The sequence below is a fragment of the Hevea brasiliensis genome, chromosome 11, assembly GCF_030052815.1.
Source record: "Hevea brasiliensis isolate MT/VB/25A 57/8 chromosome 11, ASM3005281v1, whole genome shotgun sequence".
Taxonomy (NCBI): domain Eukaryota; kingdom Viridiplantae; phylum Streptophyta; class Magnoliopsida; order Malpighiales; family Euphorbiaceae; genus Hevea; species Hevea brasiliensis.
The window spans coordinates 16,457,537-16,529,625 of NC_079503.1; the positions used below are offsets into that span (position 1 = coordinate 16,457,537).

At 33.8% G+C, this 72,089-nt stretch overlaps 2 protein-coding genes and 1 pseudogene across 6 annotated transcripts; 1 reads left to right on the forward strand and 2 right to left on the reverse strand.

Moving 5' to 3' along the window:
- The first annotated feature begins 14,334 nt into the window (after positions 1-14,334).
- Positions 14,335-15,378, forward strand: LOC131170224 (uncharacterized). The gene is made up of 3 exons (XM_058129293.1): positions 14,335-14,455; positions 14,846-15,055; positions 15,158-15,378. Exons 1-3 carry the CDS (start codon positions 14,335-14,337, stop codon positions 15,376-15,378), a joined length of 552 nt encoding a protein of 183 aa, XP_057985276.1.
- A 987-nt stretch (positions 15,379-16,365) lies between these two features.
- LOC110654432 (pentatricopeptide repeat-containing protein At5g24830) lies at positions 16,366-56,145 on the reverse strand. 5 transcript variants are annotated; one of them, XM_058129989.1, is made up of 8 exons: positions 55,891-56,145; positions 54,804-54,929; positions 54,434-54,563; positions 52,749-54,172; positions 52,676-52,712; positions 51,530-52,002; positions 51,345-51,426; positions 16,366-16,419 (listed from the first exon to the last, which is right to left on the reverse strand). In XM_058129989.1, the coding sequence occupies exons 2-5, from the start codon at positions 54,892-54,894 to the stop codon at positions 52,687-52,689; spliced, it is 1,671 nt and encodes a 556-aa protein (XP_057985972.1). In that variant the 5' UTR covers positions 54,895-54,929; positions 55,891-56,145; the 3' UTR covers positions 16,366-16,419; positions 51,345-51,426; positions 51,530-52,002; positions 52,676-52,686. The 5 variants fall into 5 exon arrangements, with proteins under 5 accessions (XP_057985972.1, XP_057985971.1, XP_057985974.1 ...); XM_058129988.1 differs by lacking the exon at positions 16,366-16,419 and adding an exon at positions 50,551-51,202; XM_058129991.1 differs by lacking the exons at positions 16,366-16,419; positions 55,891-56,145 and adding an exon at positions 50,551-51,202 and having other exon boundaries at positions 54,434-54,495; positions 54,804-54,930.
- On the reverse strand, positions 38,240-50,451 carry LOC110641980 (pre-mRNA-splicing factor ATP-dependent RNA helicase DEAH7-like; annotated as a pseudogene).
- Positions 56,146-72,089: the final 15,944 nt, after the last annotated feature.

Here is a 72,089-nt window from a genome sequence, read left to right on the forward strand (position 1 = left end):
TCTTCTTTTCTTTTCCCTTTTATAATTAGGTCAAATAATCACTTAAACCCTTTGCCACATGTTACCACCACATTGCATCTTATTTTTAATTGACTTAATCACATTAAGCCAAGTGTCAAAGCTAAACTTAATCTTGACTTTGATCACCTTGCATGATAGGAAGACAAATGGCAAACTTATATGGTGCCATGTGTTACCATCTCATGGTGCCACATGTCACCATGTGAAATGACCAAATTACCATTATGTTTTAATTTTGAGTTCTCAATCCAAAATTATTATTTCTCATCTTCTAATCAATTTATATCAAATATAAATTAATTAATTAATCTTCATTAATTAATTTCTCACAATTAAATTCATATTTAAACACTTTAAATATAAATTTAACTTATACTATACATCTAATAACCTAGATTTGGTTTCAAGCTATGCTAGGGACTTTGCAATCTCATTGCAAACCAAATATATTTAATTAATCAATTAAACTCTTTAATTAATCAATTAAATCATATTTTACTTGGTGATTAACTTGTGTATGTGTGTGACTCATTAGGCTCATCACTAATTGGCAATGAGATATGATATCAACTTTTAATATCATCGGAACTCTTTTTTACTATGAATGATTTCACTAAATCATTTTAGGCATCTCATAGACCATGGTTGACACCTAGCATAGCTTGCCATGGCCACCCAATCAGTAACAAGGAATACCTTAAATGAATCTTTAATCATATGTTACCATGCACTAGAATCTCTCTGTTACAAAATTCCAATTCTAGCTGGAGTCATGGTTAATGTCAAACCCCATTTGCTATGAACATTATGTTCTCTTTTAATTCCAGTTCATGATTAATTAGATTTTCTTGTCAGAAACTCTTTTCTGACTAAACCTGTCTGTCCTGGCCAGGAACTTGAAATATCAAGAATAATTAAATGAACATAGGATTTTATCCCTATTTACTTAGGGTAACAGATTCCATCTTGATCAACACCTATCTCCATATATAACTAGTAGGAGCCAACACATGCCCATATACCCATACACAGTACAAGTATGAAAACAGTATCAAACTCAAACCATTTATATACAAGATAACTGTGTTATCTTAGGTCTAAAGATTATATGCACTAATATGATATATGACAATGCATTGACGAGAGTAAATTCCATGTGCTTGTCATAAGCGTCACTGGTTCGTCCTGCTTATCATGTATAAGTGCCTATCATATTTGTTATGTGGCATGAGACTCACCACTCCATCTTATTTATATCTCATATAAATACTTTGGGAACAAATATGATTATAATCTTTCTGGATAAATCATATCCTATGTGAAGTATCCTCTATTGTGAATCAATTTATGATACTTTGTGCTAGAAATACTGTCACTCATATTCTTAACAACTTAAGAATAGAATTTCTAACAAAATATCAATGGACCTTTTCTATTTCACATAAATACATTATGTAAACGGAAAAGTGAAATTACCTTTTATTAATAAAATATGTACAAGATACATACAAAATGATATGCTCTAAGGCATACTACTAACAATCTCCCACTATCACTAGAGCCATTCATTACAATATCTTAGACCCATCTTCTCAAGATGTTGGTCTAACTGAGTTTGTGACATAAGCTTTGTGAATAGATCAGCTGGATTTTTAGCTGATGCTATTTTCTGCATGACTACATTGCCTTGCCCAACTATCTCCTTGATAATGTGGTAGCGACTTTCTATGTGTTTGGATTTATGGTGAGACCGGGGTTCCTTGGCCTGTATGACCACTCCATTGTTGTTACAGTAGAGAGGAACTGCTGATTCAATGGAAGAAACTACTGCAAGTTCTGTCACAAACTTTTTTATCCAAACAGCCTCTTTTGCAGCATCTGATGCAGTAATGTACTCAGCCTCTGAAGTGGAATCAGCAGTCGCACTCTATTTGAAACTCTTCCAACTAACTACACCTCCATTACAAATGAACACAAATCCAGAAATAGACTTTCTATCATCAATATCTGATTGAAAATCAGAATCAGTATAACCGTCCAATTGCAAGTCACCACCTCTATAAAGCAAGAATAAATCCTTAGTTCTTCTCAAGTACTTAAGGATATTCTTGACAGCTATCCAGTGTTCCAAACTTGGATTGGATTGAAACCTGCTAGTCAAACTAATAGCAAACGAGATATCCGGCCTAGTACACATCAGTGCATACATTAAACTTCCAATAGCCAAAGCGTATGGAATCTTAGTCATTTTATCTCTTTTTTCTGGTGTCTTTGGAGACATCTCTTTGGAAAGACGGATACCATGTCTCACTGGTAACAATCCTCTTTTGGAATCAAGCATGTTAAACCTCTTTAACACCTTTTCCAAGTATAGACTTTGGGATAAACTAATTATTCTTTTCGCTCTATCTCTATAGATGCGAATTCCAAGAATATAGGTTGCCTCCCCTAAGTCTTTCATGGAGAATGTATTTGACAACCATACTTTTACAGTTGTCAACATACCTATGTCATTACCTATCAACAGAATATCATCCACATATAAGACAAGGAAAGTGATAGCACTATCACTAACCTTCTTATATACACATGGTTCATCCACATATTTGATAAAACCAAATGACTTAATGGCTTCATCAAAATGGATGTTCCAACTCCTCGAAGCTTGTTTTAACCCATAAATGGATCGCTTTAGCTTGTACACCTTGGAACCATCTTGGGATTCAAAGCCCCCAGGTTGTTCCATTAAAATGTTTTCATCAATATATCCATTGAGAAAAGCTGTTTTGACATCCATCTGCCAAATCTCATAATCATAGTATGCAGCTATTGCTAATAGAATCTTAATTGTTTTAAGCATGGAAACAGGCGAGAAAGTCTCCTCATAGTTGATTCCTTGCCTTTAGCGAAACCCTTTCGCTACTAGCCTTGCTTTATAGGTCTCTACCTTTTCATCTAAACCAATTTTCTTCTTGAAAACCCATTTATTCCCCATAGGTACAATACCTTCAGGTGGGTCAACAAGGTCCAAACTTGGTTCTTATGCATGGAATCAATTCAGATTTCATAGCTTCAATCCATTTTGAAGAATCTATATTTGATATAGCTTCTTCAAAGGTAAAAAGATCATCTCCATGATCTACTTCTTCATGAGTAAACAACTCTTGTTCATCTTCATGAAGAAAACCATATCTCACTGGTGGGTGAGATATCCTGGTTGATCTGCGAGGAATTACTGTAGATGTTTCATCAATAGGTGTAGGTTGACTAGATGGATCTATATCCATCTGATTTATTGGTTGGTCAGAATTTTCTAATTCTAACTCTATTTGCCTTACTTTGCCACCTTCTTCAATGAACTGTTGTTCAAGAAATGTGGCATCTCTGCTTACCACAACTCTTTGTGATGTAGGCAAATAAAAATAATATCCAAAACTTTCTTTTGGATACCCAACAAATCGACCCTTTTCTGACTTGGTTTCCAATTTGTCAGTCTTTAACTTTTTGATATAAGCTGGACAATCCCAAATCTTAATATGTTTAAGACTTGGTTTTCTTCCATGCCATATCTCATAAGGTGTGGAAGAGACTGATTTAGATGGAATCCTATTCAGAATATGCAAAGCTGATTCTAATACAAATCCCCAAAAAGATATTGGCATGTCAGTATAGCTCATCATACTACGTACCATATCTAATAGGGTACGATTTCTCCTTTCAGATATACCATTCAGCTATGGTGTTCCTGGAGGAGTCAGCTAGGAAATAATGCCATGCTCTTTCAAGTATTCATTAAATTCAGTACTTAAGTATTCACCTCCACGATCTGATCAAAGAGTTTTAATATTTTTTCCTGTTTAATTTTCTACTTCAGATTTAAATTCTTTGAACTTTTCAAAGGATTCATATTTGTATTTCTTCAAATACAAATACCCAATCCTTAATTTATGATCAGTAAAGGTAATAAAGTAATGAAAACCGCATCTAGCCATTTCCCGAAATGGACCACATACATCACTATGTACCAATTCCAAAATATTTTCAGCTTTAACCCTTGTCCAATAAAAGGTGATCTAGTCATTTTTCCTTGAAGGCAGGATTCACAAGTTAGAGCAGGTCCAGAACCCAATGAGGATAAAATTCCCATTTTCTCCAGCTTTGCAATCCTATCTTCTGCAACATGACCTAATCTTAAGTGCCAAATATATTTTGAACTTGAGTTGATTTTCATCTTGGCATTACATTCATTTAGATTGCTATACTCTGAGCAGTTCCTCTTTCAGTGCCCATCCTTCTGGCAGTGGAAATACTTTCCCTTGCCTTTGTCAGCTTCGGTCTTGCCCTTCTATTTGGCTATCTTCTTGGAAGGTCCAGGAATTTGAGGTTTTTTATTCTTATTGCTCTTCTTCTTTTTGGACTTTCCAGCAGAAGAAGAAGATACAATCAAACCCACCTCTTTTCCTTTATTGCTCGGCATATTCTTTTGAGCAATAACCAGCATGTTAATTAACCCAGCCAAAGTACACTCTTGCTTTGTCATATGAAAATTTATCACAAAATTCCCAAATGACTCAGGCAGAGACTGAAGGATCAAATCCGTCTGAAGTTGAAAATCCATGTGAAAGTCAAGATGTTCCAGCTGCTCAATAAGCCGAATCATCTTATGGACATGATCTCTTACATTTTGTCCCTCAGACATCCTCATGCGGAATAGCTATCTAAATATCTCATACCTAGCATTCCTATTGTGCTCACCATACAACTCTTGCAGGTGAAGGAGGATCTCACTTGCATTCTGCATATTCTTATGCTGCTTCTATAACTCATTACTCATAGAAATAAGCATGTAACATTTGGCTCTCATATCATGCTCCTTCCACTTGTCCAAAGTGTCATGTTTCTCTTGAGTGGCCTCTGGAGGTAAGGGACTAGGAACCTTTGAGTCTAGAACATATCCAATACGTTCTAGGTTCAGGACAAGTTTTAAATTTCTTAGCCAATCAGAAAGATTAGGTCCTGTCAACCTATTGTGATCAAGTATGCTCACAAGGATATTGGATGGTGGTGGTTGTTGTGTGCTCATTATTATCAGAAAATTAACTGCAGAAAATAACTAGATTAGTTAGTAAATGTATCAAGTAATTAACCAAAAGGATTATGGTCTTTTAATCAAATTGGTCCTCCCACTAACTTGGCGGATCCTACACTTCCAAAGTAGGAAACGAAAATCCTAGTTGGATGGATTTCTAGTGGGTGATTGAATTCTTATAGTCTTATTGATCATCCTCAGGCACATCCATTATTGGAATTACAATAAACTATATGTGAGCAACTCCTTGCCTATCACGTCTCATGTGAGGTTCAATCATTTATCTGGCCCATAATGCTCAAAATCTCAAGCACATCCATTATTGATTTATCTTGCATTAGTTAAGTTGATCCCATTGAGCTAGTAAACATGCAAATAATTTTAATGTCCTCAGGCACATCCATTATTAGCCATCAACTATTTACATATTTATAACATCTCATGCTTAACAATTATTCTTAAGAAAATCTCTTAAATTAAATGCATCACATGCAAGTATTTAAAATTTCTTAAAATAATTGCCTCGATGGAGGGCCTATGATATAATTACTTTAATTATACCATTTCAAACTTAATTATTTGTTTGGAAGATTTAGTGGTCGGCTTAATTACTATTATGGTCTCACTTTGCACATTATCCAATTAGCATGCATATATCATATACTTGCATACATTCCCATACATTTCATGCATATATGGATAAACAAATAATATGGTATGATCATGGACTTTCTAAGGGATTCAATTCTGAGCCACCAAGAATTGAATCAGGGCATTCCTAGGTGCATTTTATTTATTCATTTTACAAGAGTTGCTAAAGGAGTAATCAACACTTGATTTTGATTTCCTTCCACCGGTCCCACCAATGCTCTTGGCCTCATTGACCTTCTTGCAATCTAATTACATTGTAATCCTTGGCATGCCAAGGCAAATTTAGAAGAATTTGGACTTTAAAGTCCTCAAATAAATGAAATTACAACCCAAATTATTACAATATTTATAATACATGCCACTAAAATAAAATTAATTATTTTACAACCCAAAGAAAAATAAAAGAAATAAATCCAATCACATTGGTCTTTTATTGTCCATGATCATCCATCATGCATATTAAAATTTAACAATTAAATAAAATATACATACTAAAAAATTAAATTGAATATCACATATTCAACCAAAAATTCATATTTGAATCTCATTCAAACAAATTTAAATTTAAAAACCCTTTCCAAATTTAATACCTTGAAAACATTTTTCAATAATTAATTGTGTGATTAAAATTTCTAATTAAACAATTTAATTAGGTATGGGCCTAATTATAGGCCTTAAGATATACAACAATTGCATAAAGAAGCCCAAAGCCCAAAACAAATCGCACCATTGGGGTGTGCATCTCAAACATGCCGCCACCCATGAGCACCATTATCAATCATGCCGCCACACATGAGCATCCAAACAGCTTTAGATCAATCCAAATTTGATTCAATCACACAATTAAACCTCATATTCAATCCTAATGGCAAATATAGTGGCTCTGATACCAATTGAAGGAGCAGAAGCATGAAAATTGGTGCATTGGAGTATTGAATTTCAAAAATTTTCTTCTAGGGCTTCATGCATCTTGCCACATCTCTTATGTGCCTAATTAATTTCAATACTCAATTGCATATTAAAACGCTTTTAATATGTATTAGGATCTTCATTTACCATTTAACACTTTGAAAGAGGAATTTGAGCACTAACATCTTTGATGCACTATAGATGCAACTGACACCTTTAGAAAGCTCCTAGGACCCCAAGTGTTATCCCTCTAGCTTGTCCACACCAAGATCACCAATGGGCAGCCCCCAATTTCGCTTCTCAAGCCTTGCTAACCAATTATAATTTGGGGTTTTGCTTTTAGAGAGGTTATATATGTGTATAAGACACTAGAAACAATTTCTAGCAATTTTAATTTAAAGGGAATGAATGATTTCTCTTTGATTTGATGAAGAAAGCAAGAAGAGGAGACGGGAGAGAGGTGCCGCCACCTTTGAGAGATAAGAGAGTGTTATTTGTTTCTTCTTTTCTTTTCCCTTTTATAATTAGGTTAAATAATTGCTTAAACCTTTTGCCACATGTCACCACCACATTGCATCTTATTTTTAATTGACTTAATCACATTACGCCAAGTGTCAAAGCTAAACTTAATCTTGACTTTGATCACCTTGCATGATAGGAAAACAAATGGAAAACTTATATGGTGTCATGTGTCACCATCTCATGGTCCCACATGTCACCATGTGAAATGACCAAATTACCATTATGTTTTAATTTTGAGTTCTCAACCCAAAATCATTATTTCTCCCATTCTAATCAATTTATATCAAATATAAATTAATTAATAAATTAATTAATTAATCTCCATTAATTAATTTCTCATAATTAAATTTATATTTAAACACTTTAAATATAAATTTAAGTTAATACATCCAATAACCTAGATTTGGTTTCAAGCCATGCTAAGGACTTTGCAATCTCATTGCAAACCAAACCTATTTAATTAATCAATTAAATCACATTTTACTTGGTGATTAACTTGTGTATGTGTGTGACTCACTAGGCTTATCACTAATTGGCAATGAGATATGATATCAACTCTTAATGTCATCAGAACTCTTTCTTACCATGAATGATTTCTCTAAATCATTTTAGGCATCTCATAGACCATGGTTAACACCTAGCATAGCGTGCCATAGTCACCCAATCAGTAACAAGGAATACCTTAAATGAATCTTTAATCATATGTTCCATGCACTAGAATCTCTCTGTTAAAAAATCCCAATTCGAGCTGGAGTCATGGTTAATGTCAAACCCCATTTGCTATGAACATTATGTTCTCTTTTAATTCCAGTTCATGATTAATTAGATTTTCTTATCAAAAACTCTTTTCTGACTAAACCTGTCTGTCCTGGCCAGGAACTTGAAACATCAAGAACAATTAAATGAACATAGGATTTTATCCCTATTTACTTAGGGTAACAGATTCCATCTTGATCAACACCTATCTCCATATATAACTAGTAGGAGCCAACACATGCCCATATACCCATACACAGTATAAGTATGAAAGCAGTATCAAACTCAAACCACATATATACAAGATAACTGTGTTATCTCAGGTCTAAAGATTATATGCACTGATATGATATATGACAATACATTGACAAGAGTAAACTACATGTGCTTTTCATAAGCGTCACTGGTTTGGCCTACTTATCATGTATAAGTGCCTATCATGTTTGTTATGTGGCATGAGACTCACTACTCCATCTTATTTATATCTCATATAAATACCTTGGGAACAAACATGATTACAATCTTTCTGGATAAGTCATGTCCTGTGTGAAGTATCCTCGATTGTGAACCAATTTATGATACTTTGTGCTAGAAATATTGTCACTCATATTCTTAACAATTTAAGAATAGAATTTCTAACAAAATATCAATGGGCCTTTTCTATTACACATAAATACATAATGTAAACGGAAAAGTGAAATTGCCTTTTATTAATAAAATATGTATAAGATACATACAAAATGATATGCTCTAGGGCATACAACTAACACAAAGATCCATTATTCTCTCTCACAAACAGAACAGGAGCACCCCAAGGTGAAGTACTTGGCCAAATGAAACCCTTGTCCAGAAGCTCTTACAGTTGCTACTTCAGTTCCTTTAACTTTGCTTGTGCCATTCTGTAGGGTGGCATAGAAATGGGATTTGTACTCGGCACAGTATCTATGCAAAATTCAATCTCCCTATCAGGTGGCATCCCAGGAAACTCCTCAAGAAAAACATCCATAAATTACCTAACAACAGGCACATTTTTCACACAAGTACCTTCAACAGATGTGTCCCTCACTAGTGCCACATAACCTTAACAGCCACGCCTTTATATCTTTCTGGGACTTATGGCTGACACTAGATTGTATGGAGCTGCACTCCTATCATAATCAAAGCTAAGCTCTTCCACTCCAGGAATATGAAAATACACCTTTTTATTATTTCTTAATCCTAACTTGATTGCTAATTCCATTACTTTTAAAATTCTAACCCTGTGATTGTTTTCCACCAGCACATCCACCATATAGTTTCATATTATAGTATTAACCTACTACTCATTTTATGGAACACATGCCATTCACCATGGATGATTTTTCCTGTATCTCCTTCTTAACATGACCATCAAAATATTATCATTCCCTACTATACTTTGTAGGGAATTGCTCTTCATGGTTAGATAGGTATTCTTGAACCTATAATTTGTACCTGAACTATCATGGTAGTGAGAAATGAGTGTTGTACCATAATCCCAGACAAGATACTTTACGCATTCTTTCTTCTTGATATAGCTACATTTATTGCCTACAGCTTTTCAGACTTTAACCTCAAATTTACCCATATATCTTGATCTTCCTCTTCAATTTTCATTATCTCTTCACAATTATTGTGCTCTACCTATAGGATTTCAGTGCACCAATTCCTTATTGGACCACTGCTCTGTCTGGTATATAATCTCATAATTTACTATATCTATTTACAGTCCATTTGTATTTCATACCTAGCATTATTATCCTGTGTCCCTGTCTTCTGCGGTATTCTAGAAGATACCTCTCACTATCACATCCTTCCAAACTCTCTAGTCTTACCTACATTCATCACATTGATCTTTGTACTTCTTAGTAACTTGTAAGTAACATCTATACCTGTCCTGTCCTCTACTATTGTTCTGTTACCTATTATCAAACTGTCACTCATTTTTCCTTACAAAGTTATCCAGTTGATCACATTGAAAACATCTGCCTAACCTCTGATTACAGATTCTATGACTATGTCTCGCATTTTGAATTCTAACATCAAATCTTTGTGTTATTATCCCTTATTCTTATCTCTCATCATGCATAATTGAATCCATTAGGTTGAGTTTTATTCAACTTACTGCCTATTAACCTCGCTTCTTTGTCTGATAAGACAGTTCAAATTACCGTTGCACATCTTCAGGTTACTACCTACTTTGGTTGCATATATCACCTAACTTTCCTCATACTATTAATAATCTCAAAAGTCCTTGTCCCATTACCCCTTATTCTACATTAGGGCAAAAAATAGACAAAATCTATTTTAGATCCTACAACTCTGAGCTCCATGTTTTGGCTCCTAACATTGCATCAACTATGACTTGCTCTGAGTTCTACACTTTTTGGTCCTATACCATGACAAACGATCTCCCTAATGTCATCATTTTCCAAGCTTTCCCTATCCTTACCCTTCTATTTACCTCATTTACCTTCTCTAGAACCACATTTGCCTTCTCTGTATCTTAACTTTACTCTTCCTAATCTTATCTTGATCTAAGCTTTTCAATTTATTCTTTAGCCGATTCTTTTTCTCTTACCCAAAATCAAACTTTGACTATTTTATTCTTTAGCTCTCTTCTCTTTCTTGACCTGATCGCCATGCCAAAAACTTGTACATTTTCACTATCTCTATCAATCATCTATACCTTGGTGTTATTCAGAATTGGTCCTCAGACCACTCTAGCTAGCACTTCCACTGGCATTCGTGTTATTTCTCCTGCTACAGCTGAACCAACTATTTTATTTTTCCCTTCTGCACTTCTTCTATATATATACATATTTTATGATTTATCTATGCTAACTTCTATCCTTATCCTTTCCTTTACTTAGAGTATACTATTTTCTTGGGCAATAAGAAGCTAAGGAGAAACTCAGGGAATAGTAACAATGCATTCACTATGTGATCTCTATTTCTATCTTTTAGACTACATACTACCCTCTACTATCTCGAGGAGGGGATCTACAGGGATTTTATTTTCCCATATCCACTCACTTAGCCAAAACTTATGATACTAGGTACCCAAACCTGTCATTCAAATCAAAGGCTTTACATCCATCATGATTTGATCACTTATGGCTTTTACAATAGCACTTGTATCCTTTTCAGGATACCTGAGCCGACAACTCTCTACCACACTCTACAGTCCCATTTCAAACACTATTCTACAGGTCACCATCAACAGTAGTAACCTTCTGTCTCTCTTAAAAAGATAAGACCATACCTTACATCACAACTCACTGCAAATGAAGTACTGCATTTGTACCTGGCCACACCCATGTCAGGTTATCTGCTCTCTTATCATACTGCAAACTCAAAGTGTTATTTCACAAGCTATGAACACCATTCATAGCATCTGATCTCCTTTTTAGGGGAGTAAAGTCGTACTCTGCACCTTGCTGCCACACAAAGAAGTTACTATTTTCATTAAACTTTAGGCAAAATGTCCATTGTAATGTTAAAACTGTTCAAGACCCCATATTGGAGACTAGATGATCTCACTCTACAGTTGCTATCTTTACTTGTGACTATACTAAAACCTCTAATCTTATGGCAACTCCTGATATAACTCTAGCTCATGCTAGGGTAATCAAGTCATTGACTTTAACTACCACCCAACTGTGACCTTTGATATTCTAACTCAAGGGTTTTAAACCCCTAACTAGGAGTTTTTAACTCCTCTGCAGATATAGAACTCTGTTCTAGCATATCAATACCAAACCAGAGGTTACCTACAAACACTCTCATCATGGAACACCACGAGAAAGCACGCAACCCTATACAATAATCCCATGTCAGTACTATAATCTGCAACTTATAGCACAACCATTGAGAATATTACATAGTTATTACAATACATCCCAACAGACCAGGTTTTCTAATCTCTTATCTCTCTTGAACCCACTAGTACTATAAAGTTACTTTGACAGGGCTATCCACTAACGACTGCTAGCAGCAGTATCCTCACCCTTATCTAGGGCAACTACATGGCCACAACTCACCTTTATGCTCTTGTGCCTTGTACTAGATAGGTACGCCACTTAGCCCCATACTGGGAGAAACCCAACATCTCTTAGAGCATGCAACCCAATGGCAGACCTCAAAACGTCTGCTAGCTCTCGTCGACATCACCATGTACTCTACGAAAACTAAGACACTAAACTGAAGCACTCTTATATTACCCAAGGAATAACATAGGTATAGAAATAAGGAATTACAGAAGAAGACGAAACATGATCCTATACTCTGCATGTGACCTCCTAAAAACACTCCTTTTACACTCTCAATTATACTTTTTCCCATGAATCTAGAGCCTAAGCTTTGATACCAACTTTGTCATGACCCAAATTATGGGCCAGACCGACACTAGGACTTGGGTCAGCAGAAGGCCCCTAAAGCCCGTAGTAAGCCTAACTATTCTTTAGCCCAACCTGAAAGCCCATATCCAAAGCCCATTTACAAGAAATCAACCGGACAGAGTCCCGACATAAACTGGACTATCCAACGAGGAGATTTTAGCTCACTCGACCTGTAAATACCAAATATATCAAGTTGGGGAGCTCAACTCACCCTTACAATCCTCAATCAGTCACACAATCAAATGGGAGCTCAGCTACATTGCATTACAATACGTTCTATCAAACATAACCTTATTATAATATAATCATGATTTTATGTAAATATTTTACATGAAATCAAAGGCCCACCTCAGGTGCCAGGCGTACCAAGGGCAGCCCTGGGCGCCCGAAAGGTGGAGAGATGCACCAAGGCACACCAAGGTGTGAGGCGCACCGAGGCATGCCCTAAGGAGGCAAGGCGCAACATAAATGAGTGGCTAGGGTTTCTTTTAAAACTACTCCAGCTAAAAAAGAAAAAAAAAAGAAAAGGAAAAAGTGTCCAGCAGCCAGTGAGAAGAAAAAGAAGAAGAAGAAAAGGGAAAGGAGAGATTAAACCTAGGATTTTCAGTAGGTATATTTTGATTTTTCTTGTTTCTTCTTCTTCTTCTCTCTCTCCCTCCCTCTCTCTCCCTTCTCTTTCTGTTTCGTCCATGGCGTTGTAGCTGCACAATTTTTTGTTTTTGCTGCCATGCTCTCTTCCTACCTATATGCGCCCCTTGCTCTCTCTCTTTCACTTGATGTTTGAGTTCTTAAGCATAATGACCAAGCTATCAAACATTCTCTATGGCATTTTTTTTTTTTTTTACTCCTCTTCACTCCTTGCAGCAGCCAACCTCTCAACTGCCAGTATTTCTTCTAGCTCTCTAACTCCCCTTTCTCTGCAAGTGGCAGATAGGTTAGAAACAATTCATTTTCACCATGATATACCCTTGTTGTTTTTTTTTTTATTGTGCTTTTCAAGAGTTTCATTGTTGTTAGTGCCCTCTTGATTTTCTTTTTCCTATTCTTTTCCTGAGCTATCAGTATGATAGCATCTTGTACACAAACTCTTTGCACTTTTGTAGTTAATATTGCCATGACACTTTTATGGCTAAAGCATAAATTGTTCAAGAGATTGATACAATCCTATGTCAATGTTGATCTACAATTAGCAGCTTTCAATTAACGCCATGCTGGTGCATCCTTTATTATTTTAGTGAAATGAATTGTTGAGCTCAAAAACTCAGAAGACACACATTATGTAAGGTTTTCATATAAGATTATTCAACATTCTTATAACAATTTAAAAGTGCATAAATTTACTTTTGAAGCCCATATGCTATTTTTTTTTTGTCTAAATTTGTGATTTTGTTTATTGTGAATGTGTGAAAGCATGTTGAGACTTGAGACCTGAGATGCTATTATGTTGATTCCAGTACTCTTATCAGCTTTTAATTTTATTGTTGAATTGAAAATGGCTTATTACTTTATTTTCTTATTGCTAATTGCTAGTAGGTCTTATTATAAATTGCTAGAAATATTGTAATTGAGTTTATGTTATCATAATTATTAATTTCTATTATTATAATTGGATTATGGTATTATAAAGTGGCATGTATGTTATTGTTGGCTTATTGCTACTTGCTAAATTATTAATTTCCTTCTCTTTTTATTTTATTTTATTTTATTTTATTTTATTTTATTTTTGCACAGATGGAATCAGAAGCATCTACTGCTGCTACTAAAACTGATAATAGCAACAAAGATCCCACATGGAAGTATGTCCATCTGGTGAATCCAAACAATAAAAATGATATTGTTTGTAACTTTTTTAGCAAAGTTATAAAAGGAGGGATATTTTGAGCTAAGCAACATTTAGTTGGAGGATTTCGAAATGCTACAATGTGCAAGAAGTGTCCAACACATGTGCATGAAGAGCTATAAGAGTATATGCGGCAAAAGGCTTCAGTAAAGAACTTAGATAAACTGCTTGATTATGAGGATGTTGAAACTCTTGGAGATGATGAAGATGAAGATGATGTTGGGGCAATTCTTGGAGGATCAAAGGGAAGTAGTAAAGTTTAAAAGAAGCCAAGGACAAAGGGTCCAATAGATGTATATTTTGCCAAAAATGCTGAAAAGGTGGTGCAAGATAAAAAAATAATTCAAAGATGAAGCAAACCACTATTAATAAGCCATGTACAAAGGATTTGCGAAAAAAAAAAAACATGTAAAGATATAGCTCGATGGATGTATGATGCGACAATTCCTTTTAATGCCGTCAATTGTCCAAGTTTTCAAGTTATGGTAGAGTCTATTGGACAATTTGGGATTGGTATGAAAGCACCTAGTTTTCATGAGGTGGGGGTTCCCTTACTGAATGAAGAAGTTGCTAACATGAAGAATTCATTAAAGTCCTGTGAACAATAATGGGCAAACTTTGGTTGTTCCATAATGATAGATGGTTGGGCTGATAAGAAACAACATACTTTGATTAATTTCTTGGTGAATTCTCCAAAGGGAAATTTTTTCATAGAATTTGTTGATGCTCCAGAGCACTTAAAGACTGGTGATGAGATATATGAGCTACTTAATAGATTTGTGAAGCATGTTAGAGAGGCTAATATGGTTCAAGTTGTGACAGATAATGCTAGCAATTGTGAGCTTATAGGTAATTAAGAGTTTTTATTCTTAATATTATTAGATAGTTTATTTTCATTTTAAGTAAATAATATATTTAATATTAATACTACCATATTTATTTTGCTTTTAGGGAAGTTGTTGGAAATAAAGCGCCCTCATTTGTATTGGACTCCTCGTGCTGCCCATTGCATAGATTTGATGCTAGAAGATATTGGAAAAATTCCCAACATTCATAATACAATTAAAATGGCAGTGACATTGAATGGATATATTTACATTCGTTCGGGTGTGGTGAACATGTTGCGGCGCTTTACTAGTGAAAAAGAGCTAATTAGGCCAGCTGTCACATGATTTGCAACTACTTTTCTCACCCTTCAATGCATACATAAGCATAAGGTGAATTTGAGAAAGATTTTTACTTCAGAGGAATGGACCAAAAGTAAGTGGGCAAAAGAATTGTCTGGTAAGAAAACATGCATTATTGTCATGATGCCTACTTTTTGCACTAATATTGTTTATATCTTAAAGATGTTTGGTCCATTTATCCATGTGCTTAGACTAGTTGATTTGAGAAAATGCCTGTAATGGGATATATTTATGAGATGATGGATAAGGCTAAAGAAGCAATTGCAAAGTCATTTGGCAACAATCATAGTTTTCAAAGGCTCAAGGTGCCAAGTTGTCCTGAAGCCTAAGCGCAAGGCGTAAAAAATAAAAAAAAAAATTATAAATTAAAAAAATTATAAATATGCTATCACACCTCAAGTAACATAAAATTACATAATAATAACCAACAAGCATTCAAGTAATAATAATTTTGTAATCCAAAAGAGGTAAAAATAAACTACTAAAAGTTAAAGACACTAATAAACTACTAAAAGTTAAAGTTTAATAAACTAGTAAACTACTAAATGTTCAATCCACATCAATAGAAATATCAAAGTCCTCTTCATCTTCTTCATCAACTTCATTATCCTCCTCATACTCATCTTCCAAATCAACATCTTCATCATCATCATCTTCTTCTCCGTCTTCAAGAAATGAAGAAGTACGAGTGGATGATGCTTTTCTTTTTTGTTGTGATGTAGATCTAGGAATAGGTGTAGATGCAACATTTTTCCTTTTACTTAATCTAGTGTTGTAGGCATCCTCTTCAGCTCTAATAGCTTCAGCAACCACATTCCATGTCAAATCATCATCTTCAAAACAAGTTCATCTCTATCTATCTCTTCCTCCATTTGACCCATCAACAATTCATTACTATCATCAATGTCTTTCAATGAGATGGGGTCAATGCGGTCATGTGCATCATATTAGCGCTTTAATGATCGATTCTAACGCCAAATCATTCAAGCGATGTTGAGCTAGCCTATTTCTTTTTTTACTATGAATCTGCAAAATATAATAATTTCAATAAGTATGGTTTTTGAAAGAACAAATTAAATTTAAAGGTATAATTCTAAAGGGAGATGTGAAAACAGTGTATCTCTCTATTAGTGTTTTGATGTCTTTACCTGAATTTTAATATGCCATTTCACAATTTTGTTTGAACTGATTTGGAGGGATTACTTCAGGTTTCTTTCAATCAAATATGGAAATTCAATTTTTCATCTAGGTAAAGATTTTCTCTACTATCCAGTCTATCCTATGAATTCAAAAACAATAGAAAATTGATAGGATAGTTTTAGAACATTGAAAGTATGTGACTAGTTTTAGAACTAAATAGAAACTGTAAAAAGGAATACATGGTAAATGGAATTTTCATCATGCTGTCTTCTCAATTTCTATCTGTAGGTGGCCCATGGAAAGTGGAAAGAAGATGGAGTCAAAACCAAAGGCTATTTGAATCTTGAAGAGATGGGCTTACATGGTATGTTGTTTGATCCAAGAATTTTTGTGAAGCATCACCCTTTCTTACAAGCATTTTAATCCTCTGCCTCATGAGAGCATTCGACCATCATGATGAAAAACTTCAAATCTACTGAAACTTTGCTATTTTTATCAATGAAAATGAAAAGATTAAAAAAAAACTTATTTTTCTTCTCTATTATTTATTTATTTATTTTTTCCCACTGAAACTTGCTTGTCTTAGTGCTATAGAAACAAAATAGAGATAATAGGACTGAAAAGGTATTCTTTATTTATCTGAAAAATGATCCCACTATGGTATAATTTATGTACAAAATGAGAGTATTCTAGAGCCTACAGGTTTGCTTTATTCTGTACAATTCTGGAGTACTCTATTTTGTACAATTTCTAACCACCTGTAACACATTTGATAGCTATGTAACAAACTCAGGCCAGCTATGTAATAAACTTTGGGCATCACTTACATTTGTTGCATTTACTAAATAAGTATACCATACTTCATCCACCCCTTAAGGTGGAGACTGGTGAATTTCAATTAGTCCAAGCTTGTAAAGCATAAAATGAAAACCACTAGTAAAAAGTAACTTGGTAAAAACATCGGCAAGTTAAAGATGAGAAGGCAAATGAGTGGTTTGGAGAAAACCTATGGTAACGTTATCCCAAACCACATGACAATTAATGTCGATGTGTTTGGTGCATTCGTGAAAGGTGGGATTGTGACTTATATGGATGGCAACTTGGTTATCACAGTACAATGGGATTGCTGTGTGAATAGGAACATCAAAATCTAAAAGAAGAAAGGAAATCCATTTGAGTGCACAAGCAGTGCTAGCCATACTTTGGTATTCGGCTTTGGCAGAAGAGCGACTCACTGTATTTTGTTTCTTTGATTTCCAGGACACTAGAGCAAGTCCCAAAAAAATACAAAACCCAATGATTGATCGTCTACTTATGGAACATGCTGCCCAATTGGCATCAAAGTAGGCAAATAGTTGGAATGAAGATGATGCTGGGAGAAATATCCCTTTTGAAGGACAACCTTGTAGATACTTTAAGAGTTGAACAATGGCATGCCAATGTGGTTGATGTGGAGATTGCAAAAATTGGCTAAGCTGTTGAACTGGGAAGGTGATGTTTGGTCGCTTCAAGCTAAGATAGAGGAGCTTGCTAACAACTTTTTTATATTTTTTTAGGTTAGGCATTAATACTCCCTTATCAATGGCAAGATGAAGTCCTTTATTCATAGGAAGAAGAGCTGGCTTGGCATTAGAAAGACCCATGTCCTATAATATGTCTAAGATATACTTTCTTTGGCTAAAAAAAATCCCATCTGGAGATCTTGCAAGTTTAATGCCCAAAAAATATTTTGCATCATCGAGGTCCTTGATTGTGAATTCAGAATCAAGGAATTGCTTAGTGGTGATTATGGAAGCTTTATGAGTACTAGTGATTAACATGTCATCAACTTAGATAAGAAAGGCTTAGAAATCTTTACCACTTTTCTTAGTAAATAAACAATGATCAAAGGATGATTGAAGAAAACCAAACTCCTTTAATTTTCAAGTGAATTGCTTATTCCGTTGTCAGTCAGCTTATTTCAAGCCATACAGAGATTTTATAAGCTTACAAACCTGCTCATTTTGAGCTTTGGAATATCCTTCTGGCAGAGACATATACAAATCTTCATCTATGAAGCCATGAAGGTAGGCATTATTTATGTCAACTTGGTGGATGGGCCAGTGGTTAGACGATGAAATAGCAAGAAATACACATACTGTGATAACTTTTGCAACTGAAGAAAAACTACCAACATAATCAATCCCTTCAACTTAATTATAGCCTTTGGCAACAAGCCTACCTTTAAATCAATCAATGGTCCCATCATGATTGTATTTTATATGGTATACCCATTTTGAAGCTATGGGTTTCTTGCCCAAAGGAAGTTCAGTTAACTGCCATGTATTATTATGTTCAAGGGCTATAATTCTTGATTCATTGCTTGAACCCATCTGCTATCATTCTTAGCTTGGTGATAAGAACATGGCTTCTTGATAGTTGATACATTAGCTAAAAAGGAAAGGTAAGATGAGCTAAAAGGAGCGGAGATGCAGTTGTTAAAGGGAAGGGATATACCGGCAGAATCAAGGTTAGTAGAGAGCATAGCTATTGGTAAAGTATCATCATGAGTAACATGAGCCACAAAATCATATAACCAAGCTGGTTTTGATGTTTGTCTTGCACTTCTGCAAAGATTTTGTGATTGTAGTGAAGAAGATTGTGGAATATGTGAATGTGAAGGTGGTGTAATTAACTCAGTGGGAGACAAATGAGGTGACAAAGGAAAATTATCATATGGATTGTAAATGGACATGTCATGAGTAGTGACTAGAATCACCGGCAAAGGAATATGAGGCGCATGTTATTTATTGCGTGAAGTAGAAAATTGTTGACTCTTGTATGGGAAAATTGACTCATGGAAAATGACATCTCGGGAGATAAATATACTGTGGGATGTGAGATCATAGACCTTATAAGCTTTATGGCTAGAAGCATACCTGATGAATATACATTTTATAGCTCTTGGTTCAAGTTTTTTCTTGTGTGGTTTTGTATTTATCGCAAAACAAAAGCATCCGAAGATTCAAAGGTGGTGATATTCAGGTGGCTTTTAGTGGAGTATTTCAAAAAGAGTTTTCTAATTGAGGACAGATGTAGGAATACGATTTATTAAATAGGTTGCAGTGAGAATGGCTTCACACCAAAAGGTTTTAAGTAAGTATGATTGACAAAGAAGTGCTCGAGCAACTTGTAGCAGATGCTAGTGTTTGCGCTCAACCACCCCATTTTGTTGAGGGGTATATGGGCTTGAATCCTAGTGTGAAATGCCTTATTTGTGGAATAATGACTGATAAGAGATGTTTATAAATTTTGACCCATTGTCTGTACAAATGATTTTCACTTGTTTTCCATACTGAGTTTTGATTTGATTGAAAAACATATCAAGGTGTGATGTTGTTTGAGTTTTATCCTTCATAAGATATGTCCATGTAGCTCAACTGAAATCATTAATAATGGTTAAAATATATTTTGCATCTGTGAGTGTGGAAAGTTGATATGGACCCCATAAATCAACATGGATTAATTCAAACACTGATTTGCTAGAAATAACACTGGTGGGAAATGGTAAACGGTGTTGTTTGGATAGAGAACATATTTCACATGGTGAAGAATTGACATCAGTAACATCAATATGTGGGATTTTGATTAATGTGGACCTTGATGCTTGACCTAGGTGCTCATGCCAGAAAGTACATGAGGTCCTAATAGACTAAACAATTTTATAATTTTTATTGAAAGTGGGAAAAGATGGACGTTGGATGAAAGAAGATGCATCAAGTTTATATAAACCAGAGGTTTCTTTACCAATAGCTAATATCTCTCTAGTCCTTTGATCCTACAAAGTACAAGAAGAAGAGAAGAAATAAGCTGAAATGTTAATTGTTTTCAAGAGTTTACTCACAGGACGGAGATTATACTATACGGATGGCACATATAAGACATCTTTAAGAATTAAACGAGGATGTAAATAATAGTGCCTATTTGTGTAACTTGTTGTATTATATCATGGTAAGTAAACAGGTGAATGTGCAATGGGTTTAAGTGTTTGAGGAAAAAATGTTAAGTTTGAACAAATATGGCTGGAGGCACTTGTATCAACTATCAAGGTTCCAACATTTATGTCACTGTTGCTAAGAAGGCAGTAATTAGGTTTATTACCTACAAGGGTTGAGAAATTGGCGGTGCATAGGTCCATAGTGATTTTCCCTTTCATGTGTTTGGCTATCTCTTATTGAATCATAGTTGACAAATTCGTTGCATGATTGACTTCGTGATCTAACTCTTCCTCATCAATTGGGATCTCATGAACTTGTGTAGCTTAAGCTGTGAAAGCCTGATTCTATTGACCAATGTGTTTTTGCCTTAATTCCTTATACTAATCGGGATAGCCATGAAGCTTGAAGCATGTATTTTGGGTGTGCCCCTGTGCATTACAATGGTTGCAATATCGATCGTCCTGCGTAAAGGACTGTGAGTCTTCCTCTATAGGATGACAAAGAACTAATTACTCAAGAGAAAACTTTACTATTTTCTAGGCCATAAGAACGTGGCTCTGATACCATGCTATAGAAACAAAACAAAGATAATAGGACTGAAAAGGTATTCTTTATTCATATGAAAAATGATCTCACTATGGTACAATTTATATACAAGATGAGAGTATTCTACAACCTATAGGTTTGCTTTATTCTGTATAATTCAGGATTACTCTATTCTGTACAATTTCTAACCACCCAAAACACATTTGACAGCTATGTAACAAACTTGGGTCAGTTGTATAACAAACTTTAGGCATCACTTGCATTTACTGCATTTACTGAAACAGTATACAACACTTGGTTGTTTAATTAGATCATCTGCATTTGCATCTATATTTTTCCTTTTGCTACCTTCCTTCCTTTCTTTTTCCATGGGTGGATATGATTAGTTCATGCTATATTGAACTTGTTTTCTTAAGAAGTTTGCAGTGCACCGTAAATTAAGTTGCATTGCTTCTATTCTTATGTATACTTGCAAATTTTTAGGTACCCTCTCCTAGATGCTAACATGAAGGAACTTTTCTACCATCGGATTCATGTCAAATCAAGGATAACATGTAATAAGCTAATATTTATATTTTGGCACATCCTCAATTATTTTGTGACACCCCTTACCCGGTCTATAGTGTAGCCGAGCAAAGACTGCCACACTCTGTGTCGGAGCACTTTATCATATCCTATTTAATTCATTATTAATTTAAATTCTAATTATATTTTAAAATCAAAATTTTCAATCAGAGAAACTGACGGAGTTTTTCCTGTTTTATTAACATTTGGCATATTATACTATTCACCTGTTCAAAAATATTTCATATCAATTCATATACTTTCATCATCATCTTAAATTCAAATCATCAAACCATTCTAATTCTTATTCATTCATACTCAATTCATACATGAAATTTTCAAATTTATTAATGTACATCATATACAAATTTTATTAATTTACATCATATACAAACTCTTATACAAATTCATAATTTACATTACAACTTTAATATTTAAGTACAATGTACAAAAATAACAACTATGGCCTGGCGGACCCTACCAAAATGCACTGCTGGAGTGAGGTAACACACTGGACACTAGCTGCAGATTCGGACTCCAAAATCCCAATCTGATGTCTACTGGGCTTTATCTCCAATACCTACACATAGAAAAATCCACGCGCTAAGCATTTCTGCTTAGTGGTACAACAATACAATAAAAATATAATATTTAAATAAAAATAATAATTTCATGGTTGTGGTACTTATAAGGAAAATGCAAAATTAATGAATTATGAACTAGTTGAAAGCTAATTAAGATTTATGATATCAACTCTTTCTAGTATCTTATTAGTCGATCCTATAATGATCTTAAACATCATTTTTCCATTATGTTGATCGTTGGAAACATCTATTTTATTGAGATCTTTCTTTTTCTTTATCTTATTATTCAATTTCTTTACCTTATTTCAATACATATTTAATCTCATTAATACTTTTCAATGCCTAAGTAACCTATAATAAATTGACTGGACTGGATAAGCAGGTAAATTAGCACTAGACACACCTGTGCCTTGGGCCGTCATACCGTGGGACACATAATGTCAACCAAGTATGCAATAGAATGGCTAAAAAGCCATGATAGCAATCGGGCATAAAGCCATATACATCATCATGTAACAGAATGGCTAGAAGCCATAATAACATAATGGCATGAAAGCCATGATAACAGAATGGCATAAAGCCATAAGTAGTACTACAAATCAAAATCCTATTGGCATGCCAATCTATCCAACCCATACACACATGTTTAGGCATACATGGGCAATTAGTATTCTTAGACATTCATAAGCCACATAATTTTACCATATGTTTTGTTCATACTTCATAACATTTTTGTTTCAATCATGTTGGGAACATGAGTCCCAAATATATATTCATATCACATTCATGTTCATTGAGTCTTTGGTATTAATTACCAATCATTTTTCAAGTCATTTTAGGGTACTTCCTAAATTTTAGAATTTGCATCTTAGTTTTACTCTTATATTAGGCCAAGCTACATTAGTAATTTGACCACACTTTCTTTATGAAAGTTGTTCCTTATTGTCTTAGCTTTAATTTTCTTTTTGAATTAGTCAATTTGGAGTTATGTAGCTCTAGTTATAGTCAATTTACTAAGTACTGGTCCAGTGACCAATACTGTTCCAAAAAAGGGCAGATTCTAGAACTCAACTTTATCAAGCTATTTGGACAAGTTGTAGGCATAATTTTGTCATGACACAATCTATGGGCCGGACTGGCACTAGGACCTGGGCCAGCTTAAAGCCCTTCAGGCCCGTAGTAAGCCTAACTATTCCTTAACCTAATCCTAAGGCCCATATTGAGCCTAATTGCAAGAAATCAACTGAATAGAGTCCAACCATAATATAGACCATCCAACGGGGAGTTTTTGACTCACTCAACCTGTAAGCACAATATATATAACAATTTGGGGAGCTCAGCTCACCCTCCACATACTCATAATAATACTATTTCAAATGGGAGCTCAGCTCCCTCATTCAACCCAATAATCATCCATGCATACTCATATATCATGCTTACAATTCCAGTTGATACATACATAATAGATCCAAATGAATACATCACTAATAATAATAATACATACGGACTTCTAGAACAGAATAAAAGAATAAAATACAATTAAATGCCGATAGTAGACCTATAAAGAAGAGAATAGGTTAAACTCAATAAAGGACGTCCTGTATCCTAGAAAAATAGGTGAACAGGAGTAAGCGTTCAACTCAGAGAGTAAAATACCGATTTTAAATATAATTTCTATAGCTATCTAAAGCTAATACGTCCTAAAGAGTGGAATGCAACACCTTCATAGTTTTCATACAAATCACATCATAAACAACAAAAAGGTAATTTGGAGTACTCACACACCCATATAATATTTAAACAGTACATATATGAAAGTTGATCCCCCTATATAGCTCTCTTAATCCAACCTCTGCCAGCGAGTACATCTCAAGCTGAACTTTCGCTTAATAGACTAAATGCGGGAGCCAACAAGATCATCTCGAGCCATGCCTACCTCGACTTATCCATAAAAGGATCGGGTCCCAGCGAGTCAAGCTCCAGCCGCATTTGCGCCAACACACACACACTGCTCCAAATTACTATAAAACAACATCCATAACATTTTATCAAATAAAGATGCAATATAAAACGTACCTAGTATTTAACTACATAAATATATTTTATAAGTGATGCATTAACATGCCTGAACATATAATAATATTGAAATTATAATTAAAATCAATATTTTACTCACAGACGTAAATCGAGTTCAATGTGGTGGCTGGGCGAAGGAGGAAGTCTGTTCTGGCTCACCTGATAATTATATTATAATTATTTAATATAATTGACTCAATACAAGTTTAAAAAGAACCAAAGACATCCTAAGTTGTGTCAAAAATCCGGTAGAGTTCCCCCTATACCTAGGAACTACCTATCTTGTAAAAGGGCTCAAAATACACTTCTATATCCACAAGTCACACAACCATATCTCAATCACATCACATGGCCCCTCTTGGGCCCATCCAACAGTCAACAACCACAATTTTGAAAAATTACAATTTAGTCTCTACAACTAATCCTTTTTGCAAAAACTATCCAAATGAGCCTTTAAAATTCTAAAATTTTGCCCTGCGATTCTTAGCAATATTACTAAGCTAATACAAAATGAATTATAATTTTCTAACTACTCATGAATATTTTATGAAATTTTATTCTAAACCCAGCACTATAAAATTGAAGAAACTCGGAGTTCGGGTTTACTTATGCTAATTCTGATGCTTGGAACGCGTCCGGGGAATCTGAAGATGGTGGGGTAGCCTATAACTTTGACCCAGTTTCGAAGTGATTTTGACAGCTTATCTGCTCAACCCGAAATTGTAGATTCGAGCGAGAGTTGAATTGCCACGAAACAAAAATACCTACGCAAAGCCCACAACACCAGGGGTTAGACTAAAATATTTATATTTACATATAAAATAATTATTTGAAAATTAGGGGTGTTACAAATTTGATTTAATGTTCTTCATATGAGTTGTTCCCTTATATCTTATAGTTGCACAGGTTCAAGAATCACTAAGTTTTAGGTTGTGTAGGGTGAGTTATGGCAATTTAACTAACCTGAACTCATGAACCCTGTACTTTCAGGATTTCAGGTTCAGATCAGTCTTTACAATTCACATTTAAGGTTCTTACACTCAAAATTTGAGCAAGGTTTCTAAACTAAAGTTTAGCACTAATTCTTAGGTTTCCAAATCATTTTAATTCATTCCAATTGAAGTTTTCTAGTGGAAATTATGGTCTATTTACCATTCGGGTGTCAAATGGCACATCTGTTCAGGTGCAGGAATTTCAGGTTGGGAATTCCTAACTTCTCCTAACAATTTCCCTAAGTTGCATTTGGTTCTGGGTTCTTGTCAAAACATCAAAATTGTAGCTCTAGGTCTTATGAAAATTTTGGCTCTTGAATCACTGCATTTGCAGTTTTGTAGACTGAGTTATGGCATTTTTGCCATAACTGGTCAGGTATCCTGAAATTCAGGATTTTGAGGTCAGGTTTGGTCCAGGCAAATTTTATAGACTAAATTTGCCTAACAATTTGGTTGGCTTTGGTTCATAACTGGGTTCTGAGTTCTTCATAAGAAATATTCTCCTGTGTTTCAGGAGTTCATGGGTTCAAGAATCAGGTCAATTCTTAGGGTGAGTTATGCTCAAATTACCAATCACTGTTCAATGGTCATTCTGTCCAAGTCTAGAATGCCACATCCAAAGTCAAGCCAATTTTAGGCATCCTAGGGTCAGTTTCTAAGCAAGCTTTCTTCATGCCATTTCTAGCATTATGTCTAAGGTTTAATCTCCAATTGGCCTCACACCAATTGGAGCTATGTAGCTCTACTTATGGCCACATAAGCACACTGGACTTAGAGGTCTAAAATTCCTGCACAAGGGTAACACTTCCAATTGTTCAATTCAATCCAACAACCAACTTCAAAATTCAACCAATTCTCATCAAATGGTCAATATTTGACCACAACAACATCAATTAAGCATCATATCATTAAACCCCCAAATTTCCCTTCAAACCCTAACTTCACAATCTCAATTCACATTACTTCCATGCATTTTCACCATATACATCATTTATATCACTTAATCCATGCTAGAATTCAAGTTTAAATCCCATTTAACACATCAAACACTTCATGTACATAGGCTGGCCAAATTTTAGGTCTTTCAAACAACCATCAATTTCATTATTTTTCATTTAATTCCTTCATAATTCACCAAAATTTCAACACTAAAGAAGAAAAAACAAGGGATTTAGCACTAACCTTACTTAGCACAATTTCGAGCTTGCCAAACTTCTCTTTTTCTTCAATCTTTCACTTTCAATCTTCTTATCATAGGCAAATATCAAGTTTTTTTTTTTTGGGAACTAGGTAATTTATGGAACTTTATCAAGGAAATAAAGCTTGGGAATGAAAGAAAAATGGAGGAGGGAGAGGGACCAAGAATTTCAACCAAGCTTGGTAAAAGGAAGAAGAAGACCTCTTTTTGATTCATTTAATTATCTTTTTGTTTCTTATATAAGTGTTTGTCTAATTATAATTGGTTAAAAATTTTAATTAAGTCATCATCTTATCATGCTTATGTCATAATTGTTATTAAATTTTTATTTCTTTCTTTTCTTCTTTCAATTACTCTTCTCTAGTTGTATTTTAATCAAAATTCCATCATATTTTATTACATTAATTTCACTTAATTTAATCGACATTTTGGTCAAAAGTCAACTCTCCAAGTGAATTGATCAAAATGCCCTTCATTGGGTTCAGCAAGCTATAATTGCCTTTACCGATTGGTATTAAATTTTCTTACATTTTCTTGACATTTTTATTGTCATTAATCCTTCAATTTAGTCCCAAATAACTATCTCACTAGCTTCCTCATGAGTGTGGGGTTGGCAATTGAACTTTCAGTTACTTCCCCGTAAGGTCACCAATCACCGAGACCTCCTGCTCATTTAACTGATTTGCACTTCGCTTCTTTTATTTTTCTTTAATTTTACTTGATCTTTATTCAACCAATTTATGACTCCTCACTTTAGTTTAAGTGTAGTTCCAAATATCCTTGCTGTCCGAACAGACGTTAGTCATTGAAACAGTATAATTTATAGAACTACCTAAAATGAGGGCGTTACATATTTCACTTGGGACACTAATAAGATGACAACTCCATTTGTTATAAAAGTCGTGCTTATTTAAATGTGTGTGGTTGTTAATATAATTAACCTTAATCTACGTATTATCTTCTTGTACTCTTAGCAAAAGAAATAAATAAGTCTTGAACATGAGAATAATTAGTTTTTTATTTTTACAGATTGTGTGTTCTTTTCATGTTTGGGATATGGGCATTGACTGACTTATGGGAGCTGAATGGTTTGAGACATGCCTCTTGGATTATGACCCCTGTTCCAATTATGGGAATTGGACCTATGGTGCAGGTAAGGCATTTTTTTTTTTCATTTTTGTATACATTTATGGAATTTATCTATATTTGGTTAAGTCAACCTGTGTAAGAGAGTGCATAAGCAAACAAACATTGTAGGAGTACCCTTATTTTATTTATGTGAATTAAATACTCATCCTCTATTCTTCTGAGAAGGAGTTAGAAAGGGAATATCGTTATTTCAGCATTCCAAAGCAAGTAATTGCACTTTCCACTATTTTCCTGTTGTAATAATAATAATAATAATAATAATAATAATAATAATAATAATAATAATAATATGTTTAGTTGATTTATGGAAATGAAATAGAAATGGAAATGGGTGTCATCCAGATTTCTTACTTTGAGAATCCCGAACCAATCTTATTTTTTTAAAAAATAAAATATAATTTAACAATAATTATAGAAATTATACTTAAAGCTGGATTTTGTTTTCAAATATTAAAATGTCTAAAAAGGTTAGATTTCTTGTACACCTAACAACAAAATAGAATCATTTTTCAAGAATTATATTCTACCTCCATTTACAGGGGCAAAACATGGCCTAGATATTTAGAGATAATTAGAAAGGATTGATTGTAGTGAAAAGAATGACAATCCGAGCATTTCCAATATATCCAAAAAGGAAGATGATATAGTTTAGAATTCCCTATATATATGCTATGAAAGTTATTGAGTTGGCCATGGAATGATATGTTATATCATTTGTGCCGAAGATGATAGTTTTATAATTTTCTAGGCACAAACCTATGATCCTGAAGTCGAATATGTTGCGTATTGGTTGCGCAGCTGCAAAAACTTCAGAAAGATAAGAGACACTTTCTGAGAAAATCATACATTGAGCAACTTATGCCTATTAAATATGGAAACCCAAAGAAACACCAGGGTCAAGAGAGAGCCTTTGCTACAAGACAAACAAAAGGATTCAACAGATAGGAACACAAGAAAATCTGAACCTTTTACTTGTAAGTGAAATTACTTGTTACAAGGATTTATTTGACATTCTCAGCTGACATGTATAGTCTTATTTGCTGAAAGACATGATTATCAACTCAATTGGATTAGTAATTTTTGAAAGTTTTGGTTGTTATGATATGTTTGGTTACTTTTCAAATATTAATCAAATAATCAAAATTTTTAATTGATAAATATTTTTTTATAATCATAGTAATAATATATTATTTGTAGAGTGTTTTGATTCTGTCTACCATTAGGTCCTCTGTCTAGATTTTCTGTTTACCTATGTTTTTAATTGGGCGAGTGAGTTGTATGGGAAGGAGTTTTTTAAAGTAATTACAGAATTTTCAAGATTTAAAAATCTTGAATTTTTGTTTAGGAGGATAGAAGGTTTTTCAAAATATAGTTATTGGAGGTTTTTAAAAACCTTCAAGAACCTTTATTTTCTAACCCACCAAATTGGTGAGCTAAGGAGATTTTCTCTTTAAAACCTTTAAATACTTAAAAAAAAAAAAAAAAAAAAAAAACCTTCCTATCCTCCAAACACTATAAATTATGAATATCTGAAAATCATGAAAAATCTTACTTTAAAAAACTTTACTTTATAAAACCTTACTTTACTCTATCTCCCTTCAAACGGAGGGTAAAAGGGTGGCTTGCACTGCAAATATGGTGGGTGGATTTTACTTGTAGTAGTGTGTAGGGAGGAGGAGGGTTGGATTGAGAGGGATGGAGTAGGTGGTAGAGGTAAAGGAAGGTTATTTTAGGAATTAAATTTTATTTTTGTTCAACTTTATTTAGACCAATATTTTTAATTAATAAAAAAAAATTGGACTCAGATGTTTTTGTTTACAAAAAAAAAAAAAAAAACTGATGACTAAAAATAATAGTAATTTCAAACAATAAAAACTAACTTGTGGTTTTCCTTCTATAATTTTTTTAATTTCTATATAAAAAAAAAAAACTCAAGTTTGCCAACCCACGCACAGTGCGATGGGCTAGAGTTCAAAGACCCAAAATGTAGAAGAGGTTGAACCGGGCCTTAGGCCTTGACCACAAGAGGAGAGAGTCAGAGAGAGGTGAAGAGGGAGAGAAATAGCCTAGGAAAAAAGAACGCAGACGCCCTGCTTCCTGGAGTAGATGGGTTTTTGCCTTTGACCGTCAAAAGGATTCATCCAACTCCGAGTCAGTGAAAGAGAAAGGATGGCCGCTATAAGCGAACTGCCTATTTCAAATTTTTTTCTTTCTATCTCATCGGATGCTTTTCTTTCTTCTTATCTCTGATTGACTATTTGTTATTTCAGATATTAGTAGAACCATCGAAATCATCGCATATATTTCTTCTTCATTTCTTTGAGTGAACCTTTGACACCATCAAGCACAATGCTGCTCAAATATTTGCTAACATCTTCTGTCGCGAACCCATTGTAGACCCAAATGCAAGGTCACTCAATGTCTTAATTATATTCTGCTTTTTTCGATTGAGAAATAAAGTGGAAAATATTGCTTTTATTTTTTGAATAGCTCATCTAAATCTCATGGCTTTGTTGTAATTTAGATTTTATTTTAAAAGGATAATCAAGCAATGCATATGTCATGGATTTTGATATACGTTTCATTTATTTTTTTATTTTTTATTTTTTGGTAAAATCCACTCTACAGAACTCACAACTCTACTAGTGAGCTAAAGCTCATTGGTTACGTTTAATTTATTTAATTTGTTAATTTTCATGTTTTCTTTTGTTTAATGGACCCTAACTTTTTTTTGCATTTGTCTGAGTTGGTGAACATCCTAGTAGGTGTGATAGTCCTATTTTTAGTTATTTGATCGACTATCTCATGGAAACTCTTACCCATCCTTGTTGGCTGAGCATTGTTATACCTTAAGCGCAAGGCGCACCAGGCATAGCCCCAGGCAACCGAAGGGTGGAGAGGTGCACCAGCTCATTGAGGCTCACCAAGGAACACATAGGAGCACCGAGGCATGCCCCAAGGAGCCAAGGAGCAGCATAAATAAATGGCTAGGGTTTTTTTTAAAACTGCTTCAGCCAGGGAAAAAAAAAAAGAAAGAAAGAAAAAGGTGTCCAGAGGCTAGCGAGAAGAAGAAGAAGAAGAAGAAGAAGAAGAAAAGGGAAATGAGAGATCAAACCTGGGATTTTTAGCAGGCATGTTTTGATTTCTTTTGCTTCTTTTTCTTCTTCTTCTTCTTCTTCTCTCTTTCTCTCTCTTCCATCTCTCTGTTTCGTCCATGGCACTACACCTGTGCCTTTTTTTTTTACTGCCATGCTCTCTTCCTATCTATATGCGCCTCTCTCTCTCTCTCTCATTCACTTAATGTTTGAGTTCTTAAGCATAATGACCAAGCTATCAAACATTCTCTATAGCATCTTTTTTTTTACTCCTCTTTACTCCTTACAGCGGTTAACCTCTCAGCTGCCAATCTTTCTTCCAGCGCTTTAGCTCCTCTTTCTCTGCAAGTGGTAGCTAGGTTAGAAACAATTCATTTTCACCATGATATACCCTTGCTTTTTTTATTTATTGTGCTTTTCAAGAGTTCATTATTATTAGTGCCCTCTTAATTTTCTTTTTCCTATTCTTTTCCTAAGATATTAGTATGATAGCATTTTGTACACAAATTCCTTGCATTTTTGAAGTTAATATTACCATGACACTTTTATGACTAAAGCATAAACTGTTCAAGAGATTGATACAATCCTATGTGAATGTTGATCTGCAATGAGCAGCTTTCAATTAACTTCATGCTGATGCATCCTTTATTATTTTAGTGAGATGAATTGTTGAGCTCAGAAAGTTAGAAGACACACATCATATAAGGTTTTCATATAAGATTATTCAACAGTCTTATAACAATTTAAAAGTGCATAAATTTAGTTTTGAAGCCCATATGTTGTTTTTCTTTTTTTTTTTTAGTCTAAATTTGTGATTTTGTTTATTGTGAATGTGTGAAAGTATGTTGAGACTTGAGACTTGAGATGCGATTATGCTAATTCTAGCACTTTTATTAGCTTTTCATTTTATTATTGAATTAAAAATGGTTTATTACTTTATTTTCTTATTGCTAATTGCTAGTAAGTCTTATTATAAATTATTAGAAATATTGTAATTGAGTTAATGTTATAATAAATTATTAATTTCTATTATTATAATTAGATTATGGTATTATAAATTGGTATGTATGTTATTGTTGACTTGTTGCTACTTGCTAAATTATTAATTTCTTTCTCTTTTATTTTATTTTATTATTATTTATTTATTTATTTATTTTTTTGCAAAGATGGAATCGAAAGCATCTACTGCTGTTACTAAAACTGATCATAGCAACAAAGATCCTGCATGGAAGTATGTCCATTTGGTGAATCCAAACAATAAAAATGATATTGTTTGTAACTTTTGTAGCAAAGTTACAAAAGGAGGGATATTTTGAGCTAAGCAACATTTAGTTGGAGGATTTTGAAACTTTATAATGTGTAAGAAGTGTCTAACATATGTGCGTGAAGAGCTACAAGAGTATATGCAGCAAAAGGCTTCAGCAAAGAACTTAGATAAACTGCTTGATTATGAGGATGTTGAAACTCTTAGATATGGTGAAGATGAAGATGATGTTGGAGTAATTCTTGGAGGCTCAAAGGGAAGTAGTAAGGTTTAAAAGAAGCCAAGGACAAAGGGTCCAATAGATGTATATTTTGCCTAAAGTGTTGAAAAAGTGGTGCAAGATAAAAAAAAAATATTCAAAGATGAAGCAAACCGCTATTAATGAGGCAGGTATAAAGGAATTGCAAAAAAAGCATGTAAGGAGATAGCTCGATGAATGTATGATGCGGCAATTCCTTTTAATGCCATCAATTATCCAAGTTTTCAAGTTATGGTGGAGTCTATTCTATTGGACAATTTGGGATTGGTATGAAAGCACCTAGTTTTCATGAGGTGCAGGTTCCCTTATTGAATGAAGAAGTTGCTGAGGTGAAGAATTCATTAAGTCCTATGAGGAAAAAAGGGCAAAGTTTGGTTGTTCGATAATGGCATATGGTTGGACTGATAAGAAACAAAGGACTTTGATTAATTTCTTAGTGCATTCTCCAAAGGGAACTGTTTTTATAGAATCTATTGATACTTCAGATTACTCAAAGATTGGTGATAAGATGTATGTGCTACTTAATAGACTTGTGGAGTATGTTGGAGAGGCTAATGTGGTTCAAGTTGTGACAGATAATACTAGCAATTGTGTGCTTACAAGTAATTAAGAGTTTTTGTTCTTACTATTATTAGATAGTTTATTTTCATTTTAAGTAAATAATGTATTTAATATTTATGCTACCATATTTGTTTTGCTTTTAGGGAAGTTGTTAGAAATAAAGCGCCCTCATTTGTATTAGACTCCTTGTGCTGCCCATTGCATAAATTTGATGCTAGAAGATATTGGGATAATTCCCAATATTCATAATACAACTAAAAGGGCAGTTACATTAAATGGATATATTTACATTCTTCCGGGTGTGGGGAACATATAGTGGCGCTTTTACTGGTCAAAGAGAGCTAATTAGTCCAGCTGTCAAAAGATTTGCAACTGCTTTTCTCACCCTTCAACGCATACATAAGCACAAGGCGAATTTGAAAAAGATGTTTACTTTAGAGGAATGAACCAAAAGTAAGTAGGCAAAAGAATTGTCTGGTAAGAAAGCATGCAGTATTGTCATGATGCTTACTTTTTGGACTAATATTGTTTATATCTTAAAGATATTTGGTCCATTAGTCCGTGTGTAACACCCTCACTGTAGCAATTTCGTGCATTCTACTGTTTCAATGACCGGTGTCGGTCCGGACAGCTAAAACATTTGGAAAAATATTTAGACTAGAGTGAGGAGTCATAAATAACTCAAATAATGGTAAGAAAAATTTAGAAATAATTTTAGAAATAAAATACAACCAAGTTAAATGAGCTGGTGCCCTAGCGATGGGTAACCCAGTAGGAAGTCGCGGTCCTCGCAGCTAAAAGCTCTAAACCCAGGGAAAAATTCATGAAATAATTTTTGGGACTCCAGAGAAGAGTCATTGAGGTTTCGATGGCATTAGAATGCCAAGAAAATGCTTAAAAAAATTTTTAAATCGGTACAGATAATTTTAGTTCGTTAAGCAGAACGAAGGACATTTTGATCATTTCGCCTTCAGAGACGATTTTTGACTAACTTGTCTATTTAAGTAAATCAATTATATAACATAAAATATGAATAAATATTCAAAAAAATTAATTAATAATGATAAAAGAAATAAGAAAAAGAAAACAAAACAAATTGAAATTTAATTAGAATTATTACATGTGCATGATGTAATTAAAGTCTCCCACCCAATTAAAACTTGACAACACATAAAATGAAAGATAAAAACTCATTAAAAGGAAGAAAAATGGTCTTCTTCCTCATTTTTACTTCATTTTGCTGAATCCATGGAAGAGAGAAGAGGGTTTCCAACATTGTTTGGTCTTGCAAGCTTGATTTCCCCAAGTTTTACACCCCAAAACCCTTAGGCCCCTTCACAAAAAATTATTCTTACACCTTGAGGAAGTGTTTGGCAGCCAAGAAAACCAAAAAAAATGAAGGAAAAATTGAAGATTGGGTGAGGGAAAATTCTGGTCAAAGTGGTTAGTACCTCACTTTTGCTTCTTTTCTTTTTCATATGTTGAAACTAAGTTGAATGAAGGTGAAATTCATGAAAAATGATATAAATGATGCATGAATGAAGAATTGGATTTTTGGCCAGCTTTATGGGAATGGTAGTTTGATAGTTTTGATGGATTTGAAAGGCTTAGAACTGGTGATTAATGTGTAAACATAAATTAGAAATTGATTAGTTGCTTAATTTGATAAGTGTTGGGTGAACCTAGAATTGAGAGTTAGGGTTTGGGCAACAAATTTTGGATTTTGCTCATGTATTGGTGAAAAGAAGTTCTAATGGTCAATTAGTGACCATTTGGTTGTGTTTGAGTAGGAAATGAAGTGAATTGTGCCATGGGAATTGAGGTTAGAGGTGCTGCCTTGAGTGACCTGTAGGGCTGAATGTGAGTCCAGCAAGTTTGGGCAGCTGTAACTTGAGTTGTGTAGGTTCAATTGGTGCAAGGAAAATTGGACATGAAACTAGACACATAATAGCACAACTTTAATGGAGAAACCTTGCTTAGAAAACAAACTTAGGATGACCTAAAAATTGGCCAAATCCAGGTAACCAATTCTAGACCTGGTAAAAGTGACCAAATGACAGTTTTTGTTCATTTAGCCATAACTCGTAGTAGAAATATCCAATTGACCTGAATTTTATATTAATAGAAAGCTTAGATAATTTAGAACAACTTTCATGAAGGACACAACTTCAAATTTTGACCAGAACTTAATGAAATTGCCCACCAAACTCAGGACACCAAAACTGCCATAATGGATTCTGCCCAGAAATTCTGGGTACTGCCCTATCCGGCCAGTTATGGCGTTTAGGCCATAACTTGAGCTATAAAACTCCAAATGGAGTGATTCAAAAAGGAAATTAAAGAAGACACATAAAGGAACAATTTTGATGAAGAAAATTTTGCCACACTTCCACTGTAACAATGACCAATGGAACAGTAAACTTAAGGTATGAAATCTGAAAATTTTGAATAACATAAAATAAGCTTTGAAATGGTATTGGCAATCAATGCCAACAACTTTAGAATGCAAAATGTGGTATGTTAGTGATATTAGAACCAATATACCTATTGTCTATTAAAAAGTCAACATTTTAGTTAACTAATGAAATAAATAATAGCCATAAAATTTCAATTTCAAATAATTACATAAATTAAAAGTGTTAAATGCCTTATTAGGCCTAGTGTGATTGGTTTGGATAAGTTGGCATGCCAATAGGGTTCTGATAGCAGTACTGCGTATGGCTTCATGTCATTCTGTGATATGATAGCCTATGGCTATACTGTTTATGATGTTATACTTGGCTTAATGCCTTATTGCTTTTATAGCTTATTAGCCATTCTGTCTGCACACCGGGAGACACATTGTGACCGATGGTGTGATGGTACCCAGTGCTAGTTTACCCGTTTATCCAGTTCGGTCAATTTGTATAGGTTACTTGGGCATAGAAAAGTATAAATGTAATTGAATTGATTATTAAAGAAAGTAAGGAAATTAAATATCAAGATAAAGAACAAGAATGATTTCAATAAAATGAGGCTCAAAATCATCAAAGAAAATGAATAATAAAATGCTAGAAAGAATTGAAATGAACTGGACTGATGATAAATAAAAAAAAAAAAAAAAGAAAAGTTATCTATTATTGAATGCACTGGGAACTTTAATTGTTATGAAATAATTTAAGATAACCTAGAAGGTATTGAATTAAATGATACAAAAAGATTACTAATAGAAATATAATTTAAATAAATGTTGCAAATGTACCTTTCATAATAATATTAAATTAAGAATAATGCTATTAGAATATTAGTATATTATTTATTCTTACTGTAACCTTATGAACTAAGCACCTCCAAAGAGGACTAAATTAGGAAAATAAAAAAGGGGATATTAAATTTTAGAAACCTTATTGAAGTATAATTAGATCTAAATTATCTGAATCATGTTTTATTTCCATCTGTATTTCGTATATTATTTCTTTATTATATTATTACCACTAAGCAAAAATGCTTAGCGCGATGGATTTGTTTCCTCGCGCAGGTATTGAAGGCAAAACCCAGTGGATATTAGACTGAGATTTTGGAGTTCTAATCTGCAGAAGTGTCTGGAGTATTCAAGGTTGTCACCTCCTCAGCAATGCATGTAGTTAGGGGCCATATAGATCATCTTTTGTATGTTGTATAAAATGCTTAGTTATAGTATTGTAATGTAGATTATAAAAATGTAATTAATAGGTATGTAATATAATTTATGAATTGTAAGTTGAAACATAGATTATGGAATTGTAATTAATTTGTAGATCATGTAAATTATGAGTTTATGTAATCAGTCTGTAAACCATGTAAATTAATGAAACTTGAGAATTTCTATATATAAATTGTGCATGAATGGAAATGCATGGAAATGAATATAAAATTTGAAATATATGGATGATATTTGAAATAGGAGATGATCATGAGAATAACTGATAAGATTTTATTATTAAATATTGTTGAATTTTCAAGCAGGTAAATAGTGAAATACGCCAACTAGTAATAAAACAGGGGAAACTCCGTTGGTTTCTCCTTAGAAAAATAATTAATATTAAAAGATAATAACTTGAAAATGATTAAAGGAATAAAGTAAGCTAAGATAGAGTGCTCCAGCACAGAATGTAGCACACCTTGCTTGGCGACACTATATTCGGGTGAGGGGTGTCACACCGTGTGCTTAGACTAGTTGATGGTGAGAACATGCTTGCAATGGGATATATTTATGTGGCGATGGATAGGGCTAAAGAAGCAATTGCAAAGTCATTTGGTGACAATGAAAAATAGCATGAAATGATAGATTGTTGTTTCTCTAGAGTCGATGAAGAAGATTGGCAATTCCTATAACTTCTTATTAGATCCAAGTTGAGTGATGTTGTGAGGCCAACATTTTGAGCCTTGATGAGAACAAAGTGATGAGCCGCGAAATCCAATATTATCAATATATAATTCATGCACTGTAGCGTAGGTGGGTAGATAAATGTGCTAAAGCTAAAGCTTATTCTCTTTCTTTGTTTGTCTCTGGATGGCTTGGAAGTAGGAAAGGGGATTCAAAGAATCAAATGTGTAGTGCTGAAAGATACAGCATGAACATCATGATCTAAAACAAGAGACCAACAAAGCAAATGTTTTAGTCAGAGTTGCTGATGAATAAAAGACTAAAATACATTGCACAAAAGTCTTGTATATTTATATGGATGGATGGACTGATTTCTTTCTGTCAAAGAGGTCGTGAAATATAAGAACAAACCTTCTTTGGCTCTTAAGAATAAAGCCTTTCTTGGTGTGATGGAATTGTTGGTCCAATATGCTGTGTTGTGGTTCATTAACTTGGGCACATCATTACCTATAGCAGTCATTTGAGCAAATAAAAAAAATAAAAATAAAAAAGGCAGTTTGATTATCTAAGATCTCTTCTCTTGTACTATAAAAAAAAATGGAAATGAGATATTTTATTTAGTTATATTTAGAAAAAAAAAATGAGGGAAAGAAAGAAAAACTTTAGCTTTTCACCTTTAATAATTTGAAGTTAAAAAATCTCAAGGTAATAAAATCCTCCATGAGATCTCTAATAAAAAAAAAAATCTTCCAAGAGATTTAATCTTAATATTGTCCAAGTAATTTATCTTTATCGTCTTAATTTATCTCTTATAAAAGAAAATGACATAATTCCTCAATACTAATTCATTGATGTTTAAAATAAAACATCATTGAAATTAAAATAAGTTTAACAAAAATTATAATTTAATCCTTCTATTTTCAAAGAGAAATAAGTTTATGTTTTCATTAACAAAATAATCATTTCAATAAAATTATAGCAATATAGATTTAATATATTTTAATCATACTGTTTCAAACTAACAATATCAATGCTAATCTAAAAAAGGCAATTTCAACTGCAATCTCAAACATGCTGTAATTCTAGAGAGGAGGACTTTCTACTGGAATTATTAGTTTTCCGAATTTGGGGTAGCCAATTTTTACAGAATGGAAAATTTGGATGTCTATGACAAATCTTGACATCCATGAATAAAAATGCAAAAGCAAAAACAGCAGAACTCAGAATCAACAAATACTATGACTCAAATATTCTATTCTCTACTCCAAACTTGTGTAAGCACTTCAAAAAAATGGGCATTGAATTTTTTCTGTTCTCTTGTCAATAGTTGAGCTTGAGAGGACTACATCCCTCCCTCTTTTACAACATCTCTATTTTTAGAGGGGAGTTAATAACATTCAACTGTAAATATAAATACAGAATATATGACATTTACAAACCAAACCTTTTCGGTGTCAAATAAGTGGAAGAGCCTTGTCGCAACCCTGGCATAGGGACTTGCTACTGCTGCTTTACCCTCCTTTGCCTTTCCCTTTCCTTGCTCTCTTTCTCTACCTCTGCTCGCTCCTTTCTCAAATTTTCCATCTCCTCTTCTATTGCTGTTTTTTCTTCCTTTTGCCTTTTCTTGTGCTCCAACATAGATGTACCCAATTCCTTCACAGAAAAAAAACATTGGCCCCAGTTCAGCCAACCACTGGGGCTCCACTTCAGTGGCACCCTGCATGTATTCCTTTGTTGTCAAAATCAATTCATGATATACCACATACTCTAGAGTATAACCTAAATCGTATAGAGCACTGCTTGGGTGAAGATGGCATGGCATTCCATTCCTGCAATTAATATATCCCCAACACCCTTTAATCTTGCAGCATTGTGAAAATATGCAGAACATATGGCCTTTCGTATAACATCCCAATCATGACCACAAGAAGTTAATGGAATTTTTGAAGTTTTGAGAATATCTAGAAGCTGGGATCTGACTTCTCTAGCCTTCCGTAATCCTTTGACATGCAAAAAGTAATCGTTACACCAATCTCCACAATATTGGTGCTCTTTCCATTACAAATAAACATTAAGCAGAGTCAGGTGGTCAAATTCGGGAATAAAAATTTTTTCCCTTGCAGCATCACTCTCCTCTGCCCTATCTTTGGGCTGGAAAAACACTGATGGCACTGAAAGCATTGATACAATTATCAAAACCTCATTTATACATCCTAGTTGTTCTCCCATCAAGAGCATCTTAGCTAGTGGGGGGTCTAGAGGGAACCCCACCATTTTCCACCAAGATCAGTTAGGCCTCCAACATTGTTGAGTGCACCCAATGTAACACCCCTATGTTCGGTAGTGCATTCTACTGTTCCGATGACCAGTGTCTATTCGGACAGCTAGAATGCCTGGAATTATACTTAAATATTAGTGAGGAGACATAAAATAATGAAATACAATAGAGGAAAATATAAGAAAAATAAAGAAAAGATAAGAGCAATGAAATGTGATTAAGTTAAACAAGCCAAAAATCGTAGCGATGGGTGACCGTACCGGGAAGTTGCGGCGTGGACCGTTGACTAGCCTTGGACAGCGGGAAACCCTGAAAAATATTTTTAAGACTTAAATAAACATCTATTAAAGTATAAATGACATTAAAAATGTCAAAGAAAAATTAAGTAATTAGTACAAAGAAAAACGAGAAATCGAGAAACTGATAAAAATCGGTGTTACTGAAAAATTGGGAATACAACCCGAATAGGAGCATTGTGGTCATTTGACACCCCGAGTTGCCTTTTGACCTAAATGTCCATTAAAAATAAATGATATTAAACTTTAAAAATATCTTGAAAATTAAAATGGTGGTACATAATTTAAATAGTAAATGAAATGAGGTAAAAAGTGGGAATTGTGAAACTTTGGATTAATTAATCTTAACCACACTTAGTGCTCCACTAAGTGAAGTTAGTGGACATTAAAATATCACAAATGGGACAGCATAAGTCATCTTCAACCTCCAGAATTTTCACCAGCCGAAGCTATCCCATGAAAGCTCCCATGGCCAAAGTGAAAACACCTCCATGCAACCCTTTTCAAGCCATTTTTTTCACTTGATTCCTTCATTAACTTTGCTCCCCACACTAGAAGGAAGAAATTGATGGTAATTTGAAGAGGAATGATTGAGGTTTGATCAAGCTCCATAACAAGGTAAGTGTTCAAATTCCTTTCCTTCTTAAGTAAAGTTTGTGGGAAGCTTGAGATAAGTAAATTGATGAAGAAATTTTGAGGTTTTGATGAGTTCTTATTATGTACTAATTTTGGCAGCCATGTTGAACTAAGAAGAGTGTTAAACTCCATGAATTAAATTAGTGAATATTGGTATTAATAGATTCATAGAAGTGTATAGTAAATTATTGGTTGAAATTCCATGTAATTGTTAGGTATAATCATGTATACTATGTTGATTTTGACTTTGTGAATTAAGATTGTATTTGGTGTATTGAGGACTTGTATATACTGCTCCAATTGACCATAATGAGATGTGACAAATGATATTAGTACATTATAATTCCAGAATTCAAGTATGGGAGTTAAGGATTTGGGCTTTGAATGTGTAATGCTTGTGTAATTAAAAAATTGTATAAGGGCAGTAAGCATTTAGGGCTATAACCTAAATTGTGTGACCCTAATTGGTATGAGGCCAATTGGAGGTGAAACTAGGCACAAACTGTGCCAACTTTCATGCTGGAAGCCTACCCAAATTCTACCTAGAAGTGACCTAAAAAGATTGACCAAATCCGGATTGGTGACTTTGCAAACCTGAAAATTGACCATTTGAATAGTAGTCAGTATTTTGGCCATAACTCACTCAAACCATGTCCAAATAACCTGAAATTTATACCATGGAAAGCTTAGACATAGAGCTACAACTCTTATGAAGACACCAAAGCCCAAAAATGACCAGAACTAAGTCCAAATGCTTGCACAAGTTGGGTTACAAAAACTGGCCGAATTGACTTTGACCTAAAAATGACCTAAGTTTGCCATTTTAGTGCAATCTGTCCAGCAATAGTAAAATGACCATAACTTGGTCTAGTAAACTCCAAATGACCTAAAATTTGTGGCAAAAGTTCACTAAGACATAGACCTACAAGTTTGTAATTCTGACCAGAACCCAAAAACCGAGGAAACTAGGTCATCCGACTAGGTCAAAACAGCATACCGAAATCTGATAAATTACAATAAAATGCAATACACTTGAAAATGAGATTGGTAACATATACCAACACTAAAGGACTATAAAAGGTGACATATTGGTAACATTAAAATTTATTCACCTAGTGTGTATTAATGGTCAACATTATAGGTTGACTAATGAAATGAATTGAATGAATAGTACCAAGATAAATTTAGATATTGAATTTTATTGTTGAAACAATTTAACTGAGTACTGAAACACTTTAAATTGTGTGTTTCAGTTGAAAAGGATATTGAAAAGCATAAGGAACATTGAGTCAAGGCCTAGAGGCGACTCAGATCAGGTCTGTGCACAATACTTTTTATATTCATTGCTTTTACCAGAAAATTTATTTAGAGAAATGAGTTGTGAATAATTTTTTATTGTTTTGACTTTGGGAATTTTATTTGGAAATTATTGTGTTGCCTACTTTGCAAATGGAAATTTTGAAATAAAATGTGATTTGTGGTTTGTATGAAATATTGTGATTTGGAATTGTTTTGATTTACACTTGGCATGACAATATTACTATGTTCCTCCTCCATTTATGGGGTGAGTAAGACTATATTCCTCCCTCTTTGACTTGTCAGTCTGAGGTGAGTATGGATGAGTTCTCATTAGCTAGCTAGCCACCTCCCTCATTGATTTCGATTATTGGGGTGAGTATGTCTTGTCGTGGTGTACAACACGGCATGTTTGAAAAAATTTTGTGTTATGACCTAAATTGTGTTATTGATTGACAACACTGTGTTATTCAATTGTTTGATCAAATTTGTGTTATATGAGCTTTGAAAACTGTGACATGAAATTGTAAATCATTTGAATTGTGAATTGTCGATAAAAGTTTTATATACCGCATTTTAAATTGTTATTGTACACCACTGAGTAAATTTTACTCAGCGATAGCTTTTTCATTGCTGTCACAGGTAGACAAACAGACAGAGCAGCAGAGTAGGCTGCTTGTGCTATATTTTGGAATTCTGCTAGGTATATTGAGTATACCATATTTTTGAAATTTTATTGTAATGTATGTGCACTGTATGTATATATTGTACTTGGTCTTGAGCAGTTGTAAACTAAAATTGTAAATCATTTTGGCCTGTAAAAATATTATGGCATATTTCTCTTATCTCAGCTTTTGGAAACAATGGAAAATTGATGTTGAATTGAGTTGATAAATGTTGAGAAATTTATTGTGTTGAACTATTATTGGAGTTTGGGATTGAAGAAATATATTGAAAGTGCTTTTTACAGGTTTTTGAAGAACTGTTTTATTCAAAATACAGATGGAACTCTGCCAAAATTTTTATAGAAATTACTGATACTCAGATTTGTTAATTGGTTCACTTCAGATAAAAAAAAAAATTTTAACACCTGTCAAAAGTGCTCACCACTGTAAAAGAAATAAGAAAAGGTTTAAAATCCCTTGTAGTGTATTTAATGGGTTATCAATAGACGAAGTTTGGTAATTCATTAGGTATACTACGGGATCATGTTATGCCTTATGGAGGGGTAAGGTGTGACATGTTTTAGTGGTATCAAAACTAGTTTTTAAATTCTATTTTCACCTGTAATTTGAATATTCTTTCTTCATAGTACAACTGCTCAATGTCATTGTTTGATACATATAGTATATTACATTATAAATATGCACTAACGGGAGGAAATCTCCTTGTGTTATTTATTCAGGAGGTATAATATCCTCAAATTGACTATGGAAGAAGGGGATCATTCAGTCGATCAATCAATAGAGGCTGAGGTACAAGGGGATGCCCCAGCCCTTCATAATGTGAGTGGATCAGCCGCACCAGCCCCCTCAGTACTGTAGTTCCCTGCTCAGTTTGCTCAGCAGATGACTGCAATGTTTCAACAGATGGCTGGTAACATGCCTACCCAAGCCCCACTGCAGACACTAGTGGTACAACCACATCCTGCAGCTAGGCAGTATGACAAGCTGATTAAATATGGGACTACTGAATTCAAGGGGACAGTGGATCCGCTAGAGGCAGAATAATGGTTGGAAAGGATGGAAAGAGTTTTTAGGAAGCTGCACTGCACTTATGAGCTAAAGTTTGAATACTCAATCTCACTTCTACAGGGAGATGCATATGACTGGTGGAAAACCATTTCCCACAGTTTTGTGGAACCCCCAGTGCTAACATGGGATGACTTTCTTAGAGAGTTCAGACAAAAATATATCCCAGATGCCTATGTGGATCAGAAGCTACAGGAGTTCTTAAGCCTAAAGCAAAGGAACAGAACAGTGGCAGAATATGAGAGAAACTTTTCTCGATTGAGTCATTATGCAGGAAGCCTACTTACCACTCCTAGAGACAGATATAAATATTTTGAGACTGGGTTAAGGCCTAGTCTAAGAATGCAAGTTGTGGGGTTCCGACACCAGAATTTCTCAGAGCTAATATCGCAAGCCTTGGAACTGGAAAGAATTGAGAATGAAGAAACAGTTGAAAAGGGTATAGAAGAAAAAGAGAAAATTAAAAAGACTACTGATCAAGTTCCTGATAGTGGGTCAGGAAAGAGAAAGCACTTTGGAGGATCTAGCTCACGCGAATCTGGTAGAGATAGATCTTCTGGACAGAAACCACCCCAATCCGATCAGCAAACTCAGCGGAAACCCAGAAATGCACTGTCATGTCAACTTTGTGAAATTTGTGGTAAACCACATAGTGGGGTATGTTATAGAGCCATGGGAGCATGTTTTAATTGTGGAGAGACTTGTCATTTTGCTAAGGATTGTATAAATCCATGCCGTTCTGAATCATTTACTACATCAGAGGGATCAGCCCAAGTTTTTACCCCAAAGAGTTCACCATCAGTTAGTAGAGGCAGAGGTAGAGGTAGGGGTAGTACACCTAGAAGTCAGAGTACTGTGAATCAGCCAGAACAGGGTGATGCTTCAGCTAGAATATATACTATACAGCAGAGGGAAGAGGCTGAAACTTCTAACATTTTTGCTGGTACTTTTTCAATTTTTAACTAAGATATATATATGTATTGTTTGACCCGGGGTCTACATACTTTTACGTTAGTGCTAGCATTGTTTGCCTTCCTGCTGTCCCTCGTATAAAAATAAATTTTGATATGTTAGTGACTAGTCTTTTTGGAATTATTTTTGGAAGAGTTTGCTAGCGAAAGACATTTCCTTAGAATACGATAGATTATTGAAAATCGATAGATAAATGAGTTGTGGAAGTAAAAATTTGAACAGTTGATTCAGATGTAACAAAGAAATATTACGAATATGTGTAAGATTGTTAACTAGAATGGTTAGAGGACCAATGATTAGATAAATAATTCTAACATGACCTCAATGGTCATTCAATAAGGAAACATGAACCGAAATATTAGACAAAATGATAGTAAGAAAAGACTAGTGTTATACAAACAAATTAAATGTTGTATTAGATTGTTAAAAGTCTTATATAATTTCAAAGGAAAGAAGATTATACGATCATATAGAAAGGAGAAAATAAACGTATGACTATTGTAAGACAGCTATTGGGTAAAATTTTGCGAACGAAATTTATTTTAAGGGGAGAAGAATTGTAACACCCCTATGTTCGGTAGTGCGTTCTACTGTTCCGATGACCAGTGTCTGTCCGGACAGCTAGGATGCCTGGAATTATACTTAAATATTAGCGATGAGACATAAAATAATGAAATACAATAGAGGAAAATACAAGAAAAACAAAGGAAAGATAACAGCAATGAAATGTGATTAAGTTAAACGAGCCAAAAACCATAGCGATGGGTGACCGCACCGGGAAGTTGCAGCATTAACTGTTGACTAGCCCTGGACCGCGGAAAACCCTGAAAAATATTTTTAAGACTTAAACAAACATCTATTGAATTATAAATGACATTATAAATGTCATTGAAAAATTAAGTAATTAGTACAAAGAAAAACGAGAAATCGAGAAACTGACAAAAATCGATGTTACCGAAAAATTGGGAATACAACCCGAATAGGGGCATTGTGGTCATTTGACACCCCGAGTTACCTTTTGACCTAAATGTCCATTAAAAATAAATGATATTAAACTTTGAAAATATCATGAAAATTAAAATGATAGTACATAATTTAAATAGTAAAAGAAATGAGGTAAAAAGTGGGAATTGTGAAACTTTGGATTAATTAATCTTAACCACACTTAGTGCTCCACTAAGTGAAGTTAGTGAACATTAAAATATCACAAATGGGACAGCATAAGTCATCTTCAACCTCCAGAATTTGCACCAGCCGAAGCTCTCCCATGAAAGCTCCCATGGCCAAAGTGAAAACACCTCCATGCAACCCTCTTCAAGCCATTTTTTTCACTTGATTCCTTCATTAACTTTGCTCCCCACACTACAAGGAAGAAATTGATGGTAATTTGAAGAGGAATAATTTGAGGTTTGATCAAGCTCCATAACAAGGTAAGTGTTCAAATTCCTTTCCTTCTTAAGTAAAGTTTGTGGGAAGCTTGAGATAAGTAAATTGATGAAGAAATTTTGAGGTTTTGATGAGTTATTATTATGCACTAATTTTGGCAGCCATGGTGAACTAAGAAGAGTGTTAAAATCAATGAATTAAATTAGTGAATATTGGTATTAATAGATTCATGGAAGTGTATAGTAAATTATTGGTTGGAATTCCATGTAATTGTTAGGTATAATCATGTATACTATGTTGATTTTGACTTTGTGAATTAAAATTGTATTTGGTGTATTGAGGACTTGTATATATTGCTCCAATTGACCATAATGAGATGTGATAAATGATATTAGTACATTATAATTCCAGAATTCAAGTATGGGAGTTAAGGATTTGGGCTTTGAATGTGTAATGCTTGTGTAATTAAAAAATTGTATAAGGGCAGTAGGCATTTAGGGCTATAACCTAAATTGTGTGACCCCAATTGGTATGAGGCCAATTGGAGGTGAAACTAGGCACAAAATGTGCGAACTTTCATGTTGGAAGCCTACCCAAATTCTGCCTAGAAGTGACCCAAAAAGATTGACCAAATCTGGATTGGTGACTTTGCAAACCTGAAAATTGACTATTTGAACAGTAGTCAGTATTTTGGCCATAACTCACTCCAAACAGGTCCAAATGACCTGAAATTTATACCATGGAAAGCTTAGACATAGAGCTACAACTCTTATGAAGACACCAAAGCCCAGAAATGACCAAAACCAAGTCAAAATGCTTGCACAACTTGGGTTACAAAAACTGGCCGAATTGACTTTGACCTAAAAATGACCTAAGTTTGCCATTTTAGTGCAATCTGTCCAGCAATAGTAAAATGATCATAACTTGGTTTAGTAAACTCCAAATGACCTAAAATTTGTGGCAAAAGTTCACTAAGACATAGACCTACAAGTTTGTGATTCTGACCAGAACCTAAAAACCGAGGAAACTAGGTCATCCGGCTAGGTCAAAACAGCATACCGAAATCCGATAAATTGCAATAAAATGCAATACAATTGAAAATGAGATTGGTAACATATACTAACACTAAAGGACTATAAAAGGTGACATATTGGTAACATTAAAATTTATTCACCTAGTGTGTATTAATGGTCAACATTATAGGTTGACTAATGAAATGAATTGAAGGAATAGTACCAAGAAAAATTTAGATATTGGATTTTATTGTTGAAACAATTTAACTGAGTACTGAAACACTTAAAATTATGTGTTTCAGTTGAAAAGGATATTTAAAAGCATAAGAAATATTGAGTCAAGGCCTAGAGGCGACTCAGATCAGGTATGTGCACAATACTTTTTATATTCACTGCTTTTACCAGAAAATTTATTTGGGGAATTATTGTGTTGCCTACTTTGCAAATGGAAATTTTGAGATAAAACGTGATTTTTAGTTTGTATGAAATATTGTGATTTGAAATTATTTTGATTCACACTTGACATGACAATATTACTATGTTCCTCTTGCATTAATGGGGTGAGTAAGACTATATTCCTCTCTCTTTGACTTGTCAGTCTAAAGTGAGTATGGATGAGTTCTCATTAGCTAGCTAGCCACCTCCCTCATTGATTTCGATTATTGGGGTGAGTATGTCTTGTCGTGGTGTACAACACGGCATATTTGAAAAAAATTTGTGTCATGACCTAAATTGTGTTATTGATTGGCAACACTGTGTTATTCAATTATTTGATCAAATTTGTGTTATATGAGCTTTGAAAATTGTGACATGAAATTGTGAATCATTTGAATTGTGAATTATTAATAAAAGTTTTATATACCGCATTTTAAATTGTTATTGTGCACCACTGAGTAAATTTTACTCAGCGATAACTTTTTCATTGCTGTCACAGGTAGACAGACAGATAGAGCAGCAGAGTAGGCTGCTTGTGCTACATTTTGGGATTCTGCCGGTATATTGAGTATACCATATTTTTGAAATTTTGTTATAATGTATATACACTGTATGTATATATTATACTTAGTCTTGAGCAGTTGTAAACTAAAATTGTAAATCATTTTGGCCTGTAAAAATATTGTGGCATGTTTCTCTTATCTCAGCTTTTGAGAACACTGAAAAATTGATGTTGAATTGAGTTGACAAATGTTGAGAAATTTATTGTGTTGAACTATTATTGGAGTTTGGGATTGAAGAAATATATTGGAAGTGCTTTTTACAGGTTTTTGAAGAACTGTTTTATTCAAAATACAGATGGCACTCTGTCAAAATTTTTATAGAAATTACTGATACTTAGATTTGTTAATGGTTCACTTCAAATAAAAAAAAATTTTAACACCTGTCAAAAGTGCTCACCACTGTAAAAAAATAAGAAAAGGTTTAAAATCCCTTGTAGTGTATTTAATAAGTTATCAGTAGACGAAGTTTGGTAATTCATTAGCTATACTACGGAATCATGTTATGCCTTACGGAGAGGTAAGGTGTGACACCCAAGACCCAAAACTGATACATTGAATTAAGGATGTTATCCTGTGCAGGTGGGCCCATGAAATCAAAGTCTAGCGAGTTGTCAATCTTCAGAGACCTGAGCAACAAAACCACATTACCAAGGTTGGTCCTCTGGATCTCTGCACTTTGGGTAAGCGACATTTCATTTAGGTATGCACTTTACGTATAAAGCCCATAACATGTGCGGGGCGATTCGCCAACACGTCCAACGCTACCGATCAGCGAGCAAGACGCTTAACAAGGAAAACTTGGAGAGCATCCATACCCATCCTAGGATTGTAAACTTTCATTTTACCATATCTTGTGTCAATAACATAAAAAATTCCATCAATTATCAGCGATGTTTCAGAAATGTTTGTGGCAGCAATGCGTTTGCGAGCCCCATCTTTAGCTTTCTAGAATATCTTGGCTTGCAAGTCAGCTGGTAGTTGGGAGTATATATGTAGTATCGAGAGCCTAGGGACTGCTTTCTTTGTAGTAGAGATAAGTTGTTCCATGCACTCAGCAAGGGCATAGCAGGCTGCTTCTATCTCATCTTGGCCCGTCATAAAAATAAGCATGTCACCTGGAGGACTTTTAATGTGGATGGTCATTGCTTGCTTCACTGCACCTTCAACGTAATCTTCACAAGGCGTTTTGCTATACAAGATATTCACCAAGAATGTTCTTCCTGGAATGTGGAAAATTGGAACACTGCAACATGTTTAGAAAAATAGGTTATGTTTCTGTCAAGGAAAAAAAATACATACAAAGTTTATGAGGGCAAATGGATGCATGCAGTATTTTCTTATTTTTGGTAGTAGAAGCATATAAGTTACCTTCCGAAGAAATTAGAAAATTTCTCAGCATTTAGAGTTGCAGATGTCACAATGAGCTTGAAGTCACGACGCTGGGCAACCACCCTTTTTAGTATTCCAAACAACACATCTGTGCTTGACGATTTTTCATGTGCTTCATCCATGACTACAACCTGTTACAATCACAATTACAAAACTAAATACTCTTGTTTCTAGCAAAAACAATAACTTACTAATGAAAATGAGATGTATACCGAAATAACAGCTTCACATACCGATACTTGTCAATATCAGAATCTTTCAGAGTTTCACGCAATAGCACTCCATCAGTCATATACTGCACAATTGAGAATGAAAACTCTAGAATGTGATTGTCTTATATAAGTTAGAACCAAACTTGAAATAACAAAGAAAATAAGATAAATTGCTCGACAACCTATTACTACAATATGGATAATAACTCATTCATCTGGCTATCTTCATATCAATTATATGAATAAACCATTGTCTACATTAAAACTAAAAATAAAACACAAAGCCAATTTGAAATCTTTTGAGAAAACGTGAAAAGGTCTTGTTTCAAAAATAAACAAGAGGGTGGAAAACATAGACATCTGATTAGTATTATGAAAGACACATAAGTGTCTCCATCAAACAAGACTTGAAGTGAGTAAAACCAAACCAAGACCATACACCATACATAAAAACCACACTTTTGAAAAACATTGGGGGGAGCTAAGGAGGGGGAGAAAGGAAAATTATTAAAAAAGGGGTCAAGATTAAAAATTGTGCAGATATTTATAGGTAACTACAATGTTGTCTAACTAATTTGTTGGTTTGCATAACTTTTTGAGATCTCCACTACAATATTTGTTGAAAATGGATCCAATCTCAAGTCTTTCTTACAAACTATTGACACGGTCTTACAATTGCCTAATTTAGAATGACTAGAAACAACGCAAAATCAAGGATTTAGTAGCTCAATAAGTGCCTACAGCAATCAATCATTTCCACCACAGACAAAATCATTATGCATACCTTCATGAGTGATCTCACATGCAGCTGTTTCATGATAACGTCTATTTAAATGATTGTTTAAATTATTAGATTCACCATCCCTAACTTCATCTACTCCAAATGATTCAAGCTTTCCCTCGTTGATGGATGTTGCAACAGAGGTAATTCTTTCTCTTGGAACCTTAAACATGCCATTAGATTCAGATTTCTCCCATTTTTCATTTGCAAGGATGTCCAAACCTATTAACTCTTTAGTGTTAGTTAATGAAACGAATAATCTTATCACATTGTGAGCGTGAGAATCATAGTTATCAAAGGCTCAAGACGCACCAAAGCGCCAAGGTGTCCTTGAGCCTAAGTGCAAGGCGCAAGATGCAAATATAAAAGAAAAATTAAAAATTAAAAAAATGATAAATATGCTATCAAATCTCAAGTAACATAAAACTACATAATAACAACCAACAAGCATTCAAGTAATAATAATTTTGCAATCCAAAAGAGGTAAAAACAAACTACTAAAAGTTAAAGACACTAATAAACTACTAAAAGTTAAAGTTTAATAAACTAGTAAACTACTAAATGTTCAATCCACATCAATAGAAATATCAAAGTCCTCTTCATCTTCTTCATCAACTTCATTATCCTTCTCATACTCATCTTCCAACTCAACATCTTCATCATCATCTTTTTCTTCCTCGTCTTCAAGAAGTGAAGAAGTACGAGTGGATGGTGCTTTTCTTTTTTGCTATGATGTAGATCTAGGAATAGGTGTAGATGCAGCATTTTTCCCTTTACTTAATCTAGTGTTGTAGGCATCCTCTTCAGCTCCAATAGCTTCAGTAACAACATTCCATGTCAAATCATCATCTTCAAAAACAAGTTCATCTCTATCTATCTCTTCCTCCGTTTGACCCATCAACCATTCATTACTATCATCAATGTCTTTCAATGAGATGGGGTCAATGAGGTCACGTGCATCACATCGACGCTTCAATGACTGATTATACTTGACAAACACCAAATCATTCAAGCGATGTTGAGCTAGCCTATTTCTTTTTTTACTATCAATCTGCAAAATATAACAATTTTAATAAGCATGGTTTTTGAAAGAACAAATTAAATTTAAAGGTATAATTCTAATGAACAACAGAAAACAGAAGTTCCATCAACAAAATGACTCAAAAACACAAAGATACAAGAGTACTTTGTACCTTGGGTTTTCTTCCTTTTGGTTCAATCCAATATCATTGGTCAGACACTACACAAAATATAAGAGACCTCCCCGTTACACCACTGTAGAAGTACAAAATATTCCAAGTAAATCCATTTATTAGTAATGCTATCTGCATAACTCAATAAACAAGCTAAAAATGATACAGGTCACTTGGATTCTCACCTGCTTCTGCTAAAACCCAAACCAAAGCTCTTTTCATATAAACAAAAATAGGAGTTTCAAGTCAAGTGCTGAATGCCCAAGGTGCTATTTGAGTTCTTATGGCACTTTCTCCCAGCATTGCAGATGGAATGAGTTGTTGAGTAATGTATTGGGATTTCATGTTTTGGATCCAACAGCAACCCAGAGCATTGATTTTGATGAACATGTATCAACAAGAATCTGGTATGATAACTTGTCAAATATCTTGCGCTTCTCATAAGCAGCTGTTAACATTTCAAATGAGCTGTACTTCACTTCTAAGAGCATGTAACTACAGCTGCTTGTATATGAAGTCTTCATCTTTGTCGGTGCTCTCAACCAGGCTACTGAGCTCCAACTGATATGATGAACTCAAAGCTTTATTCCTCACTGACCCTGACAGCAAAATGAATGCACTGCACTAATCCCAGAGTTCCAGATACACCTCAGCTCCACTAAGCACATGAAAGCATACTAGTTAAACCGCATACAAAAAAAATAATTCAAACCATCCCACCCCCCCGGCCGCGCGCCCACTCCCCCCCCCCCCCCCCCAAAAACAACTTTTTTGTGGGGTGGAGGGGACTAATAAAACCTATCTATCTCCAGGATGACAGCAGGAAGCCAGAAAAGACTTATGGGCCCAACTCAAATCCAAGACACAGCATACCAAAGGAAGTAAAAACAGAGACAAGTTTTAACATTAATCACAAGATCAAATTAGTAACACCAAATCGTACCCAAGTAAATCATAGCAGACCAAGTCAAGCTCATATAAATCATGCTGGACTCAAACACAACAAATGAAGTAATGAACCAAAGAAAGTCCAACAATGCGATACAATAATATTAACTCAGCTAAGATTCACGGAGTAGCATACCAAATTATCGAGTAATTGACCACAACAGTCAGCATGATAAAGCACATATTAAAGTCATTGCCTACACTATAGCATGCAGCAAAACAGTCTACAAAATATTCCAGGTTAAGAAATTAGATTCTCAGGAGAGTTGCATGATATGGAAAAATTATAGAAAAGCATTATGTTTGCTTATAGTAGTGGGCATTCCAATAATCTCTAAGACAAGGACAATGACACTCCAGAAAACATCAAAATAGATACATACCTTTAGAAAGATCATATGCAAGGTTCAAAGTCATTGCCTACATTTTTCCTTGTCAACCGTTCAAAGTCATTGCCTACATTTTTCCTTGTCAACCACTTTTGATAGAGGTCAAATGCCCTATCAGTCTCCCTCATTATGCAGTACTTCTTGATAAGTATCTGAAATGGAACATGATCAACTGCAAGACCAGAATTCTGTAACTTGGAAAAAAGATTCGCTGCCTCATTCATTTTCCCCATCACACAATGACCTTTAATGAGCTCAGTGTAAGTTATCATATCTGGTTCATATCCCCTTCCCAACATTTCATTATACAAGTGAAGTGCAAAATGAATGCGCCCCTCATTACAAGCTGCACTGATCAAAAGATTGTAGGTAACCACATCAGGGAAAAGACCATGACAAACCATCTCCTTTTTGAGCGAATTTGCACCAACAATGTTTTGTACTTTTACATGTGCATGAATCAATGCATTGTAGGTAAATACATTAGGTAAAACACCAAAAGACATCATTTGACCTCTAATAGCAAATGCATTATCAGGATCTCCACATCTCCCATAACCATTAATTATAAGGTTCCACACTTGAGGCTCTGGTACCATTGACTTCTTTAACATACAATGAAGATAGTCATTAGCCCTAAAAACATCTCCCTGAGCACATAGCCCCTGAATCAGTATTTTGTATGATATATGATCAGGCGCAACTCCCATTCTCAACATTACATCATGGATGTGACAAGCCTCATACAATTTTCCAGCTTTGCAAAGACCAGATATAAGAGTGTTATACGTAAAGATATCAGGAAGTAAGCCTCTTTTGAGCATTTCACAAGAGTAGCTATATGCAAGTTTCATGTTTTCAGTCAAACACAATCCATGGATAAGGACGTTATATGCAATAGCATCCATTAGGGTATTCTTTTGGGACATGGTATCCCAAATGCCAAAGGCCTGAACAATATCTCCATTCTTGATACAACCATCCATGAGTATGGTTGAGGTAATTAAATCAGATCTCTTCTTTTCATCATCATCCTCTAATATCTCGCTAAGAAGTTTTTTGGCATTCTCCAAAAGGCCTCTCTTGCAGAGTGCATGCACAAGTATGTTGAAAGTAACCCTATTTGGCCTGATACCATTATTATTCATAGTTGCAAAAATAAAAAGAGCTTTATCAACATCATTTATAAGACAATAACCCTTTATAAACGTGTTATAAGTAGCACAATTGGGAGATGGACCCATTTCTAACATCTCTCTAATAAGCCAATCAGCACTCCCCAAGTCCCCAGTTTTGCATAATCCATTCACCAAATAATTGTGAGTTATCACATCAGGAACAAAACCCTTCTGTACCATTTTTCTCCTCAGCCATAGAGCTGCTCCCAACTTGCCTACCAAACATAAATCCCTGATTATAGCTATATATCCTGCACAACTGACATTCATAACACGTCCTATAAGGCCTGCTTTAATAGATGATATGCCTTCCCTGCCAAAAAGAAAAAAAAAAAAAAAAAAAAAAAAAAAAAAAAATAGAAGAACCCCAAAACAACAGAATATCATATCCTTGAATAAGTACCAATAAGGACTCATTTAAAATAAAAGAATTAATAAAAGAACAAGGTGAAATTTTATACAGATTGTGTTCATAATTATAGATCCCGCATTTCTAATGAGGCAATTGTCCTAGTTTAAGTTTTTATTAAATTCTAATAGCATCCTCAAAAGCATCTAAAATAAAAAAGCTAACCTCATTGATTTCAAGCGCTCCAAACTACCATTAAGCATTGCATCCAAAACATTGAAAACAACCTGTGGATCACCTTCATCATTGCATCCCTTGTTATTTGAAAACCAATCTTGACTTCTCATCCCGAATGCTTACAGCATTCAGCAGAAAAATGAAAGGGGATTATGATTTCATTACTTATTCAAGAGTAGAATCAAAGCAAAGATGGAGACAAACTTGAGTGTCATCACACAGTACATGATTTTAAAAAAAAATTAATTAGAAAATACAGCAGAAAAATGGCAAAAAATACAATTCAGAAGAAGAATTATATAGATTCAAAACATAAATGATAACATGTCAAAGATTATATGGATACAAAATCTCATACCTAAAAGGGACCTCCTTTGAGGAGCTCTGAACTCGACTCTCTGCTTCCCAGGAACATATAATCCTCCACCACTGCTCTGCTCAGGTTCCATAGTTACCGTTGTTTAGGAATTTAGACCACTGCTACCTAAAATTGAACAAATATATATAATAGGAATTCAGATTACATCTAGGAATTTAGGCCACTGCCACCTAAAATTTCATCTCCCATGTAGCCCATATTGATAATCTCTCTTTAAAGTTTAAATATTGAGAATACCTTTGCATTAAGTAATTGTTCTTGCTTTTTCTTTTTTTTTTTTGAAGCTAATAAATAAAAAAATATCATAAAAATCGAAGCATAAATTTCAATATGTGGCAATGCACTAGGAATGATATAATTCTCTTCACAAGGGCATTTTATATGATATTTTCTATATTTAGTTACATATGCAGTCCAAACAATATATTTTGTTTCCACTAAAATACTGCATTTCCAGACAAGGACATTTTATGTTACCTTTTTTTTTTCCCAAATACAAAAGCAATACACACTCTAGGGAACCTAGGTACAATCCCTCTATTCTATTCTACTTTGGACGGTATCTGAATTCTAATCACTCAGCAAAAAAATCTTATCTCAACTGTTTCTTCCACTACAAACTTCCTTCCAACAATACCATACAGAACAATGATCCACCACAATTCAACTATTAATTTTCAAGCCCTAGACAATATATGGAACTGCTAAAAACTCGAAAATTTCTAATTCAACTGCAAAAATACCAGTTCCATTCTAAATCCCTGAAACCATATTGACAATTCTAAAAGATTTTCAAACAGATTTCTTAGATACCCAGAATTACAACACTCCTATTCGACCAACTCATCATCTCCCTTCCGTGGAATAAAATTTCCCTTCAGCTAAATTTTCCATCGATTAGATTGAGACTTTTACCAAGTCCCACTTCATAAATCTATCCCTATAGAAACCCCTTGATAGAGCCCATCAAAAAAGGCACTGAAATGACAAAATACACATTAAGAAATTAAAACAAATCCTAAAATTGATGGCAAGCAAATCAAGAAAAAAGTTGATAAATCATTACCGATTGAAAAAGCAGAGAGTTGATGAAATAAGCCAAGCTGAGTAGAGACGAAGAAACAACGATGGAAAACGTGGGATCGTGCGACGACAGAGAGCTATGATTGCCAGATGAAGTGGCTCGATTGGAGTGGGAACAGATTAGCGATTTCAAAATTTTCAAAGGAAGCAAGTGGATTTGAAAATTTTTTATTTAATTGGGTAAGAGAGAAAACTGAGCCGGGAAAAGGGCGTCGGAGTGTTGCGGCACTGGCGGTGGGTACTGGGAAGGCATAAATTGGTACAATGAAACGACGTAGTTTAACATATTTAGCTTTATTATATAATTTATTATAATCATTTAGTTTTATTATACAATCAACAATGAAACCTAATAGTTTAGTTTTAAATTTTTTTATTTTTTATTTTCAACAAAATAAAATTTTTTTAATAAGATTAACATAATTATAATGATCATCATGATTCATGAAAATTTAATTAAAAAAATCACAAATAAGGAAATCAATTCCTTGATAGCAGGACTTCATTCACCAGATTGTTCAAATTGGATGAGGACGATCCATTGGGACTAGCTGCCTCTACTGCTACTTTCTTCCATTACATGGCCTTCGTCTCCGATCATCAAATCCTTAACAAGCTTCAACACTTCATTTCTTTGGAAATTACTACTCGATTACATCCCAATGCCTCGTCCATTGCAACTCTTTCTACGGTTGATAAAATATTCTCCAAAAGAATCGCTAACAGTGTTGAAATCTAATTTAAATATATGATTGATTTAGTTTTTATATTATCTTATAAAATTATATAGATAATAATTTTTAAGGTTATTATATTTTAATTTTAAAGTAATTATTTAATTTTGACTAAGTCGTTGAGATTTATATAAAATTTTATTTCATTTAATTAAACTTTAATGCTATATAAATAATATAATAAATTAATATTATGGTCAATTGAGTTGTACCTAATTTTTTTTTTTTAATAAAAATGTTATTTGTTTTTTAAGATTTATTTTTGTGACAGTAACCTATAGGCATATGAGAAAAATCTTTAAACACAAATTTATTATGGTGTTATTAAAAAAAAGTACTCCAATAAAAATTCTAATAGAAAAAATATAAAAATATCATTAATAAAAAGAATATTAATAATAAAGAGATTGGAGAGAAATGCTCAAAGATTATCAATAATATAAAATTGGAGAGAAGTGCTAAACACACAAAATTATTGGCTAAAGAGAGATATTTCAACACATAAAATTATCTTTTAAAAGTAGTGCTCTAATAAAAAAAAAAAAGAAAATTTCTTCAGTCCATGTTTTTAACATAGAACGTTAAAACTTAATTCAAATATTTTTTATTTAATCTTCATAATATTTAAAAATTTTAGATATAATAATTTTTAAAATTTTTGTGTTTTAATTTTTAAGATAGTAATATAATCTTGATTAAATACTTAAGATTTATATGAAATTTTATTTTATTTAATTAAATTTTAATGCTATAAAAATAACACAATCAATATTTTATTTAAATACTTTCATAAAGAGATTAAAAGAATAATTCATGAAAAGATTTATATCATTAATTTTACATTTAACATATATTTTTTATCGAATTCAACTTTAGAGTAGTATATAAACAACTTGACTAATAGTGTCACACCCTACTCCTCGTAAGATGTAACATGTTCTCGTAGTACACATAATGAATTACTGTACTTCACCTACCGGTAACCCATTAAATATACTACAAGGGATTTTAAAACAATTTTCGTTCATTTTGGAATTGGTGGGTAAAATTTTTTTCAAATATTAAAAACATTTATTTAAAGTCCAAACATAAATCAAATTTTTGGATATTTAAGATTTCCGCAATTTTTACAAAAATTTCAGTGATCTGCGTCATATTTTGATAAAACAGTTCTTCAAAACCTGAAAATAAAACACTCCCAATATTTTTCTCAATCACAACTTCATTTGCAACCACCAAATTTCAAATCAACAACAATGGCAACACTTCAACTCAAAATCCAAATTTCAAATCAAAAATTAATAACTCAAAACATTTCATAAACTCATGCACATTGCATTTTAAATATTTAATTTAAATTCACTATTAAATTTACAAACACAAAATCTCAATTAGCTTCACTTCTAATAATTCAAACACAACTTATTTGGTCACAATTGATCATTTTTCAGTTCACAATAGGTAAAACATGCCATTTACTCATTTCTTGCATTTTTTGTTCACAAACCCTAAGTTCAAAACCCTAATTCATGTCATTTGTTGCATTTAGCTAATTAAACACTTATAAGCATACTCCCTTAACTCAATTAAGCTTCCAACATGTTTAGCTCAAACAAATTTATACTTTGTCCAACCAAACCCTAGCTGTCCAAAATTCTATATAATTCCTCAACAAATTTTCTTTCCATTTTAAGTTTATTTACAAGCATAACTTAACTACTTAAACATAGATTCAAAGAGAAAATGAAGAAGAACACTAACCTTAATTCTTTGATTTACAATCCACCAATTCTTTCACTTTCTTCTTTATTCTTCTCCCTCAATCTTCTTTTCTAGTGTAGATTGGAAGCTTTTTAGGGTTTACGGTTGAAATTTATGGGGAAGAACTAAGTTTTTCAAGCTTTAAAAGCTTGCTAATGGAGGAACCTTGGGAGAGAAAAGTGAGAGAAAGATAAAAACGTTTTTTGAAGAAGAAGAAATGATTTTCTTTTTTTTTATGAATTTTTAAGTCTTATGGAAGACCAAAAATGTAAATAAATAAATAAATTAATTATATTCTTTATAGCATCATGCATGAGGTCATACATGATGTCATCACCTTTTGACTTTTCCATTTTTCCATTTCCTTTTTTTTTCTATTTATTTTTCTATTAGTTCTTTAATTTAATTCTTGATTCCGAAATTTTCTTTTGTCCAATTTTATTTGTGATTAGGTCGAGTCACTCGTGGGCAATTGTCAAATTGCCCCTCGCCGGTTCATCCCGGTTTGCAATTAATTCCATATTTCTTCTGGCTCCCTGACCTAATTATTTGACTGGCTTAACAGTTCTTTTTCGTGATTTTCTCTTTTCCACTGTGTTTATAAGGGTCCTAAGGACCGCAGCGTCACTTTTTACGATTCGAAATTTGAGTTTAAAACGACTTCACAGTCGTTCCCGAGGAGGTCACCCATCGCTGTGACTTTCGGCTCGTTTAACTTCTTATGTTCTATTTTTCTTATTTATACTTAATTAATTGAACATTACTAATTATTTGTGTTTATGGTTTCTCTAGTTGTCTTAAGTGTGGTCCTAATCCCCTTAATTGTCCGGACCGACTCCGGTCACCGGAACAGTGAAATATACCTAGCTATACAAATAGGGGTATTACAAATAGCTATTAATGCCTGCCCACTACCAGTGCCGCAACACTCCCGTGCCCTTATACTAGCTCACTTTACTCGGCTCTTCATCCAAATCGTCTCTCATCCAGATCAATTCCCTTACCCCCTCGTCTCTAATGCAAATTGACAGCCCCACAACTTATCCAGCCTCGTCATCTCTCAACAAGCGAGCTAGACTCGCAGCCAACAATGCCAATAGCTGCCATCAGTTATAGCAGCCATTCTGTGACACCCCTTACCCGACTACAGTGTAGCCGAGCAAGTTATGCCACTCAGTGTGCCGGAGCACTCTATTTTATCTGATTTCATTACAGTCCTTGATTTATTTATTCAAAAACTTTATTGAAGATTTAGGCTATTTTTACTTTTATCAAAATCTAACTAAGTTGGAAATTTCAAAAATTTTAACGATAATCCGACAAAGTGTCGGCTGTAATTTGGACTAACAGTTCTTCTGAACCTGCCAAAGACAATTTCAATATATACTCAATTTCTCAAACTTAATAGTCTCAAAAATTTTCAAACATAATGTATCTCAATGCAGTATCCAGATTTCTCAGAAATCTCATTAGATTTTCAATATCTCAATATTCACAAGTATAATCTCATTATAACTCAAATTCAATTCACATACTAAAATACTTACTTTGAATAGCTTCTATAATTCATAGGTTAATTACATGAGTTTATTTTATACAAGATATACAAATAATTTACAATGTGCTAGGAATGAACAATATACATAACATGTATAAAATGAGCCCTATCTACATGCATTGCTGAGGAGGTGACAATCTTGAACTCTTCTGATACTTCTGCAGATCTGGACTTCAAAAATCTCAATGATACCACTGGTTTTACTTTTCAAGACTGCGAGGAAGCAATTCCATCGCGCTAAGCATTTCTGCTTAGTGGTGCAATAATATAACCAGAAATAATATATACAAGTAAAGAAAGAAATAAATGATAATTCAGATACTCAAGAATCAATTTAATTTGGTATGGTATTTCTAGTATCAACGATCTTATATACTAGTTTGTTCCTCTTTGGAAGTGCTTAGTTTATAACTTTTTAGTAATACAAGCAGGTATATAATTTATTCTATCTGTATTGTATTTTAAGTCTGTACGGTTCTACAATTTATATTTTTGTTATGTTTCTTTTGCTAATCTCTTTTGCTTATTTATTCAATACTTAATTTAATTGTACTGGATTTTCATTATACTTAACTTAACTTAGCTGCCTGAATTGAATAATACTTTAATTGACTGCCCAAGTAACCTATACTAGACGATCGATCGATAACGGGTCGTTGGCACTGGACACCGCGGTGCCTCGGGCCGTCATACCATGGGACGCAGAACGTCAACCATGTATGCAGTCAATATGGCTAAAAAGCCATGATATCACATAATCGGGCATAAAAGCCATGCATACGGGCATAAAAGCCATGAATACGGGCATAAAGCCATGAATACAGGCATAAAGCCTTTCGCAGTACTGCTAAAACAATACCCTATTGGCATGCCAAACTATCCAAACCAATCTTGTTAGGTATACTAGGGCATTTGATAATTTAAAATTCTTTAATATATTGCGCTTTATGACTTCATTATTTCATGATAAATTTCAATCATAATTCATACATTCATTTGATTATTTATATGATCACAATTCACATCAATTATCCTTTTATACCATTGTACTCAAAATACTTTTCCTCTTTACAATAATGAGAACTAATGTCTCATTCATACATTAATATGGCTTATTTATCCATTCATTATGTTATTCATATTGATCACAATTCTAAACAATGGTTCACATGTACCATTGTATTCAAAACATTTTTCCTTTCTCATTTATACATTCAAGAATCTACTTATGTAATTACAAATTTTATATTTCAAGTTGAGTTACTAATATTTTATGAATTCCATTTGTGATGGGCATATATGCCCTCACTATCTATTCACATCAATTAGGTGACTTATTTTTCATGTTTCAAGTAATCCATGAATATTTCATGGATTTCAAATTTATGGCCTAAATTTCTTTTTAACAATTTTGACTAGGATGCATAGTCCATATTTGTCATACAATTCTAAGCATTTAAGCTTAGAATTGGTTCTAGGTCTTCATCTTAATTCACTAATCATTTTAATTACTATTCACCACACTAGTCAACCAAAATGTTGACCTTTTTATACTTAATGGATATATTAATTCTAATTACACCAAGATCTCACATTTTGAGTTTTACATTTACTAGTATTAATTGCCAATTGCAATTTAAAGTCCCCTAGATGCATTTCTAATTTCAAATTTTGAATTTCAAGTTTTTGTGTCACTATTCACCTCATTGGTCAACAAAAATGTTGACTTTTGCATAGACAATAGGTACATTGGTTTTAACACTCCCGATGTACCACATTTTGCATTTAAAACTTGTTGGAATCAATTACCAAATCCATTTCCAAGCTTATTTCAAGTTTTCATGTCACTATTCACTTCATTAGTCAACTAAAATGTTGACTTTTGCATAGAAAATATGTACATTGACTTTGGCACTTCAAACATACTACATTTTTCATTTAAAACTTGTTGGTTTTGGTCACTTTCTCAAAGCTTAGATCATTTTGGCAAAATTGCCAATTTTCGGTTTTGGTGCTCCGAAGTTGCACTGTTTCATTGGTTGATTTACTGTTGGAATTTGACAAAACTTCCTTCATAGAAAATGTTCCTTATTTTGTCTAGTTGAATTTATTTTTTTGAATCACTCCATTTGGAGTTTTGTAGCTCAAGTTATGGCAAAAATAAGTTTACTGTTCACGTGCACTGTTCATGCTGCTATCATGGGTTCTGGCAGATTTTGATCCAACTTTGGTCAGTAATTTGATCAAGTTAAGTTCCTAATTTGGTCTAATTTTCTTCATATGAAATGTTCTACTATGCCTTAGGTTTCCATCGGTTCAAGAATCGCCTAAATCTGAGTTTTCTAGAGAGAGTTATAGTCCTCCAAATATTGCTGCTCAAATGAAAATTCTGGAAATCTCAGTACAGTAAACTTCACTTTGCTCAATGATTTGATTAGGTTCTGGTCATAATTTGGGGTAGGTTTCTTCATGAAAGTTGTTTTTCTATGTCTTAACTTATTGCTGTAAAAATTTCAGGTCAATTGACCAAATCTACAGTGAGTTATGGCCAAATGAACAGTTACTGTTCATTTGGTCATTTCTGCAGGGGCTGTTGCAGGGTATCCGGATTGGGGCCAACTTTTGGTCCTCTTGCTTTGGTCTTTTGGGCATGGTTTCTTCAGCAAAAATGTGCCATTATAAGCCTAGTTTCATGTCCAATTGGCCAAACATCAATTGGACTAACACAGCCAAAGTTATGGCTGTGTAATTGGACTGAAATCTCAGTCTATTGCTGCTGCCCCTAGGCAGCATAGTCATTCCCTTTTACCATGCTATTTTTCAATCCATATTATGGTCAAATCTCCTCAAATGGTCACTAACTGACCATTAAAATGTCCTTTAACAATTTCATAAGCCAAGTCCACATTTTCACTCCCAAACCCTAGTTTCCCATTATGATTCACACATACACCTTAGATACACACTTTCATTCATCACATATGTGTATATGCACCTTAAACATAATCTCTAATTCATTTTAAGTCCATTAAAACCATCAAAAATACTCCATCATTGTTCCTTCCTTAGGGCTGCCAAAATTTATGGTACACATACACATGAGTTTTAGTCCATTTAACTTACAATTTCATACTAAATTCAAGTCCTTAACATGGAAGTAAAGGAATATTAGCATAAGTAAGCACTAACCTCTTGTAGGGCAAAATTTTCCAAGCTTAAACTTCCCTTTCCTTCACTTTCTAGGCTGCCAAACACCTTCCTAAGATGAGTGGACAAGTTTTAATGAAGAGAATTTAAGGTTTAGTGGTGAGAATTCAAGGTTTGGAAGAGAGAAAATGAAATGAATTTTAATGGAGGAAGAAAGGTTCACGTATGGAAATTGGGAAGAAGAAGAAAGCTGCATTTTTCTCTTATTTTCTGCCCATTTTATTGATTTTAAATGGGTTATAGCCATGTGTCACCATATAATTGGGTGAAGGTACACTAATGACATCATGTGATGTCATAAATTCCCATTTAATTCATTTTTTTCTTTTCTTTTCTACTCATTTTCAATTCAATTTTTAGTAATATTTATTCACATTTTAGATCATAATAATTATTTACTTAACTGGACAAGTCGGCCAAAAATCGTCTCTGAAGGCGAAATGACCAAAATGCCCTCCGTTTGGCTTAACGGGTCAAAATTGTCTGTACCGATTGAAAAATTTTTCTAAATATTTTCTTGGCATTCTAATGCCATAGGAACCTCAATGACCCTTCTCTGGAGTCCCAAAAATTATTTTATAATTTTTCCCCCGGGTCTAGGGCTCCTCGTTGCGAGAACCGCAACTTCCCTCTGGTTACCCATCGCTTGGGCACCGGCTCATTTGACTTGGTTGTATTTTATTTCTAAAATTTTTACTAAATTTTTCTTATTAATATTTGAGTTGATTTTGGTTCCTGACTTTAGTTTAAACATTTTTCCAGACGTTCTAGCTGTCCGGACAGACACCGGTCACCGGAACAGTAGAATGTACGGAGTTGCTACCGGGAGGATGTTACAACTCTTCCCCTCTTATTTAAATTTCGTCCTCGAAATTTATCCGGTGTAAATAGTCGAGGAGCTAATACCTATTTATTTCTTCACCTTTCCGTGTTATCCTACTTCACTTTCTCCTTAGTCTCAATCCTATCCTCAAACAGTTATGTACTCATCCTTTTTCATCTTAAATACAGTCTCCTGCTCATCTCCATTCACTATCTCATTGTCTCTTCACTCTCTTATTCCATACCTTAACCTAAAATAAACAAGAAATACAGATCTGCAATAGTTTCACCTCGACTCATATGAATGCAATGCATGATATGCAATCCATCTAGGTCCAGAAACGCCTAAACCGCGCTCTGATACCACTAAATGTGACACCCCTTACCCGACTACAGTGTAGCCGAGCAAGTTATGCCACTCAGTGTGCCGGAGCACTCTATTTTATCTAATTTCATTACAGTCTTTGATTTATTTATTCAAAAACTTTATTGAAGATTTAGGCTATTTTTACTTTTATCAAAATCTAACTAAGTTGGAAATTTCAAAAATTTTAACGATAATCCGACAAAGTGTCGGCTGTAATTTGGACTAACAGTTCTTCTGAACCTGCCAAAGACAATTTCAATATATACTCAATTTCTCAAACTTAATAGTCTCAAAAATTTTCAAACATAATGTATCTCAATGCAGTATCCAGATTTCTCAGAAATCTCATTAGATTTTCAATATCTCAATATTCACAAGTATAATCTCATTATAACTCAAATTCAATTCACATACTAAAATACTTACTTTGAATAGCTTCTATAATTCATAGGTTAATTACATGAGTTTATTTTATACAAGATATACAAATAATTTACAATGTGCTAGGAATGAACAATATACATAACATGTATAAAATGAGCCCTATCTACATGCATTGCTGAGGAGGTGACAATCTTGAACTCTTCTGATACTTCTGTAGATCTGGACTCCAAAAATCTCAGTCGACAGTCTACTGGTTTTACCTTCAGTACCTGCGCGAGGAAGCAATTCCATCGCGCTAAGCATTTCTGCTTAGTGGTGCAATAATATAACCAGAAATAATATATACAAGTAAAGAAAGAAATAAATGATAATTCAGATACTCAAGAATCAATTTAATTTGGTATGGTATTTCTAGTATCAACGATCTTATATACTAGTTTGTTCCTCTTTGGAAGTGCTTAGTTTATAACTTTTTAGTAATACAAGCAGGTATATAATTTATTCTATCTGTATTGTATTTCAAGTCCGCATTTGATTCGCAATTTATATTTTTGTTATGTTTCTTTTGCTAATCTCTTTGCTTATTCATTCAATACTTAATTTAATTGTACCGATTTTCATTATACTTAACTTAACTTAGCTGCCTGAATTGAATAATACTTTAATTGATCGCCAAGTAACCTATACTAGACGATCGATCGATAACGGGTCGTTGGCACCGACACCGCGGTGCCTCGGGCGTCATACCATGGGACGCAGAACGCCAACCATGTATGCAAGATGGCTAAAAAGCCATGATATCACATAATCGGGCATAAAAGTCATGCATACGGGCATAAAAGCCATGAATACGCATAAAGCCATGAATACAGCATAAAGCCTTTCGCGATCGCTAAAACAATACCCTATTGGCATGCCAAACTATCCAAACCAATCTTGTTAGGTATACTAGGGCATTTGATAATTTAAAATTCTTTAATATATTGCGCTTTATGACTTCATTATTTCATGATAAATTTCAATCATAATTCATACATTCATTTGATTATTTATATGATCACAATTCACATCAATTATCCTTTTATACCATTGTACTCAAAATACTTTTCCTCTTTACAATAATGAGAACTAATGTCTCATTCATACATTAATATGGTTTATTTATCCATTCATTATGTTATTCATATTGATCACAATTCTAAACAATGGTTCACATGTACCATTGTATTCAAAACATTTTTCCTTTCTCATTTATACATTCAAGAATCTACTTATGTAATTACAAATTTTATATTTCAAGTTGAGTTACTAATATTTTATGAATTCCATTTGTGATGGGCATATATGCCCTCACTATCTATTCACATCAATTAGGTAACTTATTTTTCATGTTTCAAGTAATCCATGAATATTTCATGGATTTCAAATTTATGGCCTAAATTTCTTTTTAACAATTTTGACTAGGATGCATAGTCCATATTTGTCATACAATTCTAAGTATTTAAGCTTAGAATTGGTTCTAGGTCTTCATCTTAATTCACTAATCATTTTGATTACTATTCACCACATTAGTCAACCAAAATGTTGACCTTTTTATACTTAATGGATATATTAATTCTAATTATACCAAGATCTCACATTTTGAGTTTTACATTTACTAGTATTAATTGCCAATTGCAATTTAAAGTCCCCTAGATGCATTTCTAATTTCAAATTTTGAATTTCAAGTTTTGGTGTCACTATTCACCTCATTGGTCAACAAAAATGTTGACTTTTGCATAGACAATAGGTACATTGGTTTTAACACTCCCGATGTACCACATTTTGCATTTAAAACTTGTTGGAATCAATTACCAAATCCATTTCCAAGCTTATTTCAAGTTTTCATATCACTATTCACTTCATTAGTCAACTAAAATGTTGACTTTTGCATAGAAAATATGTACATTGACTTTGGCACTTCAAACATACTACATTTTTCATTTAAAACTTGTTAGTTTTGGTCACTTTCTCAAAGCTTAGATCATTTTGGCAAAATTGCCAATTTTCGGTTTTGGTGCTCCGAAGTTGCACTGTTTCATTGGTTGATTTACTGTTGGAATTTGACAAATTTTCCTCCATAGAAAATGTTCCTTATTTTGTTTAGTTGAATTTATTTTTTTGAATCACTCCATTTGGAGTTTTGTAGCTCAAGTTATGGCCAAAATAAGTTTATCGCTCACGCAATCGCTCATGCTGCTATCATGGGTTCTGGCAGATTTTGATCCAACTTTGGTCAGTAATTTGATCAAGTTAAGTTCCTAATTTGGTCTAACTTTCTTCATATGAAATGTTCTACTATGCCTTAGGTTTCCATCGGTTCAAGAATCGCCTAAATCCGAGTTTTCTAGAGAGAGTTATAGTCCTCCAAACATTGCTGCTCAAATGAAAATTCTGGAAATCTCAGTACAGTAAACTTCACTTTGCTCAATGATTTGATTAGGTTCTGGTCATAATTTGGGGTAGGTTTCTTCATGAAAGTTGTTTTTCTATGTCTTAACTTATTGCTGTAAAAATTTCAGGTCAATTGACCAAATCTACAGTGAGTTATGGCCAAATGAACAGTTACTGTTCATTTGGTCATTTCTGCAGGGGCTGTTGCAGGGTATCCGGATTGGGGCCAACTTTTGGTCCTCTTGCTTTGGTCTTTTGGGCATGGTTTCTTCAGCAAAAATGTGCCATTATAAGCCTAGTTTCATGTCCAATTGGCCAAACATCAATTGGACTAACACAGCCAAAGTTATGGCTGTGTAATTGGACTGAAATCTCAATCCATTGCTGCTGCCCCTAGGCAGCATAGTCATTCCCTTTTACCATGCTATTTTTCAATCCATGGTCAAATCTCCTCAAATGGTCACTAATTGACCATTAAAATGTCCTTTAACAATTTCATAAGCCAAGTTCACATTTTCACTCCCAAACCCTAGTTTCCCATTATGATTCACACATACACCTTAGATACACACTTTCATTCATCACATATGTGTATATGCACCTTAAACATAATCTCTAATTCATTTTAAGTCCATTAAAACCATCAAAAATACTCTATCATTTTTCCTTCCTTAGGGCTGCCAAAATTTATGGTACACATACACATGAGTTTTAGTCCATTTAACTTACAATTTCATACTAAATTCAAGTCCTTAACATGGAAGTAAAGGAATATTAGCATAAGTAAGCACTAACCTCTTGTAGGGCAAAATTTTCCAAGCTTAAACTTCCCTTTCCTTCACTTTCTAGGCTGCCAAACACCTTCCCAAGATGAGTGGACAAGTTTTAGTGAAGAGAATTTAAGGTTTAGTGGTGAGAATTCAAGGTTTGGAAGAGAGAAAATGAAATGAATTTTATTGGAGGAAGAAAGGTTCACGTATGGAAATTGGGAAGAAGAAGAAAGCTGTATTTTTCTCTTATTTTCTGCCCATTTTATTGATTTTAAATGGGTTATAGCCATGTGTCACCATATAATTGGGTGAAGGTACACTAATGACATCATGTGATGTCATAAATTCCCATTTAATTCATTTTTTTTTCTTTTCTTTTCTACTCATTTTCAATTCAATTTTTAGTAATATTTATTCACATTTTAGATCATAATAATTATTTACTTAACTGGACAAGTCGGCCAAAAATCATCTCTGAAGGCGAAATGACCAAAATGCCCTCCGTTTGGCTTAACGGGTCAAAATTGTCTGTACCGATTGAAAAATTTTTCTAAATATTTTCTTGGCATTCTAATGCCATAAGAACCTCAATGACTCTTCTCTGGAGTCCCAAAAATTATTTTATAATTTTTCCCCTGGGTCTAGGGCTCCTCGTTGCGAGAATCGCAACTTCCCTCTGGTTACCCATCGCTTGGGCACCGGCTCATTTGACTTGGTTGTATTTTATTTCTAAAATTTTTACTAAATTTTTCTTATTAATATTTGAGTTGATTTTGGTTCCTGACTTTAGTTTAAACATTTTTCCGGACGTTCTAGCTATCCGGACAGACACCGGTCACCGGAACAGTAGAATGTACGGAGTTGCTACCGGGAGGATGTTACACATTGTATCTAGGTTTTTAAAGAAAAACTATTTTAAAGCAGATATATGGGTTTTAGAGCAGATGGGTTTTGTGACTTGTGAGTTAATTTTAGAGCAAAAATCAAAGGAAGAATAACGAAAAAAGCTTGATCCTTTCTCTTACAGTCTCACTGTAACTCTCTATTTCCTGAGCAATTGCACTCTGGTTTTTTGTGTTTTGCTCTCTCTCTCTCTCTCTCTCTCTCTCTCTCTCTGTAATTGTTTTTGCGTGTTGGTGGTGTGAGAATGTTAAAAAAATGGTTAGTAGGAGTTTTGTCTCTTTTGTTTTTTGGGCACCAAAGAATATGATTTGCTAATGAGAAAAAATAAGCATAGAAATCTGTTTGTTGACCCCATGAGTTCAAAGGAGCATAGATTTTGATGATAATAAAACTCAACTAGAATCAAACTAACCTTGTTTTAAGTGTTGTACTTCTCAAAGAACAAAGAAAAAGACTCAAGGAATTCATGATGGATTCGTACTTTTAAAGAAAGGATGATATTTTAAGATAACACATGATGAATCAAAGGAGATAAAGGAAGAAAATATTACCTTCCAAAGCTGTATTGAAGATTAAATTTGAAGGTGCATGTAGTATAGAAGTTAGTTTTAACTTTTAGGATTGCTTGTAAAAAGAATTGAGGAGCAGAAGCTAATGATACTTATTTTTAATCCATCAATTATTTTTTTTTTAAATATCATCAATTGCCTAAAAGTATTTGATTATGATTAGGTGTAAAGTTTTAAAGTCTTCAAAGTTATGCAGAAAAGTTTTCTTGGTATGCTAACTGGTTTGCTACTTGTTTTGGTATGCTAACTTGTTTGCTACTTTTTATGGTATGCTAACTGTCTCAACTCTGCACAACATCGCAGAAAAAGACAAAATAACGGCTATTTTCTTGAAATTTGAAATTGTAATGTTCAAATGAGTTTTCAAATGGTCAGAAACGTTCCAAAGCTATAAATACACCTATCCTTGGCCATTTTGCACTTAATGAAAGTCTCTCTACTGTTCCTAACCTCTCAAGATCATTAAAGCTTTCATTCAAAGTGCTTAAATTTGTTTTTATTGCTCATCATTGGCTTACCTACTCATCTCTTCTTTATAGATTCTGTTGTATTGAGTGAGATTGAGTTTTAAACACTTTCTTATCATTTATGAGAGGTCGTTCAAGCACCTATTGAAGCTTGATTGTGAAAAGTGTTTGGGATAACACTTGGTAGAAGTGTGAAGCTACTTGTAAAAGCTTTGGTGAGAAGATTTGCAAAGGGCTTTTGTCTTTTGCCTTTAAAAGAGAAGATTAGTGGAATGAAGACTTAAAGTGGGATCTTTGAGAGAGTGGATGTAGGCTAGTTGAGCTGAACCACTATAAAAATTCAGTGTTCAATTTTCTCAACCCTTACTCTTTACATTTATGCATTTTAATTTTCTGATTGAAGTGATTTTGCCGAGATAATTGGTTTACTGTTGAATCTGCTGATATCTGATATAATTTACTTATTGCTATAGCTGCTGTAAACTAATATATTTGGTGTACTGCTTTGTTTACTGTGTTGTGATCTTATTCAGATTACTGAAATTTTTACTGAATGCCAATATATTCTGTTAGATCGGTATACTGAATACTTATGAGCCAACTTTGTATCAACTTATCAATTGAGCAGTATTGCACTTATTTCACATTAAAAAATTAAGTTGAACCAAGCTGCAATTTTTCAAAGGTTTTGAGTAAGAACCGAAAAATTATTTTTAAAGTCCAATTCACCCCCCTCTTGGACATATTTTGGGACATCAATTTGGTATCAGAGCTTGTCTCTCTTGCTTGAGAATTAAACACCTTAAAGTGATCCATACACATGGCTGGTTCATTTAGAAACTCGGCTGGTAGACCTACTCCCTTAGCTGAAGGTTATTCAATCACTAGACCACCACTTTTTAATGGCATAAATTACTCTTTTTAGAAAATTAGAATGAGAAAATTTATACAATCTGTTGATATTGATGCTTGGAGAATAATTAAAGATGGTCCTTATATTCCTTATAAAACTAGTGAAGAAACTATGCAAATTCCTAAAGATGAAGTTGAATTTGATGATAATGATTGGAAGAAAATTTCTACAAATGGCAAAGCTATTAACATTCTTCATTGTGCTCTTGATATTAATCAGTATAATTGTTTTTAGGGTGTCAAACTGCTAAAGGAATATGGGACAAACTAGAAGTCACATATGAAGGAACAGATGTGGTGAAAGTGTGACACCCCTCACCCGTCAACAGTGTAGCCGAGCAAGGCATGTCACACTTGGTGCCGAAGCACCCTAACTTATCTTACTTTATTTCTTTAAAAATTTTGAATTCGTTTAATTTAATATCAATTATTTTTTGACGAAAAAACTAACGGAGTTTCTCCTATTTTATTATCGTTTAACGTGTTTCACTATTCGCCTGTTTAAAATTTTCAATAATATTTTAAAATAAAAATCTCATCATTTCATATATCATCTATATATTTCAATTCTGTATTCAAATCCATACAATTTCATTCATATCTATTTCCATACATTCCCATTCATGCTCAGCTCATATATGAAAATTTTCAATCTTCATTAATTTACATGATATACAATTTAATCACATATGAGTTGAGCGTGAATGGGAATGTATGGAAATAGATATGAATGAAATTGTATGGATTTGAATACGGAATTGAAATATATAAATGATGCATGAAATGATGAGATTTTTATTTTAAAATATTATTGAAAATTTCAAACAGGTAAATAGTGAAACACGTCAAACGATAATAAAATAGGGGAAACTCCGTTAGTTTCTCCGTCGAAAAATAATTGATATTAAATTAAACAAATTCAAAATTTTTAAAGAAATAAAGTAAGATAAGTTAGGGTGCTCCGACACCGAGTGTGACATGCCTTGCTCGGCTACACTGTAGACGGGTGAGGGGTGTCACAAAAAGAGTCAAAGGCAAACCTCCTTATCTGTGATTATGAGTCATTTGAGATGAAACCTGGTAAAACTATTGCTGATATGAGTACCAGATTCACAGATCTTGTTAATCTTCTTAAAGCTCTTGGAAAGAGATTTGAGGAAAAAGAACTTGTAAAGAAAATTTTAAGATCTCTTCCAAAGTCATGGGAAGCAAAGACCACTGTTATTCAAGACACCAAGGATTTCCGAAAGTACACCAATGATGAGCTAATTGGTTCTCTCATTACACATGAGATG

Bases quoted from the DNA above. Each gene is read 5' to 3' on its own strand.
- LOC110654432 (XM_058129989.1), bottom strand. From the start codon at position 54,894: ATGGAACCTGAGCAGAGCAGTGGTGGAGGATTATATGTTCCTGGGAAG. The intron at 54,564-54,803 runs GTATGAGATTTT...GAATGCTGTAAG, and splicing joins TCAAAGGAGGTCCCTTTTAG to CATTCGGGATGAGAAGTCAA. The intron at 54,173-54,433 runs GTTAGCTTTTTT...TCTTTTTGGCAG, and splicing joins GAGCGCTTGAAATCAATGAG to GGAAGGCATATCATCTATTA.
- LOC131170224 (XM_058129293.1), top strand. From the start codon at position 14,335: ATGCGGCAAAAGGCTTCAGTAAAGAACTTAGATAAACTGCTTGATTAT. The intron at 14,456-14,845 runs GTAGTAAAGTTT...CCATAATGATAG, and splicing joins TCTTGGAGGATCAAAGGGAA to ATGGTTGGGCTGATAAGAAA. The intron at 15,056-15,157 runs GTAATTAAGAGT...TTTTGCTTTTAG, and splicing joins TAGCAATTGTGAGCTTATAG to GGAAGTTGTTGGAAATAAAG.